This window comes from Bubalus kerabau, chromosome 4 (assembly GCF_029407905.1).
Source record: "Bubalus kerabau isolate K-KA32 ecotype Philippines breed swamp buffalo chromosome 4, PCC_UOA_SB_1v2, whole genome shotgun sequence".
In the NCBI taxonomy this organism is placed as follows: Eukaryota; Metazoa; Chordata; class Mammalia; order Artiodactyla; family Bovidae; genus Bubalus; species Bubalus kerabau.
Window position 1 is genome coordinate 10,383,529 of NC_073627.1, and position 60,948 is coordinate 10,444,476.

At 56.8% G+C, this 60,948-nt stretch overlaps 2 protein-coding genes and 2 long non-coding RNA genes across 6 annotated transcripts in view; 1 reads left to right on the forward strand and 3 right to left on the reverse strand.

The window, feature by feature from the left end:
- The window catches only part of TMEM235 (transmembrane protein 235), a 6,170-nt gene extending 554 nt beyond the window's left edge, over positions 1-5,616 (forward strand). The window contains exons 2-5 of the mRNA XM_055579823.1: positions 1-170; positions 1,561-1,641; positions 2,140-2,277; positions 5,266-5,616. The exon at positions 1-170 is cut by the window's left edge and continues 91 nt beyond it. Of these exons, the coding sequence (XP_055435798.1) occupies positions 1-170; positions 1,561-1,641; positions 2,140-2,277; positions 5,266-5,507 (631 nt within the window). The 3' untranslated portion in view covers positions 5,508-5,616. The remainder of the gene's footprint in view (positions 171-1,560; positions 1,642-2,139; positions 2,278-5,265) is intronic.
- A 3,080-nt stretch (positions 5,617-8,696) lies between these two features.
- On the reverse strand, positions 8,697-14,666 carry LOC129648703 (uncharacterized). The gene is made up of 7 exons (XM_055575267.1): positions 14,369-14,666; positions 12,692-12,775; positions 11,907-11,995; positions 11,276-11,461; positions 10,490-10,627; positions 10,080-10,272; positions 8,697-9,362 (listed from the first exon to the last, which is right to left on the reverse strand). Exons 1-7 carry the CDS (start codon positions 14,568-14,570, stop codon positions 9,076-9,078), a joined length of 1,179 nt encoding a protein of 392 aa, XP_055431242.1. The 5' UTR covers positions 14,571-14,666; the 3' UTR covers positions 8,697-9,075.
- An 8,773-nt stretch (positions 14,667-23,439) lies between these two features.
- Positions 23,440-25,991, reverse strand: LOC129651130 (uncharacterized). 3 transcript variants are annotated; one of them, XR_008714022.1, is made up of 3 exons: positions 25,631-25,991; positions 25,183-25,306; positions 23,440-23,747 (listed from the first exon to the last, which is right to left on the reverse strand). It is a non-coding gene; the product is annotated as an uncharacterized LOC129651130 (long non-coding RNA). The 3 variants fall into 3 exon arrangements; XR_008714021.1 differs by having other exon boundaries at positions 25,551-25,631; XR_008714020.1 differs by having other exon boundaries at positions 25,174-25,306; positions 25,551-25,631.
- Positions 25,992-47,544: 21,553 nt separating this feature from the next.
- On the reverse strand, positions 47,545-52,553 carry LOC129651131 (uncharacterized). Its single transcript, XR_008714023.1, has 3 exons — positions 52,475-52,553; positions 48,014-48,214; positions 47,545-47,654 (listed from the first exon to the last, which is right to left on the reverse strand). It is a non-coding gene; the product is annotated as an uncharacterized LOC129651131 (long non-coding RNA).
- Positions 52,554-60,948: the final 8,395 nt, after the last annotated feature.

Consider the following 60,948-nt stretch of genomic DNA (forward strand, 5'->3'; position numbering starts at 1 on the left):
GCTGGGCGCACTGCTCCCGGCTGCTGCCCTGGGCGCGCTGCTCAGCTTTGTGCTGCTGGCGGCTGCCGTGGCCAGCGACTACTGGTACCTCCTGGAGGTGGCGGACGCCAGCAACCACAGCGGCCACGGGCAGCTCTCCTCCCACTCGGGGCTCTGGCGCATCTGCGAAGGTACCGGCTGTCCCTCCCCCATACGACCCTTCCCCTCAGACTCAGCGGGCCGCACCCCTCCCCAGAGCAGCGCCGAGAAGACACCCCCTCCCCCGCCTGTCTGCCCTCAAGGGTACATACCCCTTCCCCCCAACTCTCTCCCTGACAGTCTGGCTGGAGGAGGGCTCAACTCCCACCGTCCAAGGGTGGGAAGTGAAAAGGAGGGGCCCAGGGTGGCCCCAGAAGGGCCCCAAGAACTTTCCAGAGCAGGCTTCCTCCACAGTCCCGTGCCCTCACCCTTTGGGGGCCGGTCTTGTGTTCCAAGCGATGGCACGTCACTTGGCAGGTGGCAGGACATCGAGGGGTGACCCGGCACCTTGTCCCTCAGCCTTGTTGGTCAGGGGAGAAAATGAGGCCTCTGGAGATGCAGGAGTCGGGGTGGGAAGAGTGGGGCTGGGGGAGGCACGGGCAAGCCTGGCACCCAGGGGCACTCAGCGCTGTGCTTGTCACTCATCTGCAGGGTCCCTGGGCTGAGGTAGGAGCCCGTGTGTCAGGGGGAGGCCCGGGTGTGGGGAGCTGGGGCCCTGGCAAGACCAGGGTTCCTCATCCCAGTGACCCAGAGTTGTTTCTTCATTTCTGTCCAGGGCTCAGTCTGGTCCCTGCTCCCTGTCAGGCTCAGCCAGGGCTGTGGCGCGGGGCCCCAGTTCTCCACACCCCTCGGCCTGGCACAGGGAAGAAAACAGGAACGCCACATGGCTTCAGACCTGAATGCAGAGAGGCAAGGGCTCTGTCCCGTTTAGGGAGGGGTGGGCTTCCACACACTCCTCAGCTGGGGACCTCACCAAGCTGGGACCAGCCTGGGGGCTTCCCCTGCGCAGGACATGCCCAGGGTGGCAGGGATGTGTGGGAGCATGTGTAAACGTGTGTGTGTGAGAGAGAGAGAGACAGAGCCTTCCTCAGAGCTACCGGGGAGGAAGGAGAGCACAGTTGATTCAACCGCCCCACAGACAGCCTAAGGCTCCAGGCGTTCACGACTTGTGCATGTGTGTGCGCCCTAGTGTGTGGCCGGAGAGCCCATATTGCATGCCCCTTTCTCATGCAGGCATAGCCTGGCCTCCATGTGTGAGCAGGCCCAAGGAGGGCCTGAGGGCATTCTCTTTGCAGTGTTTGATATTTTTCGACAGGCCTCCATGTAGCTATTATTTGCACATCATATAAGCAAAATGAAAGGTCTTGAGCCCTCCAAACCCATTTGAGCCCCAACTCTGAGTTCCAGGGAAGAAACTGAGGGCCCTTGGCCCGGTGGAGGGTGGTGAGAGTCAGCAGCCCACCTATCTCTGAGAAGTACGGTGGGTGGGGTATACCCAGCAATATCCAGCCCATCAGGCTGTGCGTTCTTTCCACTTTTTAGGGCACAACAGCTGCATCCCCCTGATCGACCCTTTTGCCAGTGAGAGCCTGGACACCTCTACTTCGATGCAGCACCTCATCTGTGAGTGCTGGGGTGGGAGTCACGCCCTCCTTCCTTGACCTCCAGGCAAGGCTCAGAATCCCTCCTCCTAGACCCACAGAACTGATTCCAGCTAGACCCTGTGTTGCCCAGAGGACATTTCCATAGTTGCTTGAGAACTTCTCCTGACTGGCCTTGGCCCCCCCAGGCTCTGCTGTTAGCTTATAACCACAGATGCTGTCTCGCCCTCCCTGTGCATCTTCTGGATTCTCTTTTATGTTCCTAAATGGGTCTACTCAGTGGGCATCTCCCACCTGGTGAGTTGAGGGGCATGTGTCTGCTGCCCCTGTGCCAGGGAGGGTCGGGTGGTTACCATGGAGACATCACAGGGAATTAGATGGCCAGCTCCTCCTCCGGCCAGGGCCAGAACAGTCCCATGTGTCCTACGAAGGAGGACGTTCAGGCACACAGGGCTCTGAAGTGCTCTGCTGAACCTCCCTTGGGGGCCCGGTCTGTTCCCTGAGCCCCCTCTCCTGGCAGTGCTGCACCGAGCCGTCTTGGTGGTCCTGCCTGTGAGCCTCGTCCTCATTGTGTGTGGCTGGATCTGTGGCCTCCTCAGCTCCCTGGTCCAGAGCATCCCTCTGCTGCTCTTCACTGGCTGCTACTTCTTGCTGGGGGGTGAGTCCAGGGGCTATGGGGCTGCAGGTCCTGGGAGTGGGGTTCTGCCTGTCTCACTGCCCCAACCCCTGGCTGCTCTGAGCCTAGACCCACCCTGGGGATTGAACTGCAGCAGGTGAGGCGTCCTGGGTGGCACTGGGGCCTTTGGAGGGGCAGGAATGCTGGGGCCAGAGCCAGGGACGGGGGTCAGGAGCCCCGAGTTGAGCTGCCAGGAGCAGGAGGCACGAGCATCTCCGAGGTGAGCCCAGGATGTGCCCTGCTGGACCTGCATGAGGTGGGTGGGATCAGCCCCCATCCATTCCCCTTTCCTTCCAAGACCATCCCAGGGAGGGGGCAACATGGGTAGGGGTTTGGCATCAGCCAGGCAGGCCTGAGCATTAAGACAGGGTGACACAGGGCCTTGGATTCCTTGGCAGTGACCCCAGCGGAGCCAGGTCCAGACTTTGACTAGTAACAGCGTGATCACTGACATTCACGTAGCCCGCAGGCACTGGGCCCAGCCCTCCCTCAGGGATGCAGTGACAGATGCAGGCCCTCGGGTCACAGCTTCCTGCTGAGATGTCTGAGGATTCCCTGAGCTCAGCAGGAAGCTGGTCCTGAAATCCCCATCGCTGTCTTTCGGGGCCATCTGTCCCAGCCAGCCACCTGGTGTCCCCAGCTGCCCAAGGCTGGCCATCATTGACTGTGGGCTGGAGGCTCCTCGGGTCAGTCCTCAGTGGCCCCTCCTGTCCAGGGCCGAGGCCTGAGCTGAGTCTGGCATCCTGGGCTGGCTCTCCTGCCAGGGCTGCAGCAGGAGGACCAGACCACACTGGCCGGGGCTCCCTCCTGGGCAGGCCTGCTTCCTCCCCAGGGGCTGCTGGGCCCTTTGGGAGGCTTGGTCAGGAGGGAGTGGGTGCCAACTGCCAGGGGGCTGAGCCGCCTAGGTGTATGGTTCAGAGAATGAGAACAGGAAGAATCAAAACATCGGCCCTAGCCTGACCCCAGAGACTGTGTGTGTCCAAAATCCAATTAAGAGGACCTTGGGAAGCCACTGAGAGGAGTAATTGGGTGGGATTGTAACCAGGAAACCTGGCGGTGACAGGAATCCTCAGCATTGCCCTTGGACCCAAGGCACCAGGCCAGCGGGCGGAGGGAGAGCCTGGAGGCAGAGCCAGGGCCACTCCCCTGCTCCACGGAGGGCAGACAGTGGGCCGGGTTCCAGGAGCACCCCGTCTGCTCCCCTGCGCCGGGGTTGGACTGGCCGCTTTCCTTGCATGGCAGGCTCCTGGTTGAAACAGATCCCCTGACGTCACTGTCAGGAGCCTGCCCGGGGGGCTGCAGTGGGGCCAGGGCCCCAGCTTTGGGGGCTCGGAGTCAGGACTGTCACACCAAGGGGACCTTCGTGAGGCCAGATCACCCCAATCCCCCCCATTGTCACTGCAGAAGGGGGAGGGACACGGAGGGTTCTAGGTCGCTGCTGGCTGGGCCCTGAGCTAAGGGCCTGGGGGCACATGGAGCCTGGGGTGATGAGTCCCATGGCCATCACCCGGCTCGAGGCTCCAGAGCCAGCCAGGGGAGAGGGCTGAGTCATCTCAGGAAGTCTGAGGTTCAGAGCAGTCTGGCAGGAGGCGGACCTGGGCACCTCAGTCCCCAGGAAGAGTTAGGTGTTCCAGGTTGGGGTCCAGCTTGGGAGCTTACTCTAGCAGAGCAGCGGGTCCTGCCCAGAGCCAGGCTGGACGGAAGTAGCTGGCAGCTTGAAGAGGCGTGCTCAGCTGGTGGGGCAGCCTGGGTTGGGGAGGGGGTGGGACAGGGGGACTTGGCTGGGAGCTCTGACTGCTGTAGGCTGAGACAGAACTTCTGTTTCTGGGGCCTCAGCTGCACACAGTTCCCTGAAGAAGCCTGAGGGATGTGTTCAGCACCCCCACCCCAGCTGGGCACTGACCCCAGTCCCAGAGCCCTGCAGTTGATTTGGCTTCACAGCTTCCCAAAATTAAATCCATAACTTCTGTGGTGGCTCCAGCCAGCCCTAGGCTGGTGGAGGCCAGTCCGTCCTTCCCGTCTTTGGTCAAGTGAGGAATCCCAGAGGACCTGAGTAAGGGGCAGGCAGTGTGGGGAGCCCAGGGTCTGCCCCTTCTCTGGGTCCCAGTGAGTTGCAGACCTAGCCCCGAAGGTTTGCCTCGGGCCTTAACTGGGCAGTGTCCACCATGCACCCAGGATGTGCCTTTGGAGGTCCCAGGACCCCACCTACATTCCCGGCAGCTGGCACCAAGGGCAGGCCTTGACATCAGCCTGCAGCGGTGGGACAGAGGGCGGCTCTCTGGGCTGGCCCCCCGAACCTGGGTGGACAGGCAAATGTCCTGGTGCCCAGCTCTTTGCTTGCCCCGACCCCGCAGGGTCACCATGCCCTAGGTGCAAAGCCAGTCTTCTTCCTGCAGAGATGCAGGGTGGGAGGGAGGAGGGTGTCCTCGCTTGGGGACAGACTGGGGTCATGGGATCTGTAGGAAGGGCCTGAAACTCAGACCTGGGGAGGGGACAGGGCCTCTGAAAGAGGGACTGAGCAATGGTCAGGAGGGGAGGCTGTGGGCCAGTGAAGTGGGGAGGGGAACTGCAAGGAGGAGGGGGCCAGAGGTGCAGGTCAGGGGCCTGGCTCAGGATGTCTGGCCAGAGCTCCAGAGCTTTCCACGCTTCCCGGCTGCCAGTAGAGGCCACTGGCTCTGTGTGTGTGTGTGTGTGTGTGTGTGTATAACTCCAGGGGCGATGGGAGGGGGCTGTGTATTCGGGGGCATTTATGTGAGTAGGGACTACCTATTGGGGGTGTAGGTAGTACTGTTTGCAAGGGGTTTTGTAGGGTGAGGTCCTGAAGTTTCAGGACTGAATTGGAACCTCCATCCTCCCAAAGGCCAGTGGGCACAGGCCATGTCTACTGGACCACCGTGCCAGGGTCCCAGGTAGGGCAGGTGCCCTCAGCAGGCAGATGCACTGAGTGGTCACTCTGCACCTCCTCCCCAGGCGCCCTGACCCTGGCGGGGGTCATCATCTACATCAGCTACTCACAGCTGGCCTTCACAGAGACGGCCCGCCAGTACGGCCCCCAGCACATGCAGGACGTCCGCATCAGCTTCGGCTGGTCCCTGGCCCTGGCCTGGGGCTCCTGTGCTGCGGAGTCACTCAGCGGCGCCCTCCTGCTCACAGCGGCCCGAGCCCTCAGCCTGGGCGGGCAGCCGGGCGCCCCCCACTCTGTGGTCATTTGAGTCCCAGGCAGGCAGGTTGGGGGAAAGGGGCTCCATTTCCCTTTGCACCTCCTGGGGTTTGGGGCAGCCGAGCCTGAGAGGCCGTGGGAAGGAGGCTAGGAGCCCTGTTCTGACTGTTCTGCCGGGCTGGAGTCCTGGCTGGGAGTGGGCCCTAGGGTGCGTGCGGGGTGGGGGGTGCGGGGTAGAGCTGAGAATCCAGGCTCCTGTTGCTTGATGTTTGGGGGGCTCCCCTGCCCATTGTGCCTTCAGGGACTAACTGGTTTGGCCTCTTCTTAGAGGTGAGAAAGGCGAGACCCAGAAAGTGGGATCAAAGGGACCAGGGACGGCTGTGGTGGTAGTGGGGGCGGGGCGCTGCAGGCTCTTGGCTGGTCACCGGGTCCCCTTGCTTCTCGAGGCTGTGTCCTGTGCCCGCCCCTCCGCACCCGTCCTGGTGGGCCACAGCTGGCCCCAGTCCTAGGGACCTGCGTCAGGCGGAAAAGCTGCCCCAGGCCTCAGAGGGGGCAGTTCAAGGGAGAAGCAGATATCCGTCAAACACTCTATGCCAGGCCCTCACCAGGCCTTCCATGCCATGTTCTGTCCTCCCCCCGCCCCTCCCCAGGGCAGCTGTTGGTGGGGAGGAGACTGAGGACTGGGGGGCCTCTTGGATTTCCAGGTGCAGGGGGGGCAGAGGGGGTTGGGCATATCTCCACCCCCTTGTTTTCAGGTCTCTTCCTTGTCCTGGGGCCGGTGCTCCGGGAGCCCACCCTCGTCTGTAGTTCCCAGAGGGATGTCTGTGATCCCATGTGGGCCCCTGGGCAAGCAGGTGTGGAAGTCCTGTGGGGTGGGGCAGCCATGCCAGGGTGGAGAGTGAGGGGCTTCTCTACCAGGCGGGGCGGCTGCCAGGGGCAACAGAGGCCAGAGCCTGGAGTTTTGGCCGCAGGCTTGTTGAATGGAGGCAGACCCAGACCCAGTGTGCCTCTAAGGGCCAGACAGACAGGAAGGTGGGTGGCCTGCCCGTGACACGTGGGTGTCATCATGGTCTGTGAAGGCTGAGGCTCCTTCCACTCTGGGCAGGACCTGAAGACCTACTCAGCGTTTGTTTGAGGCTCAGGGCCCTCTTGAGTCTGAGGTATGTGTGGGGGTCCATGGCAGCGTCTCTTACCTTGGTCTTTCCCCTTCCCCAGTCTCCCTTCATGGCTGGAGGCAGGGTGGTTACATGAAGCTCGGGACCATCAGGGGCTGGTACCATCTGGGGAGTCCCCCTGAGGGACAAAGAGCGGGGGCGGGGGGGAGGGGCTGTTAAATGCGGGCTGCCGTTCCTACCTGTGTTTTAGGGTCTAACATTGTGCCAGTGTGTCCATAAATAAATCAGCTTGTTCTGTGTGCAGTTGAACCTTTATTCACTTAAGATAATACATGCCCATGGCTTACAAACAGTGCAGGGGAAGCCTGTCACCAGGTCTGTGTGTGTGTGTGTCCATCCATCCAGAGACATCCTGTGCATGCTGTGTGTGTCCGTCCGTCTGGAGTCGTCTTTGGCAGACTCGGTCAGCTCTTTCTCATTTCTGGCCGGCACAGGCAGGGAGGACCCCCGGGGCCTCACGTTGGTTCCAGGGGCTGGCTCTGTGGGCAGGCCCTCTCAGCTTGGGAGGCTCTCCTCTGACCTCTCCCTCCTCTCCCACCGCAGCTGGGGCTCAGCAGTGTGAGGGTTTAATCCTGGGTGGACCAGACACACATGGGTGAGCCTCAGATCCCAGAACTCCCTAGGGTTGCAGCGGGGGAGGGGGGGGCACTTGCCCCTTCCCTCTCTAGAACAGACCTGGCCGTGATTCAGAGATGCCAGCCCAGGAGAGCCTCAGTCTCGGGCTGGTGAAAGTCCACAGTGGGTGCCTCCCACTGGCCCTGGCCCCTAGTCCGGTCTCCACTGCAGCCTCCTGAGAAGCTCCCGGAACTCCTCTCCCTAATGCCTGGACCACAGAAACCAAATGATAATAAAAGGATTATCGCTGTGGGGGAGTAATTTGTTACCAAGCGTTGGATTACCATTCAGTTCAGTTGATTACTATTACAGTGCACGGCTTCCCCGGTGGCTCACACGGTAAAGCGTCTGTCTACAGTGCGGGAGACCCGGGTTCGAGCCTTGGGTTGGGAAGATCCCCTGGAGAGGGAAATGGCAATCCACTCCAGGACTATTGCCTGGAGAATCCCATGGACAGAGGAGCCTGGTAGGCTACAGTCCATGAGGCTGCAAAGAGTCGGACACGACTGAGCGACTTCACTCACGCACAGTGCACATTTGCAGGGGACACTGCAGAGGTTTAGAGGTGCTGATTTTCTTCGGATTCTCTGTTATGGTCACCTTCTCACACAGGAGAATGATTCTGGGGCCTTGGGGAGTCCCGGATGCTGCATTTCCCAGAGTATAGCCACATCTAGATTCTTCTAAGGAGGGAGGCAGGGACCTCCCTGATGGTCCAGTGATTAAGACTCCAAGCTTCTACTGCAGGGGGCCTGGGTTCATTCCCTGGTCGAGGAACTAAGATCCCACATGCCACGCAGTATGGCCAATAAATAAATAAATAAAAATAAGGGAGGGAGGCAAAGAAGGCCGGTCCTCAGCTTCAGGCTTCCTTGGCCCACCACGGATGCCTTTTCTCCTGTGGCTCACGCTCACCTCCGTGCCTCCCGTCCAGGTCCTCTCCTAAGCGCCACGCCTACACTTCTGCTTCTGGCAGTTTCTAACTACTCGTGCATGGGGCTGAAACAATGTTCTTAAACTGACGTATCCCCTACCCTCACAAAGCTATTCCTCCTCCTACGATACCTGTTAAGGGTTTTCTAAAGCACTGACGTGATGGCCTATCTCCCCTATTTTAAAAAACCCAGATGCAGCTTCATATAAATGTATATATACATACATACATATCCAGAATGAAATATGCAAAAAAATAGGAATAGTGGTTATTCTTAGGTGGTTTTTGAAAGTATATTTTGTCCGGGTCTTCTGGTTAACCTCGGCAGGAGCGTTGTATAGATATATTCTTTTTATTTTATATTGGCATGTAGCCCATGTGGTAGTTTCAGGTGGACAGCAGAGGGACTCAGAGGAAGGTGGTCTTAACCACCGAGTCCCTAGAAAGGAGATCCAGTCCAAAATTATGTGCTGTAATGACATTATTTTGTAAGCAAAAAGACAGTTATTGTTTTAAAAGGTAAATTTATTGTTTAACAAGTCAGACGATTGCAAGGTAAAGCCCCAGCCCCCCACCAGGCCACCCGACGCCGGCGTCCCTTTCCGTGTCCTCTTGTCCTTCCTCCTGCTGGTCCCCAAAATGCTCTCATGCCCCCTGGGCTGTGGTGGGTGTCCCACCTGTCCCAGCATGCTTGGGCCCCCATCCCAGACACAGCAGCACGCGGGGTCTGCTGAATGAACAGGTGGAAGGCATCACCCCACGTGTCACAGGAGTGAGGGGGTCCCAGAAGGCCAGCAGATAACAGGGGTGTCATTTTACCGCCTCTCCTTCCGCCTCCTCGCTGGAGATACCTGCCCTCGTCACCTCCGTCCATCCTAGCCAAGGCACAGGGTCCGTCACCCCGTCCGCAGGGTCCTAAGCACGAACGCCCACTTTCCCAGCGCCAGCTCCGTGTCCTGCGCGGAGACGTCCCGGTGCCACACGGCGCGCACTGACCGCTCAGTCCAGGGGAAGAGCAGCACGCGCACCGCGTGGCCGGTCTGGGCCACCTCGTCAGCGCTCACGGCCTGCAGGCGCTGGCACAGCTCCTCAGGAGGCAGCCCGTCCACCCTCACCATCACCATGTTGGTCTCCACGGCGGTGGGATCCACAGAGCAGACGGGGGACGCCAGTTCCTGGAGCCCTGGGCCCAAGTCCTGTGGTGAATTGAGCCCAACCCCAGAACTCTACAGCTACCCCTACCACCCTGGCCTTGTCACCCAGGAAAGGCAGAGGGCAGCCCAACTGTAGAGGGAAGAAAGGAGGGAGCCTTAGTCCTGACCTGGGCAGACTTGGCCCTGCTACGTTTTAGCTGTGACCTTAGACACATTAGTGGTGACTCAGATGGTAAAGAATCTGCCTGCAATGTGGAAGACTTGGGTTCAGTCTCTGAGTTGGGAAGGTCCCCTGGAGAAGGGAATGGCAACCCACTCCAGTATTCTTGCCTGGAGAATTCCATGGACAGAGGAGCCTGGTGGGCTACAGTCCATGGGCCGCAGAGAGTCGGACACAACAGAGTGACTAACATTTTCTTTAGACAAATCAATTAACCTCTCGGTTTCCTCATCTGTAAAGTGGAGACATTGTGGGGTTGTGAGGATTCAACCTAGGTTCAAGGCTACATTCTGCTGGATCCTGCAGAGAGTTACTGACCCCTACTGGGTGCCGACTAGTCCAGGCCCTGCACTGGGTGTGGTCTGGTAAAGCCCTCGTTCCCTGGATCCCACCCCTTCTGGTTTGGTGACTGACCTTCACCTACTTGAGTTGGAGGGATGCACACCTGCTGGGGACTTGGGCCCTGCTACAGGGGACCCCCAAGGACCACCCTGGGGCCAAAGGGAAGTGACGGGGTATCAGGCACCTCTGGCGAATCTCTGGGCATTCTGGTGGTCCCTCTGCAGCATCTCCTCGGCGTCAGCCAGTCCCACCAGGGCAGCTGCGGCCAGCACCCCTGCCTGGCGCATCCCTCCACCCAGGGCTTTCCGGAGGCGCCAGGCTTCTTCAATGAAGTCCTTGGGTCCCCCAACCAGGGCCCCCACTGGTGCACCGAGGCCCTGAAGGAAGAGAGGAGTCCTGCCCGCCTGCCCATAGGTGTGCATCTCTGTTCTCGGGGCTCTGGAGGGGACAAGAGGGATGTGGAGGGGCAGACACTGTGGCCTCATTAGGGGAGGGGGTTAGAGGACCCAGGGTGAGCACCTGCCTGCCCAGGAGCCCCAGGACACAGCTCAGCCTCTTGCAGTGGGCACCTCCACCCTCCTGTAGCTTCCCTACCTTGGAAAAACAAAAAGACACAGAGTCGCAGTGCTCCACGATGCGGGCAGGGGGCACGCCCAGAGCCACCGCGGCGTTCATCAACCGCGCCCCGTCCAGGTGGATGCGGACCCCATAGCGTCGGGCCAGCAAGTGCACCTGCAGGCAAGACGCAGGTGGGGTCAGAGGGGCTGAGCTGGGGGGAGAATGGGTCTCCAAAAGGTCACTAGAAAGTCACCGGGCTTGTCTCCTGGAGGAAGGATGAAGGGTCTGCGTGGTTGGTGACCAGCTTGGCAGTCACTCTGGGTCTGGGCCTGGGCCGTCCTCTGTGAAAGGGGGTCAACGATAAGGGCTTTATCTCCTGTTTATGGCGGGCTCACTGCAGGCCAGGCCACGGATGCCTCGTCCTGTCTAAGCAGCACCACAGCCCCATTGGAGGGGAGCCCTCAGCCCTGTTTCCCAGGTGAGGGTGAGCTGGCCCTCAGGCTCTCGCGGGGAGAGTGCCAGCGCTCAGTCCTTGCACGCTGGCCGTAAGACCTGGCCAAGCTGGTGCTGCTCGGGGACTCACCCCCAAGGGTGGGTCTCTGCTCTTTGGAGGAAGGTTGGAGCCCTGGGGGGTGTCTACACTGGGCCATCATCCCCTTTGCAGCTGCACCTAGAATCACACCCGTGTCTCCCAGAGCAGTTCTGGCCACTGATGGGCACACAGACATATTTCAGAGGAGACTAAACCCCAGCAGGGGACCCAGGGGACAGAAAGCCAGTAGCTGGCTAGTGCTGGGGGCACAGCGGTGGGGCTGGGCCTACCTGGCGTAGGTATTCCATGGGGAGGACCCGGCCCCCCGAGCTGCTGTGGGTGTTCTCCAGGCAAATGAGCTCACAGACCGGGTGGTAGGGGCTCCCAAGGCCCCGTGTGACCAGCCTCTCCAGCTCAGCCAGGTCCAGGGTGCCGTGGGGCAGGTCTGGGAGGGGGTGGGAGTGCACTCCTGCGATCTGCAGGTGTGGGGGAGACAGAGGATAAGGTTCAGGGATCCAAAAGTACCTCCTACCCCTGTCTTGTCTGCTCCTCCCCAGCTCTGGGCCATGGAGGCTTCCACTTGAGCTGTAGCCATGGGCACAGACATCCCAGCCAGGGAGGATGGAAGACACCATGTTTGCCTGAGAGGTTGGTGTCCCTCCGGCCTGAGCGCCCAGTGCACTGAGTGCCCACTAGGGGGCAGCAGGCATACAGCCAGCATACAGGCTGCAGGACTGAGCCTAGCCTGCCCCAGCGTGGTCAATCTGGGAATGGCTCTCCTTCCTGCCCCCCCCCAGAGAGGCCACCGGCCCAGCCATTTCTTCCTCTGCAGGTCCCAGCCTGGTGCCTGGGAAGCAGGTTCCCACCACAAGTGTTGAGCATCCTGTGCTAGCCCCAGGGTGAGAGGTGCTGGGTGCTTACCTGAGCCACCCCGCCCTGCTCATAGACATGGAGGTGGCATTCATGCCCCAGGAGGAGCTGGGAGCCCCGGCGCCGGCAGTGACACATCACTAAGGTAGATGGGGTGGGGGCAGTGTTGGCATCAAGTGTTGGCAGACTGCATCTGCCAGCTGAAGCCTGTGGTCTCGGTGGCCGCACATGCGGGTCCAGGGGGCCCTCAGTCAACCCTCTGCACCCCACCTCCTCCTGGGCCATATCCTCCCCGCATCTGTCCCCACCCAGCTCAGCCAGTCTGACCCTCAGGGCCACAGGCAGCTCCCAAGTGCCTTATGCCAATTAGGAGAGAGCGCCCCTTTAAGACACCTTCCTGCCATGTGCTGGAAAGCATCCTACTAAGTCCACAAGTCTAGGCCTGTGGATCGTTGGGCCCTGCACATTCTGTTCCTCCTCCCGATTCTCTGCAGCCCCCCTGCAGAGTACCTCCTGCAAGGGGAGGCCAGCCACAGTGCTCCCCTTTGAGGGCTCAGCAGCCCAGGGCACAGCATCAGTCAGGTGCCAGAGGAAACAGAGGGCACCAACTGGGAAACCAGACCGCTTGATAAAGAGGCAATTTACAAAGGTGTGGCAGCCTGCAGGGAAGTCACGAGGTTCGGGGGCGAGACCCCCAGCAGGAAGGGGTGAGAGAAGGGTGTGGTATGGGCTCCAGATGGCTCAGAGCGCCACTGATGTTCTCACAGCCCCCTCTACAAAAGCGAGAAGTGTGGAAGGAGGGCCTTGGGGGCAAGTGAAGGTCGCCCCGCGCTCACCAGAGATGAGGTTGGCCATGGTGTTTGTGGGCACGAACAGGGTCCGCTCCACCCCAAGCAGCTCTGCAGCCGTGGCCTGCAGCTCTGAAGCAGGAAGGGATGGGGGTAGGGGCCCCATTAACAATGGCACTTTTCAAAGTCCTCTCCTAACTGACCCCATGAGCCCCTTGTCCGCATAAGGACATCTTGCCCAAGGCTGTGGTGAGTGGCCAGTCCGGACGCCAGCCCCAGTCTTCCAACTGCAGTCTGCGGTCTGGGTGGCTGCACATCTGGGTTCAGGGGCCCCTCAGTCAACCCTCTGACCGCCTTCCCCCGCACCCCCGCCTCCTCTTGGGCCGTGTTCTCCACCCCTCCCCCCCCAACATTGAAACTCTGTGGTTTGAACCCTCCTGTCCCACCCAGACCTCACACCTGTCTGACTTCCTTTCCCATCAGTCCCTTGCAGGTGGGGCCCTGTGGTTTCTCTGCTGACTTCCTCTCCCAGAACACAAGGACAGGAGCCCTCAGAAGGAGACTCTGGGGGGCTGGAAGGGGGCGGGACTTCCGGCTCCTGCTTTAAAGCTCCCCTCCCTTTGCCATGACATTCAAGACCAATGGGATCTGGCCTCTGCCTCCCCTCCAGGAACAAGGGTGCTGTCCTACACCCCAGCTCCAGCCACATTCCCCATCCATATCCTGAACACCTTTCTCACCACTATGCTGCTGCCCTGGTGAGCCAGCACTCTCTTCCATGCCCGGGACTAGGGGTAGAGCATCTCATTCATCTTTGAAGAGGTTCCTCCACAAAGTCCCCCTTTCCTGTGAGTCCCATGTTTCTCCTCACCCACCCCTAGTCTCCAAGGCACTCTCTGTGGATGCTTTAACCCCAGCACCTCCCTCACCCAGGGCGATGACTGTCTATGCGTCAGACTGCCTGATGAGCAGTGGGTCAACATCTTTGAAGTTCCAGGACAACAGTGGGTGTCTGCTGGATGCTTGATCAGCCCCATCATTACCTGACCCCACATCCAGGCCCTCAGGGCTAAAGCCACGACCCCGCGACTTGCCCCTGGCACAGCTGACAGTTTGTACACACCCCAGCAATAGTAATGGTCACTATGGCACCAACCCTCAAACCAGGGTGGGTGGCAGCAACTTTCAACCATCTTGAAAACACTTTCGAGGTTTCTAGAACTCACACCTCTGGAGGAGCAGCCTGTGGAGAAACCCTTTCTAGATGGGTTTTCTGTTGTTTTCATGTGGGAAGGTGGTGGGTGCAGGACAATAGCCAAGGGTTCCAGAGTGAGAAGACCTGAGTTCGAGTCCTGATTTGCCGTTTACTCGACGTGGGACTTAGAGCACCTGGCCTAGCTTCTCAAAGCCCTCCTCTGCAAGATGAGATAACACCCACTCTCATCGTGTCTTGGGGCCGCACTTCAATGAGCACACAGATCGCCCGGCGATCCTGTTAACTTGCAGATTCTGGCTCCGGAGGTCCGGTGTGGGACCCGAGACTCTGCATTTCTAACAGGCTCTAGAGTGATGGGTCAGACTGAGCTGCAAGGAAACCGAGCGCAATGCACGGCCTGCAGCTGAGCCGCCACCCCGAGCCCCGGGCCTCCGCTCCCGCCAGCACCACGGACAGCGCCCTGGGGTCGCCGCGAGGACCCCCGGCTCCGGCCTGCACGCCGGGCTCACCGCGGACGGTGGGGTCCTCGCCGTAGTCGTCGTCCCCCACTACGGCCTCGGCCATGGCGCGCCTCATGGCCGGCCCGGGCTTGGTCACCGTGTCGCTGCGCAGGTCCACCACGTACGTCAGAACCTCCGCCAGGCTCCCAGACCTCCGCGCCCAGAAGACCCGCTGCCGCGGGGTCGCGGCCCGGGTCAGTCTGCGGAGCATGGCGGGGATAGTGCCGGGCCCTCCAGCCCCGATCTTCCTCGGCCGGATCGGAGTGGCAGGGCTTTCCAGACTTCGGCCGCGATTGACCCCGGCTGGCCGGAGGGCCCCGCGGCATGCTGGGAGTTGTAGTTCAGCTTTCGTCGCGGCCGACGCTGAGCGCACTCCAGAGGCATCCTGGGAGTTGTAGTTCCGCTTTCGCCGCGTTCGGCTCGGAGCGAACTTGGGCTGAGGGAGAGAGAGGAAGGGTTGCGCGCTTACCCATGAAGAAACAAAGCCCAGGCAAGTTTCTATTGAGCAGACGCTCATGTGCGTTTTTACCGTGTGTCCAGGACTGTCCCAGACACTTTACAAGTGTTAAAACAGTTAAGCCTCCCAACAGCTGTCCGTTGACCAGCGTTATTATCACCCCATTTTACAGATGGGGAAACTGAGACGCACAGAGGCAATGAACGTACCTAAGGTCGCTTGGCCGGGAGCGTCCAGCTCTAACTGGACTGTGCTATGTTGCCCCTAAAAAAGTAGCTTCCCATCATCTACTTTTTTCAATACAGATTTATTGTGCACCTTTTGGTGCCAGGCATTGTCTGGGTGCCAGGCAGAGGGATACAAAGATGATCCCGAAGTCTGAGCATCCGACTTCAGGGGCATAATGGAGGTGGAATTAGGGGGGTGACAAAGAGTCCCCTCCTCCTTACCCACTGGCCCTTGGTGGGGGAAAGGGTGCTGCTTCCACCCCGGGCCAGTGTCGGGTTGGGGGGTGGGGAGTGGTGGAGGGCCCTGACTGACTCAAGTCCCCACTTAGCAGGTGGGTGGTTTTGGACAAGTCAATTAACCTCTCTGCACCTCAGTCTCCTTAAATGCAAAATGGGCTGTTTTCAGAATTTGATGACTTAAGGGTTTTTTTGTGCTGAGTCTGGCGCCTGGCTGGTAGTAAATGCCACAGATGAGTGTTTTCTGTCTTACTTCTGCTGTTTTATTGTGGTTACTGGTCACAGCCCAGGGCGCTGGGGTTTGGTGCCGCTGCTGTGGGGTGCAGCCCGACTCCGCCTGGACTGGGTCTCCTACAGGGTTGACCGTCCCTCGGCCGGGGAGGACCGGCCTCTCTCTGGGCGCCCGGCTCCACTAGCAGCTCCGATTCCCCAAGTGTGGGCCACAGATGTCTCTTCCTCATGGGAGGAGACCAGACCCTAAGGACTGAACATGACCAGAAGAGGCACCCACAGCTCTGATCAGGGCAGCCCTCAGCAAAGAGGACTCTGACACTGACCTTCATCGGAGCTCTGACGTGTGTCTGCTCCAGGTCAGGTCTGGGGATAGAGGAGAGCAAAGTAGCTTGCCCTTGGAGTTAAGTTCTTTGGGATGGGGACATGATGCTGCCTGTTGGCTCTGGGAAAAGTTGCAACAGGCCTGGCTGAAGCATCAGGGCAGGCTTCTTGGAGGAAGCAGTGATTGGCTGAGCTTTGAAGGCAGAGCAAGCTGTTAATCAGACAAAGGCAGAGGGAGAGTGTTCCAGGCAGTGGGAACAGCTTCAGCAAAGGCTTGCACTCAGAGGCAGCTGGAACATTTGAGGCCTGAAAGAGAAGGGAGCGGGGGTGGAGATGGAGTCCTCTCCCCTGTGCCTGCAGAGCCATCGTGAGAGGGCAGAAATCGCAAGTCCCTGTAGGATCTGGGCCCCCAAGGACACCCATCTAAAGGAAAGGCCCACTCTGCCCTCCCCAACTCCCCCCTTGGTGCTCTGCGGCCCTGACCCACAATCTCCACTGAATTCCGGGCCCTGAGAAAACAAGCCCCTTATCTCAGTGTCTGGCTCCAGCCCTGCTGCTGGGAAGTGGGGGATGGGGGGCGGGGAGTAGAGGCCTCTGTGGGAAGGAAGGGAGGGGCTGGGGCAGTGATGGTGGCTTTAGGGGGAGCAGGGAGAAGGGGGCAAACAGCTGGATCCCCAGGCACCTCCCAGCCATGGCAGAGCCACAGAATGGCCTTATGTTTGCGGGCATTTCACCTTCCCTGCTAATCCTCACTGCAACCCTGGGGGAGAGGGATTAGGCATGGGCCTCAGAGCTACCCGAAAATGCCACCAAGGTGAAACAGCTGGTCACCAAACTGGGCCTTTCTCCTCCCAGGGCAGAGCTGTTTCCTCAGCGAGCTGGGCACTTCCTGGGGAAAGTTGGCCCCAACAAAAGTTGCTTCTGCCAGGTGGCTGCTTATCACCGCCTATCTTGTCCCAGGGCACCTGGGCCACCCCCTCCTTGCCCAGTGGTGGCTTCTCCAGCGTGAACGGAGCAGGAAGCTTGGGCTATCGTGGGAGAAGGCTGGGGGCCCTCCATGGCCTGTTTCTGAGGCCTCATCATGGGGGCTTGCTGTTGTTCAGTTGTTAAGTTGTGTCCGACTCTTTGCAACCCCATGGACTGCAGCACGCCAGGCTTCCCTGACCTTCACCATCTCCCAGAGTTTGCTCAAACTCGTGTCCATTGAGTCGGTGATGCCATCCAACTATCTCATCCTCTGTCTCCCCCTTCTCTTGCCCTCAATCTTTCCCAGCATCAGGTTCTTTTCCAGTGAGTCGGCTCTTTGCATCAGGTGGCCAGAGTATTGGCGCTTCAGAGACCCTCTGACCAAGACTTGGTCTCAGGGAGTTGTGTAGGCACATGCATGTGTGTGAATGTGTCTACGTATGTATGTATATATGTATATGTGTATGAGTTTGTGTGTGCATGCATGTTGGCATGCCCACCCAGGTATGTGTGCACTGTGCACACGTGTGTATACTCGTGGGTATATGTAACTGTACTAGTATTTGTTATGCGCGTGTATGAGCACACCTCAAGAGATATTGCCGGTTTGCTTCCAGACCACTGCAATTAGGTATCGCAAAGTGTGTTGCATGAATGTTTTGGTTTCCCAATGCACGTAAGTTATGCTTACACAACACTGTAGTCTTTTAAGTGTGCAGTCGCATTATGTCTAAAAACAATGTACATACCTTAAGTAAAAATATTTTATTGCTAAAATTGCTTACCGTCATCTGAGCCGTCAATGAGTTATAATCTTTTTGTTTTCTTTTTTTTGGCTGCACAGCAGGCAGGATCTTAGTTTCCGATCAGGGACTGAACCTGTAGAAGTGTGGAGTCTTAATTAACCACTGGACCACCAGGGAAGTCCCAGTGAGTTGTAATATTTTTGTTGGACAATTTAAAACATTTCGAGAATTACCCAAATGTGACGCTGAGACGCAAAGTGAGAGTGTGCTCTTGGAACAATGGTGCTAATAGACTTGCTTGATGCAGGGTTGCTGCAAACCTTCAATTTGTTAAAAAAAAAAAAAAAGATAAAAGCAATATCTTCGAAGCTCTGTGAAACAAGGCGTGCTTGTCCATATGTGTACATGTTTGTGTGTGGGCATGTGTGTGTGTATGGGCATCCCAGGTGGTGCTAGTGGTGAAGAAACCATCTGCCACTGTCAGAGACACAGATTTGATCCCTGCGTCTGGAAGATCCCCTGGAGGAGGGCATGGCAACCCACTCCAGTATTCTTGCCTGGAGAATCCCATTGACAGAGGAGCCTGGCTGGCTACGGTCCATAGGGTCTCAAAGACCCGGACATGACTGAAGCAACTTAGCACGCACACACGCACGTTTATATATGCCCGTGTGTGTGTACTGGTGTATACGTATGTATGTCTGTGTGCATGTATATATGTGTGTGTCCCTGGAGTGTGTGAGGTCCAGTCACCCCATTGGTAAGCCAAGGACAGTCCACAGCTCCCAGACTAGGATGAGAAGCCAGAAGCCCGTGGTGCAGCCAGCATTGCTCGTCCCTCCCCAGCACCCCAGGTCACTGGGCCGATCCCCTTCTCTCCTCCTCAGCCCCCTCCCCGACTGTGAACCTGGAGGCCTGGGGTCCTCTCCTGCCTCCATGCAGACCCGCCCACTCCATAGCCACTGCCCTAGGTGAGGCCACATTGGGCTCCTGCCCCTGCCTCCACCCCCGGGATGCAGCCCGCACTGCCCACCCCTGGCCCCCCTCACCCCACCCCCTACCCCGTCGCATCCTCACAGCTGTCTCCCTCACAGTGCTGCAGCCCTTTCTGATTCCCCGAATGCACTGGCCTCACTCTCACCCCGAGATCTTTGCACCTGCATGCCTTCTGCCCGGAAACCACCCCCCGCCCCCCAGCCAGTGGCACGTGTCTCTGGTTACCACCGTCTCTGTTTTCTTGTCTCAGCTGAGACGCTCCTTCTGGGAAGCACCCTGACCCCCTTCTAGCAGAGAAGGGAGGTGGCTCTCCTCTGGGGTGTCAGTAGGGTCTCTTCTCACTGCCTGCAGGTTTGGGGAGAGGTTAGGACGCTCTTGGCCTTCGAAGTGTCCTGTGTGCCCAGACCAGCAGCAGCCCCCCAGTACTCCGTGATTTCAGTTGAATGGATGATGAGGGGGCAATGGCCCAACTTCCCTGACCCCGGGGACCCCCATGCAGTATGGACACTGTCGTGGGAGGCAGGGAGCCCTGTGGGGAGCTCTGACCGTGGAGGGCTACAGGGCCCCTGTGCAGGAGGAGGCAAGAGTGGGTGAGGAACACATGCTGGGGAAAGCTGGGGGTCTCCGAGTCAGCCCCTTCCTGGCCTTCTAGAGGTGTCTGTCCCGCGAGCAGGGTGAGGATGGTGGGCAGGTTTTCAGGGGAGTGAGATATGAGTCCTGGGGTGGCTGCCTCTTGAGGTACCCCCAGGCCCCCTGGCTCCTCTCCAGGGACAGGATATCTGGGGTGTGGGCGTACACTTGTGCACACAGACACACACACGCACGTGAGCCAAGTTCAGTGTGCATATTCCTGTAACACTGGGTCGCTGGCAGGAAGTGAGCAGTGGGGAGGCTGCTGCTGGGAACCCGGGGCTGGCCCCGCTGAGATAAAGGGAGGCCGCAGATTGGAGCTGGAGATAGCGGCCGGGCCGTAAACAGGTTGGGGAGATGTCCTTCCCATCGCATCCCCTTGGCCCTGAGCCTGCAGGATCCACACGGCGCTGGCCTGGGTCCAGCCCCACAGCCTGGGAGTCGAGGGAAGGCTCTTTGCACCATCATCTCTGAAGACTGGGGGGTGGCAAGGGACAGAGTGCTGGGCCTGGGGGCCAAGGCCATGTTTGCTCTTGGGAGGGAGGGTGGGGGGTGGGAGGAACCAGTTCAAGCCCTGTGCCTCCCCCACTGGGGAAGGAAACGTGACATGCATTGGAGGGGTCCCCTTCAGAACTGTCTCTGCATTTCTGAACAGGGTGGGGGACCAGGAGAGAATGGGAGCCATGGGAGGCTGCACCCTACCAGTCAGCAGGGGGCTCAGCCGACCACCCACAGTGAGCTTGAGGTTATGGTAGCCGGGAGACCCCGCGCTCTGCTGGCCAAGGGGAAACCATAGAACTTGCATCCTCATTCCATGAACTCCTGGACCATGAGCGCCAGGAACAGGGCTGGGTGCAAGTCTGTGTGAGGAGTCCCAGTGCCCGGCACAGTGGGTGCTCAGATACACTTGTGTTTTTGAAAAAATAATGAGCTGCCCACACAACCTAATACAGAAAAGTGCATGAAGCATATATGCACAGTTTTACAAATACATATAAAATGATCTCTCATATCATTGCCACTCAGATCAAGACATAGAACATAGCCAGGATTCCAGAAGCTTCCTTGCCATGCACAACCCGTTCCCTCTGCCAGAAGCTTTGCTGCAGCCTGACTTTTATGCTCATTACCTGCTTTGCTCTATTGTTTTGCCATCACCCTATTTCCTTAGTTAATAGCTAGCGCTGCTAGCTTTTGGATTTGCTGTGAATTTGGGGTAATGTATGCCTTAAATCCCTGGAGACGGGATAGGCTACCCACTCCCATATTCTTGGGCTTCCCTGGTGGCTCAGATGGTAAAGAATCTGCCTGTAATACGGGAGACCTGGGTTTGATCCCTGCGTTGGGAAGATCCCCTGGAGGAGGGTATTCTTGCCTGGAGAATCCCCATGGACAGAGGAGCCTGGCCGGCTACAGTCCATGGGGTCACACAGAGCCGGACACGACTGAGCGACTGAGCGTGCATGCGTGCCTTTTTCGATGCTCCAACTGTCAGATTCATCCGTGTTGCAGCTGTAGCTCACTCTTGCCACAGCTGTGTGGTTTTTCCACTGTGTGCCAGGGTTGATTTCTCCACTCTGCCATTTGGGGACCTTTGGCTGTTTTCAGACGTGGTTTCCAGACAGCCCTGCTGTGAGCAGGCACATTCACCCTGGTGTTATTTGGGGCACAAGTGCGCACATTTCTGTTGGACACACGCCTGGGGAGGAACTGCTGAGGCTGCGATCCTTATCTCCTCACTAGACCCTCCTGAGCCTTCCCCAAAGTGGCCAACGTGATTTACATGCCATTGTTCTCGTTGCTTGCTGTTCTTGCCATCCTCCGCATCATCAGACTTCAAAACTTTAGTCATTCTGGTGGACATGTGGCGGTTTCTTGTGATTTTAATCTGCTCTTTCTGATAAGTGACGAACTTGAGCACCTTTTCTTAGGTCTTAACCATTCAGATTCCGCTCCTATGAGGAACTTGATAAAGTTCTCTAGTTGCTTCGTCAGAGTTATTTCCATATGCTGGGTACTAACCCTTGTTAGTTATATGTATGGAAAAAAAAAAGTCCCCCTTTTATGGCCTGTCTTTTAACTTTTATGGAATTCTTGCTAGATCACAGGCTCTTTGTTTTCTGTAGTTAAATCTGCCCCCCAGCCTTATGATTGATGTCTTGTTTAAGATTGCTTTCCTTTCCTCAAGGTCGTGATGACACTCTCCTCACTGTCTTCTGAAATATGGGAGTTCTGCTGTCTCATTGAATTTAACCACTTGCTGGTGCCGTGGTGTGGAAACTGCACTTCAGAGAGAATGTGCCTGTGTGACACGGGGGCTCCGTCCTCTCCACCCCGGGGTGGCCTAGGCTGGCAGTAGGGGGCTACCCGGGTCAGGGCGGGAATCAGAGTATCCTGACTGGGGGAGGCTGGGGAAGGTCTTGGTCAGAAGTGAAAGAGAGGATGGGAGGCACGTGCCACCAAGGCTTTGGGAACAGAGGTGGCCTTGGACAGGCCTTTCAGCTCTGTGACCCTCGTGGAGGTGGGAGGCCTCTGCTGCCTCTCGGGCCCCCCCCAGAGTGTGCAAAGTTGGGGGCTCAGCCTTTTGGGATTGGAGGTGCTGGGTCAGCATCTGACCCCTTCCACAGAAGCACCCACACTGTGGGATCCCAGGGTCGGGCCACAGGGAACTCTGGGTCTTAAGGGCTCTTCAGGGGTCTGGGGAGTCTATGTGGTCGGGGGCACAACAGCCCAGGGTGAAGCCTGGCAGGTGGACGGGCGGAATGCTGGAGTCCAGGGAAATCCGCTGGGACAGTACACCCAGGGTGCCCTCCATTCTGCGAGGAAGCAGCCAGCCTTCCAGGAATTGCTTTGGGGTGGGGAGCAGGGAGGATTGTGGGGGGGCCAAGCAAGCCCAGGGCTGGGTCCCCACTTCAAGTGTCTCTCCTGGTGGGGGGTGGGGCTGGGTGTATGCAGGCAGTAGGGGCAGGAGACGTGGGGGCAGCGGGGGACATAGCGTTGGAGACCTTCTGAATTTCAGGCTCCACCAGCTGGGGCCAGGGTACCCTCTGGGCACCCCACCTTCCCAGGCCACCCCAGCTCTGGCTTCAGCGAGAGCAGACCCTTACACTTTCTGCCCCACCTGCCGGCCCCAGGCCCCAGCTGGGCCCCATCAGCCATATCAGGCCAGAGTTGAGGGCCTGGCATTATTTACTGCGGCAGCTTCCTCCTCCTTCCAGTAACTTATCCTCCAGCTCCAGGCAGCTTCTGATCAGGCAGCAGACCTCTAATCTCTCGAATCTGCTCTCTTACCGGCATCAGCCTCTCGCTTCCTGTTACTCAGCCCCGGCCGAGGCATGGGGTCAGCTTTAAGCTGGCCGGGCCCCGGCTGTTCCCAGGGCCTCTGCCCAGGCCCCTCAGTCCACCCGGCAGGGAACACACAGGGGTCAGATGCCAGGCATGGGCTTGGCGAGCCATCTGGGGTGGGACCAGCTCTGCAGATGCTGACCCTGTGCTGGGGGTAGAGGACCCCAGGATGTGGGGCCATGGGCTCCGAGGCCGCGGCTCTGGGTCCCGCACGGTGGGTGGCTGAGTCTCCTCCGCTTGCCCTCTGCTGGGCAGAGTATCCACGAAGGGTGCCCTTCCCCTCTGACCTCCTCTGCCTCCCGGTCCCCTGTGCCTGCACTGGGGCCCGAGCCTGTGTGAGAACGGAGGGCACACGAGGTTCTGGAGAGCAGACCTGGAAGGAACACACAAGGACAGAGGGAATCGGGGCTTCGGCCTTATCTGCAGGGGCAAGAGCTTCCGCTGCAGAAGGGGAAAGGGCTTCCGCTGCAAAATTCCAGGGTTATGCACCTTGGGTGGGCCTCCCTAGCTACCCCAGAGGAATCGCAAGGTCTCAGGGTAAGGTGGGGGCAAGAGAGGCTGCCCTGCCTCCACTGGGCTCTGAACATGGGAACAGACATCAGGCACCCTGGGCATGGACCCTACCTTGTCTAGGAAAGGTATTCCCAGTGATGGTGCAGCTGTCCTCGAGCCCTAGCTTCTGCATCAGTCATGTAGCCAGATTGGAACCAGGTGTCTAGTCCTGAACAGAGCCTCCCTCTGTGCCCAGCTGCAGGAATTTTGTCTTATAAGGAACCCTACCTAATCCTTCTTTAGGCTTCCCAGGTGGTGCTAGTGGTAAAGAACCCGTCTGCCAATGCAGGAGACATAAGAGACGTGTGTTCAATCCCTGGGTTGGGAAGATCCCCTGGAGGAGGGCATGGTCAACCTGCTCCAGTATTCTTGCCTGGGAAATCCCATGGACAGAGGAGCCTGGCGGGCTACAGTCCATAGGGTTACAAAGAGTCAGACACAACTGAAGCCACTTAGCACAACAGTCCTTTATTTTGTCCGCAGTGGGCCTGTTCCCATCCTCTGTGCCACAGACTCATCTCATTTCTCTTCCCCTGGCAGTCCTGCAGAGGATAGGAGATGCCCGTTTTTTTGGGGGGGGGGCTCCCAGGACACCTTGGGCTTGACTTCCCAGCTGCTGACCAGATGGCTGGTGTCAGGGAAAGCAGGTCTTCACAGTGGCAGAGTTCAGAGGACATCTTTGGGAAGGAAGAAGGTCAGAGTCTGAGGCCGGGGAATGGGCCAAAGTAGGGGATCTGCCAGGGACCCCATCCTAGCTGGGGAGGCCAAGGGATCTGACTGGGCCCCAAACACAGAATAATCCCCTAGGGTGGGGAGGAGACTTTTATGCTTAGTATTTACATTTCATCCTTTTAAAATGTCTCTCTTTTGTGAATATTTTATAACACAAGTAATAGATTCATACAGTCACGGAAACTTGAAATCTATAAATAACTATACATATATAGTTATGAGTTCATATGGAGTTATGAGCTCAAGCATTTCTTATGAGAGAGTGCATGACCCAAGCGGTGAGAGGGTTTGAAGGTCACTCTTTCTTAGCGCTTATGATTTTTTTTTTAAATCCTGGGCACCTTCCTACTGAGTTTGAAATCCAGGATGGCAGGATGAAGGAAGGTCCCACATTCAGGCACTTGAAGGTCTGGCATCAGCAAAAAGTCTTGAGCTGGCTTGACCGGGATGATGGCGGGGTCTAAGGACCCGCAGGTGACACGGGCATAGATGGGGCTCCAGGCTGTCTCTGGTGGGCACCTGCTCTCATCGGGAGAGAGGCAAGACTGAGCTCGCCCTGGCGTGGGGTGAGAGAGAGGCAGCCATGCCTGGGCCTCTGGTCAGGAACCCAAGACCCCCTTGCTCAGGGTTGAGGACAGCACCCAGGACTGGCACCTTCTGAGCACACCCACCTGTCTCTCCAGTCCTGGGTCCCTGGGAGGAGCTTTGTTACTGGAGTGCTTAACTCCACAAAGTATTTGTCATGCTCCTGTGGGGCCCCGGGGAGGGACAGGACACAACTTGTGCCGTCACACACCTGGTCAGGTGGGCAGGCAGCGGTACAAGATGCCAGCGATCCAAGGTGGGAGTACATTTCCGGAGTCCTGGGTGAGCAGAGGCTAGTGCTCCCTGTTGGGGTTTGTTGCTCCCGGGAAAGGAAGCTCAGCAAGAAAACGCCAAGTCGTCAGTCCATCTACCTATTAGGTTTAACCAGCCAGTTCTGGGTGCTGGGGTAGGGGCCTTTGTCTCCCGCAGAGGACGGAGGGCCCAGGATGGATCACAAGGAGCTCTGCACGGCGGGACCCTGATCCCCATTTTACAGATAAGGAAACTGAGGTCCGGGAAGTAGACTAACTTGAGGGTAAATAGAAGAGTCAGGATTGGAACCCATACCTCCCAGGTCTGGCTGTGAGAGCCACAGGTGTGTGGACAGCCAGCAGGGGGCAGTGCTGGAAGCGCCTGGAGGCACCGCCCAGCCTTGCTCTCCTTCTGCGGTTGGAGGAATCCTGTGTATCAGGAGTTTAGCTCGCCTCCTCCTCCAGGAAGCTTTCCATGATACCCAGCCCCCAACACTCTGCCAAGATACACCCTTTCCCCCTGTCCCCTGCGCACCTGGCTCACCTCAGAGCAGCCCTTGACACCAGCCACTTGGGCTCCCTCTCACTGGGCTGCGGGCCACTTGAGGGCAAGACCTGTGTCCTTTGTTCTCAGCATCCTAGCATCCTTCCGGCTTAGGACATGGTAGCTGTTAAGGGAATAACCGAATGAATGAGGAAAGCAAGAGTAGAGGGTGCGAGGGCCTTCCTTCCAAAGATGGGATGTGGCCCCAGAGAGAGGAGCAGGATTTGCATGCACTGGGGGGAGAGTCTGCCAGGGGACGACTCCAGCCTAGGCATCAGACAGCACTGCCAGGTGGGAGCCCTGGCAGGTTCTTGAGCAGGGGCTCGGCAGGGCAAGCCTCCCCTTATCCCTGTGCACCCCATGCTGACCCTCCTGCAGTGGGGAGGGGCAGGAGCTGCACTCTCCAGGCCTGCGACCTGACTCCTGGAAGTTCTTCCAGTCTTCTCACCTAAGGCCCTCAAGCTGCACCTGGGAAAGGTGTCTGCCAGCGGCTGGTCGGGAATGGTGGTCTAATTGATGAGCTAGTTCTCTTCCCCTGGCATTCCTGCAGAGGATGGGAGATGGCCCTTTTTTTGGGGGGGGGGTCGCCTGGGCACCCTGGGCTTGACTCCCCAGCAGCTGACAGGATGCTGGCATCAGGGAAAGCAGGTCTCCACGGTGACAGAGCTGAGGGCAACACTCCCCTGGAGCCCGGGATCAGTTCCTTCGTTGGCTCATTCGTGTGTTTATTCAGTAAATGTTTATTGGGCACTCCTGGGTGCCTAGACCCTGCTTGGTCTCGGGGTTGGTGGACTCTGGCCTCTGGGGATGTGTGAGGGCCACTCCCACGGTGGTGCCAGTCCCCCTCACTGCACCGGTGGGCTCCTCTGCCACCCTTTTCCCGCCCACTCTGGGCCAAGCAGGGAGACAGTCCCCCTGGGGTGGGGGAAGAGGCTCTGGGGGTGGCAAGCCCCTGGCAGACCCTCCCCAAGGAGCAAGCAGGGTGGGGTGGGGGCCTCCGGCAGCACTGCCCGGCCCCACACAGAAAGCTGTTCCCGGAATGGGGGTTTTAAACTTTTTTTTTGTTGGCGCATATGCATGTGGTCTTAATTATTTATACGCAGCACTTATCTCCCCCAAATGTTTTATCGGGATTCGGCAGATCCGAGAGATGGAAGCCCCGGGCAGGAGCGGGGGAGGGGGGGGGCGGGGAGGGGACTGTAGGGGAAGCAGTAGGGAGCCGGGGGGTGAAGGGAGCTAGTTTAGGCGTCCCCTAAATCAGCCCGGGGTTGAGGGAAGGAAGGACCCCAGTCGCGGTGGGTCGGTTTAAGTCTTTCAGGCCCTGATGGAAGTTGGGAAACCGCAGCGGGTATCCGGCCTGCCTGCGGGAGTTAACACCTGGGGCGGCTTTGCTTAACCCCTCTGGGCGCTGGCCTGTGTGGGTCCCGCCGACAGGGGGCGCCACGCCGCGGGCCACTTCTCCCCCGAGCGTCCCTGGTGGATGCGAAGGAGGATGAAGAACCACATCTGCCAGCAGCAACCCAGGAAGCCTTGAGAAGGGTCCCTGCTCTTTCCTGGTGGAAGTGGCCAGAGGAGAGATTGGGCCTGACCTTGGGATCCCTCACCTGTTAACGTGCAGGGGCGTTATGTCTTCTTTATGCTCACCACCCCCAGGAGACATTTCCTGCCCATTTTACAGAGCAGGAAACTGAGGTTCAGGAGAGTCACCGGTCTAAGGACCTCCAGCAGAGCAGGGATTGGTGCCCATGTGGACTCAGGCAGGTGGTCTTTCCTGGAGCAAGGGGAGGGTACTGGGCCGGGCCTGCCCCCTCACTTGGCCCCCAGAATTCCAACGTCCCCCAAGCTGCATATGCCCTGTATATGCCCTCTTTTCCTGGACGTTTGGGCAGCGCGGGCGGGAGATTCCTGGAAGCGCCTCCCAGGCACACACCCCTCCTTGCACCCGCCCACCCTGTGCTTGCAGGATTTGCAGGGGGGCTCTGAAATCCTGGGGTAGGGGGCCAGGAACCTGAGCCTGGAGGGCCCAGGAGTCCCCCACTCCTCTTACCGGCAGTGCTCAGCGTGCTCTGGCCTAACCCCTGTCCTGCCCGCACCCAGGAGGCCTTCTGGGGCCCAGAGCTGAATTGGCTCCCGGGGAAGGCGCGCAGAGTGTCCCACCGGGAGGTCTGGCTGGGGATAGGGGGGCCCCGCGATGGGGTGGGACATGGGGCACTGGGTGGGCTGTACCCCAGCTGCTTGGAATTCCACAGGGACAGAGACTTAGAGGTGCACCCAGGAGCCTCCTAGCCCGAGGCCGCCTTCCCCCTTCCCACCGGGGTCTTCCGGGGAGTGGGGGGGGGCTAGCCCCTTGCTGGGAGAGTGTGTATGTTTGTGCTGGGGGTGGGGAGGACTTCCTTGAATTTGCCGCTGCGGGCGGAATCTTCCTGGTTGGGGCTGGGTGGGGGCCGGGTTGGGGCAAGCTCTTGGGCCCCCTGGAATCTAGATTCCCTTGGTTGGGGCAGGGCCAGACAGGGGGGGTGTCTCACCCCAGGTCTTGGAGTCGAGGCTCTCTCTTTGAGTGGGAGATTCCCGAGAGCTCCGGACGGCCCTGGGTAATCGGTTCATCGATTAACAGCTTGGATTGGGGGCGCTTCAACAGGGGGCGGGGCTGCTGAGTCTGGGGCCCAGCCCAGCGAAGTGTTGCCGGTGGGAGGCGGGGAAGGCGGTAATTCCAGGTTGGGGAGGGTCTCCGCGCTTCCGTAAGACTCTGAGGATCCTCCGAGGGGCCCCCCGGGTGCCAAGCGCCAGCCGGGCCCCCTTGGGCCCCTGGAAGAATTGGTTCCCACCAGCCAACCTGTTCCCATAGCCAGAAGTTGCCATGGTGACCCCCTCCCACCTTCAGCTACAGCTTTTCCAGTAAAACCACTGCAGAAATCCATACTTCCCGACAGGCACGCCCCCGGCCCCCCACCCCCCACTCTGCGCGGTAGGGAGCGGCCAGGAGTTAACCCTCTGCCTGCCGGCTGGCCGGCAGTATTGGGGGAAGTCGGGAGTGAGAGCTGGCCGTGGGGGACCTGGGGCTGGAAAGGAGAAAGTGTACAGGGTAGGGCCAGCTGCTGTTTCCCTCGCAGCCCCAGGATGGGACTCCAGGAAGTTAGAGGAGAGAAAGGAAGCTAGCGCCCCACTGTCACCGGCTCTGGAGGATTCTTGCCGGGGTACCAGGACTGCTCCCGGTGGAAGCCGAGTGTCCCCGCTGGGCTCTGGCCAGGCGCCCCAGGGTGCCTTCCGCTGTCGGTGGGGTAGCAGGTCTCCCCAGCCTGGCCTGCAGTTGCTGACGGATCAGCTCTCCCCTCTCCCTCCTGAACCCCTCCTCCAGCGCAAACCTCTTTCTGGAGGCAGAGAGGGCTCAGCTCAAGTCCAGCAGCCCCACTGCCCGCACCCAGCAGTCCCTCAAGGGAGGCCACACGCCCGTCAGCCTGGCTTTGTGTCCATAGGTCCGCTCTGGTGGGCTATTAGACAAAAGAAGTCACTGACCACTTGGGGTCTTGGCTTTCTTCCCTGAGAAGTGAGGGGAATGATCTAGGCTGCTTGCAATTTGAGGAAGAAGAGATATTCCATCCTGCGGAGGGGAGGTGGGGGGGTGGGGGGAGGGGTGCCAGCGATAAAGTCTGCTTTGTCTCTATCAGGGGCCCCTGGGGACCCCTGAGACTGTGGGGACCCAGGGGGCTCAGCTCTGCGGCCCAGCCTGCTTCCACTTTCAGAGCCGTCAGTGGGCTCTAATTGTTCTCTCTGTAGCCCAGGATGAATAATTGAGAGGTCTTTGAAGAGAATTAATTAGCCCGTTTATTGACTGTAAATGCTTTGCTGCAGATGATAAAGGGAAGGCTCGGCCGCGGTGCCTGCCACCGACCCACAGCTTGACGTGGCATTTGTACTCGGGGTTCCCTGGGCACCACCAGGGCTCAGCCTTTGCCTTTTGCCCCAGAGGGGTGCAGACTGCGAGCTCCCCCACCTGTCTGCAGACTGCGAGCTCCCCCACCTGCCTGCCCCTTGCTGCCAGGTTCTGCCCCTCAGCCCCAGCTCTGCTTCGGGTATCTTCCAAGAGGCAAGTAGGGACTCCCTGTCCCCAAGGACTAGGGGCAGGGCATGTCCCACTGTTGGGAGCACTTGGCCAGCATGCTGAACTGAGGAAGAGAAGTAGGTCTCCCTTGAGGTGGCTGAATCCAGGGAGGCTGGTGCTCGGGGCTCAGGAGGGGAGGAGGAGCCCTGAGTGATGATGTCTGCATCCCAGGCAGGGGCAGGGGCCAAGCTGAGAGCCCAAGCCTCCTCCAGTCCCTCCCCTCAGTCCTGCTGGTGGTAGACATCTGCGCTTTGGGCTGCTTGGTGTCCAAACAGCCTTCCCAGGGCCTATGGTTGGGTCAGACAGCATGCGATAAAGGTCCAGTAGTTCTATCCTATGCAGGCCGTTCCGTGCTAACCTGTAAAGCTACTTACTCTGCCTGTCTTAATCAGAGAGCAACTCTCTGTCAGATGCAGTTCGGACTAGTGACTTCCCTTGTGTTTCCTGAGAAACTCCTTGTATCAGTCAGCTACTGCCATAATTAGGCCCCCTAACAAACAGCCGCACAGTCTCCGCGGCGTTCCACAGTAGGCACTGGTTTTTTGCTGTTATGTGAGTAGGCTTGTTGGGATTCAGCAGATCCAGACTGGGCTTGCCTCCATGTTGTGGGTTGGGTCCAGGTTTGTTCCGCATGTTTCTTGTCCTCCTTGGACCAGCAGGCGACCCGAGGTGTGTTCTTTCCTGGTCTGTGTCAGCAGGCAGGAGAGCAGGTTTGTTGTGTGAGGCATTTCAAGTTTCTGCTCGCTGCATATCACTGCCATCCCATTGATCAAAGCAAGTCATACGGCGCTTCTATCTGAAGGCTTGTGTCCCCTGAAAATTCAGATGTTGACATCCTGACCCTCAAAGATGATGGTGTTAGGAGGTAAGGCCTTTGGTGGGTGATGAGGGCTCCAGCCTCATGAATGAGATTAGTGTTTTTATAAAAGAGCCCCCCAGAGCTCCCCCACCCCTTTCCTCATGTGAGCACAGTGAGAAGGTGCCCGCTGGGAAGCAGGAAGAGGGTTCTCACCAGAGCGTGACCGTGTTGGCCCCTTGATTTTGGATTTTCAGCCTTCAAATCTGAGACATTTCTGTTGTTTATAAGCCCTGAGACTATGGTACTTTGTATAGACTGAGACGGGGCAGGGGGAGGGGGGTGGGGGGGTGGTGCCCAATGCCAAGGATACAGAGGCATAACTGCAGAAGGGAGTGAAGCGGCAGGGTTGATAACCCAATCCCCTCTTTTTTAGCTTTAGTTTTATTATGAGAATAGTTTTTTAAAAATCAGAAAGTAGAAGTAGGCAGAGGGGCATAGTGAATCTCTTTGGAACATCACCCAGATTCCATAACTGTTAATATCTTCCTACATTTTCCCTGATCTGCCTTTTTTTTTCTTGGTAAGGTATTCTTAAAGCTTTTTAAAAATTGAAGTTAAAATACACATAACATGAAATTTACCATTTTAACCATTTTTAAGTGTGCAGCTCAGTGGCATTAGATATATTCCCATTCCCACTGCTATGCGGTCATCACCAGCATCCACCTCCAGAACATTTTCGTCATCCTAAACTGAAACTCTGTCCCCATGAGAAACTAACCCTCCATTCTCCCCTCCCCCGGCCCCTGGCAACTACCATTATGTTTCTGTCTCTATAAATCTGACTATTCTAGGTACCTTATCTGGGAAAAATTACACAATATTTGTCCTTCTGTGACTGTCTTATTTTGCACAGCATAGTGTTTTCGAGGTCCACCCCTATTGTAGTGTGTGTCAGAATTTCTTTTTTCTAAGGCCAACTAATATTGCATTGCATGCGCAGACCACGTTGGTTTATTCATTTATCCACTGATGGACATTTGGGTTGCTTCTACCTTTTGACTGTTTTGAATAATACTGCTGTGAACCTGAGTGTACAAGTATCTGCTTGAGACTCTGCTTTCAGTTCTTTGGAGTGTATACCCAGAAGTCGAATTGCTGGGTCATTTCCCTCTTTGAGGAGCTGCCATGCTGTCCTCCACAGTGCCGGCTCCATTTCACATTCCTGTTTGCAAAGCACAAGGCTCCAGTCTCTCCATATCCTCACCAACACTTGTTATTTTGTTTTTTCCTTTCTTTCCTTCTTTCTTCCTCTCTCCTTCCCTCCCTTCCCTTCTCCCTCCTTTCCTTCCTCCTTTCTTCATCATTGCCATCTTAAAGGGTATGAAGTAGTGTCTTATAGTTTTGTTTTCCTTTAATATTCATTTATTTGGCTGTGCCGGGTCTTAGTTGTAGCATGTGGGATCTTCAGTCTTTATTGCAGCTTGCAAGATCTTTAGTTGAGGCATGCGAAGACATCTGGGATCTAGTTCCCTGACCAGGAATCGAACCCAGGCCCCCTTGCATTGGGAACACAGAGTCTTAGCCACTGAACCACTGGGGAAGTCCCCTCATTGTGGTTTTGATTTGTGTTTCTATCTCCTTTTGACTTCAGCTCTCTTTTGAGATGGGTTTCTATTTCTTGTAACTGGGACTAGTTTGGGTGGGTTCAGCAGCAAGTGTCCTGTTGTTTTAGCTAACGTGTGCTGCAAGCCAGGCTCTTCACTCTCAAGCACTGTCCCAATTCAAGACCCCAACAGCCCAGTGAGGTGGGGGCTGCTTATGAAGCCCAGTGTAGAGCTGAGGCTAGGGTGGACAGGTGACTTGCCCAGAGGCACAGAGCTGGGGTTCAAAGGCAAGTCTACACCTGAGCCGTGACCTTGGGCTCCTCAGGGTAGGGTAGGCATTGCCAGGTCACTGCCAGGGGAGGCCTGCCTGTTCCCTTGGCTCAGACTTGGAGAACTGGTGTTGGGGTCGGGGAGACCCCAAGACCTGGAAAGCACCAGGGTGCAGGAGAGACTGGGAAGAGAGAGGGCGCTGAGACTCCTTGCTACTCTCCCAGGATGAGGCATTTGGAGGCTGAGAACATCTGGAGAAGAGGAGCTCATTGCCCGAAAGAGCTGCTGTGGTATCTAAAAATATGGGCTTCCTTCCTTCCAGGAAGGGGGATTGAGAAGGAAGGTGCCCACCCTCTGCTCACCAGTAAGCTGCCTGTGTTCAGATGAATTGCTCGATTGCAGTTAACACCTGGCTCCTTGGCCTCACCCGCAGAGCCTTAGCATGCTCTTGAACTCCTTGTGGAATGGGCTTGCTGTGTGGGTCTGGTGGGCCGAAGTGATGGGGAAGAGAGCCTGCCTTCTGGGGGCTCTGCATGAGGCAGGCCAGGCAGGGCCCTGGGGTCCCACCTGCTCAGTGCTCCTGGCCCCACCCAGGCTTCAGTTGGGGTCTTTACTGCTTGCCATGTGTCCCGTAAGCCTGGGCATCAGTGTCTGGCTTCCTGGAAACTGAGGTGGTGGTAAAAGGAGTGGGCAGAGCCAGCTGGCTTGGATGCCCACTCTGGGCCTCAGGGCCTCAGGAGACCACCTGCAGAGGAGCCAGGAGAGGGGCGGCGGCTGGGGCCCACCGGGCTGGGGCGGCGGGCACAGCTGGGCCTGTGGGAGGGCTGGAGGGGCCTCTGGGGAAGGGACTTACCGGCAGGCAGCTCTGCTGAGACCCCAGGGGCCCTCCTCGATTCCGGTAAAAACAGAACATGGGGTGGGGTGCCAGCTTCTGCCCGCCTGGGGCCACCCCCTCCCCTCCCCTGTCTCCTACCTGCTCCTCCTCCCAGTCCTCCCGCTCCTCTTATGGTTGAGTCCCAGGCTACCCCTGCTTTTAAGGTGATGCTTAGACAGGTATAATAAGACTCTTCTCATGACAACTGGGGAGAAAAGCAGGGGCCAGTGGAGGATGCTGCCTGCAGTCTGCTGAGGAGTGGCCCCGTGACCCCCTTTCCCAACCTTACCACCCGCCCAGATGCCTTCCTGGCCAGGCCTGAACTCAGCACCTACTAGCCCCACTGCCCCACGTGGCCCAGCAGCCCGGGCTCAGCTCCATGAATCTGCTCCCCACCTGCCCTGGGGGTGGGGGGGCCGGTGTTCCTTGAGCGGGAGGTGCCCCTTGGGAGGTCTCCTTCCAAGGGTCTGTTGGGCATAAAAGGGGGAGAGAGTGTTTCCCAGACAGGCGATCTGGGATTTTCACAGGCGCTCCCTGTGACCTCCACTCTGGGGGACCCGGGCCTCTCACCTCCCTGTGGGGACACGGCCGAGGGGGCACGGCCGAGGTTGCAGTGCTGCCCTCTGAGCTGACGCCCTCCCCGTCCCTCCCTGGGATCTGGGGCTCACCCTGAGAGGTAGGTGCTGCTTGCCCCTGCCCACTCAACCCCCCCGCAGCCAGCCACTCAGGTGCAGGGCGTGGTCTCGGGGGAGACATCTGGGCAGGTTCCCAGGGCCTGCAGGGCAGCCCCTCCTTTTCCAGAAAGAGGAAGGAAGGCCCCCGCATCTGGGGACAAAGCCTCCATCCCCACCCTCCCTGGCCTGAAGCTTCAGTTCACCCTGTGACCTGGCCTCTGGGAGACGGGCCAGCTCTGGGGTGGAGTCGGTCCCCTAGGACCCCCCCCTCCCAGGGAGGGCGTTTGTCCTCTGTGCTTCAGGGGCCAATCTCCTCTGGCCCACCTTCCTAGGCCTAGCGTGGGGGTCTGCGCTCTCCCCCTTCTCCAGGGCCCTGCAGTGGCCCTCTGTCCTCGGGCTGGCCTTGCAAGCCTTTCCCAGCCCCAGGGAGCAGGCTGCCCTGAGGACACTCACCTTGGCCACAGCCCCCTCCCACCCCCTGCCACCCCTGCTGGGATGAAGAAAGGGCCCTTCCTCTGACTGCTCCAGGCTCCCACCAGGGTAGTGTTTATGCAAAGCACATGGAGAGCCGCCCACCCCCACCCCACCTTCAGCTGTGGGTTGCTGTCACCAGCAGCAGTGGCAGCAGAGATGCAGGGGCTTCCAGGCCGGAGGGGAAGTGTGGTGGCAGCTTTCAAAGGATTTTTTGTTTTGTTTTGGCTGGTTGCACTGAGCCTTTGTTGCTGCATGCGGGCTTTCTCTAGCTGCAGAAAGGCGGGGTGTGTGGGGGGGACCTACTCTACTTGCAGCGTGGTGGCTTCTCTTACTGTGCAGCACAGGCTCTAGGCACACAGGCTTCAGTGGCTGCCGCTCGTGGGCTCTAGAGAGTGGGCTCGAAGTTGTGGCACACGGGCTTAGTTGCTCCACAGCATGTGGAATCTTCCTGGACCATGGATTTAAGCCATTGGCAGGTGGATTCTTACCCACTGTGCCACCAGGAAGTAGGGATTCCAGTGTATTTGAAGGGAAAAGGAGAGCAGATTAAATGGACGAGGAAGGGGGTTGGGGCAGGGTTATAAAGTTCCAGGGTCATCTGGAATGGCACCTGGCCCAGTGATTGAGCCAGGCCTTGAGGCAGAGAGGGCTGAGCCACATAGGAAACCTGGGGGGCAGCTGGAGCAAGGGCCCTGGGGAACAATGGCCCTGGAGGATGTGCTGGGCGTGTGTTCCCAGAACTGCAGGACACCTGAGGACCTAGCAGGAAGGTGGGAGGCAACGGGGTGGGAGTTGGCCTTGTAGGTCACCTGGGGGCCACGGGGAGGTCCTGATGCGGGTCAGGGGGCCATTGAATAGAGACGGTGGTCACGTCACCTAGGCAGAGATGCAGTGGTATGCAAGGGTGCCAGTGGAGGTGCTGAGAAGCAGTTAGCTTCTGGGTGCATTTGGGGTATATTACATTTCCACATTATTTACATTAAACAAAACCCCAAAGCAGAAACAGAGACCTGTGTGTCCAGTGACATGGGTGCCATAGAAGCACACGAGCCTGTGGATGCAACCTGAAGTGGAAAGTGGGGACGTAGGAGGTCCCGGGAGAGGGAGGGCGTCTTCACTGAGCTCTGCAGACAGCGTCTTTCCTTCAGTGCTGACATCCACACACTGCTGGACACACCACGGCCAAACTAAGCAGAACCCCAAGTCAGGCCCTCACAGGGAAGAGCGGCCCGGGAGCTTGTCCCTGGAGCCCCCTTGTGGGGGAGCCTTTTCTGGGGTCCCTGGGGTTCACCTCTCCTAACTTCCACCTGTTGGAGGGGGAAAAGCTGGCCGCCTCTGAAAGTGGATTTTTTTGCAGCAACCAAAAACCGCTTGCTACTGGGCTTGGCAAATGAGTGACTGATCAACACTGGATCATGCAATTTTTGACCCCAAAGCAGCCCCCGCTCCAAAAAGCCTGCGGCTGGTTTTCCCAAGTGGCTCCGAAGTCTAGTTGCAAAGCGTCTCAGGACTGAGGGTACAACCCCCCAAGTTACCAGGCTCTGCAGCACTCAGTGCGAAGCCTCACCCTGCGGTTGAGGGGAGAGGTCCCCTGTGAGACTGAGCTGCGGTCCTTACGCTCCCCTCTTGTGGAACAGCAGTCAGCACACCCCCACTCCCCATCAGAGTTGGGAGGCCTGAATGAAATCTGTCTCTAAATCCTGATCAAGGTCACACCTCTTCTCTTCATTGTTCAGTCGCTCAGTCACGTCCGACTCTTTGCGACCCAGTGGACTGCAGCACACCAGGCTTCCATATCCTTCACCATCTCCTGGAGTCTGCTCACGTCCATTGAGTCGGTGATGCCATCCAACCTTCTCGTTACCATTTACCTTTGTACCTAAACGATCAGTGTCAAGGCTATGTCGATGCCCCCTGAGCGCCCCTGGCTCCTCCTCCCTCAAAGCTTGGGGACACGGTTAAACCCACTGAGACTAAGAACACCTGCTTGGCCACCTTCGGATACCTGCTCCTGCGAGCGTTTCCTGGCATCACAGCATTTATTCACGTTAAGAATTCACTTATGAGGACTTCCCTGGTGGCCCAGTGATTAAGACTCTGCACTCCCAATGTAGAAATGGCTGGGGTTTGATCCCTGGTTGGGGAACTAAGATTCCACATGCTGAAATTAGAGAAACCCGTGTGCTGCAATGAAGAGCCAGTGCAGCCAAAATAAATAAGTAAAATAATTTTTAAAAAAGAATTCACTTGTGGGGGGTGGAGATTCATCCTTGTTCTTTGGTCTCACCAAAAGTTGCCAAATTTAGTAAAATAAACCAAGAGACCCGAGTGTGTAGTTAAATGTGAATTTCAGATAAACAGCATTTTGTAGGATAAGTGTATGGGATGTGTGGAATATACTTATGCTAATAGTTATTCATTATTCACCTGAAATGCGCAGGCGTTTTCTAGTTGCAACTAGTTTCTCTAGTTTCTCTCGATGTAGTGGCTTCTCTTGTTGCAGAGCATGGGCTCTGGAGCACACAGGCTTCAGGAGTTGTGGTGTACAGGCCTAGTCACCTCACAGCTTGTGGGATCTTAGTTCCCGGACCAGGAATCGAACCAGTGTCCCCTGCATTGGCAGAAGGATTCTTAATCACTGGGCCACCAGGGAAACCCCTGAGCATCTTGTCTTTTATCTTGCAACCCTAATCCCATCCACCCCATAGATTTCTTGCAGGGAAGCTGCATTTTTATCATTCTCCCTTTCCCGGAGCTGAAATGACTTTTGCTTTTTGCCTTTTATAGCTTCACAATGGCAACAGTAAAAAATTCTTGTCAGCAGGATGATTGAAAATTTAACTACAAAGGGAATCATTTGTTATATGCATGTCAGAGGCATAAAATGGATTCCCAGTCACACCACTGCAGTTTTTAAATATTCCCTTGATGTTGGTGCTTTATAGTTACCTACCCAGCACATTTTATACTCTCCAGTATGAGGCTCCTTTGCAGCCAGAGTGGAATTATTTGTTCATGTTTGGGGGCCCAGAAGTAACATTTATTCCCCCCCAAAATTTGATGCAATGGGTTCTTGGTATTTTACAGTTATTATTGCAGTAAAATTTATATTCTTCAGAATTATGACAATATTCAGCTACTAATGAGGTTATTGTTTGTGTTTTAAAGCCCTGGAAATAAAATTTACTCCCCACAATACAGCTGCAATTTTATGTCCCCAAAGCTGGCCGTAAACGTAATAACAGAATGCTTGTAAAATACATAAGACATCCTTCTCGGAAGAAGTGGTCTCTCTGTGTCTGCCTTGATGGGACTGGCAGGGTCAGGACTGGGCCTAGTCGTTAGGATGTTCCCAGTAGTTCCCAGGATGGCTTCAAAGGGATGAAGCAACTTCTTCCCAGGCCGCCTGGAGAGCAAGTTACTTAACATTTCAGAGCCTCAATGGCATGTGAAATGGGAACAAAAACATTGGGTTATTAAATAGAAGGGCTGGTCTTGAGGGCATGCGATGGGCTGTCTTTGGACAATCCCTGTATTGGTTTTCTGGGGCTGTCGGAATGAACTACCGCAAATTGCGCAGCTTTTATCAGTGGAAATTGATTCTCCATGGTTGTGGAGGCCAGAAGTCCGAAATCAAGGTGTCAGCAGGGTTGTGCTCCCTCCGAAGGCTCCAGGCAAGCATCCTGCCTCATCTCTCCCAGCCTCTGGTGTCACGGGGGTTGCTTAACTTGTGGCCAGGTCCCTCATTCTGTGTCCCTTCTGCGGTCTCAGATCTCTCTGCCTCTGAGTCTTCTGTCTCCTCTTCTGTCTCTTAGAAGGATTGTGAGTTTCATTATGGTTTCTCCTTCTTTTTTATTTTTTCCCCCTATTTTCTTGGCATGCAGGATCTTAGTTCCTTGACTAGGGATCGAATCTGGGCCCCCTGCATTGGGAGCACAGGGTCGTAGCCACTGGACCACCAGAGAAGTTTCTTCTTTTCTGTTTCTTTTAAGGATACTTGTCATTGTGCTTTCTTCTTTATGTCTTTGGATGTAGAATATCTTTTTTGGTAGGTTACAGTCTTTTTTCTCAATAGTGGTTCAGCAGTTGTGATTTGGGTGCGCTCGTGAGAGGAGGTGAGCTCAATGTCCTACTCCGCCACCCCATCCCTCTCTCAGGAAATGTGTCACTGGATGTAGGGTGCACCCTAATCCAGATGACCTCATTCAAGATCCTTAACTTAATTGCATCCTCAAAGACCCTTTGTCCAAATAAGGTCACTTTCACAGCTTCTGGGTAGACATATTTTGAGGCGTCAACTCAAGAAATATCATCATCATCGTTTAAACATTTATTTATTTATTTGGCTGTGTTGGGTTTTAGTTGCAGCACACAGGATCTGTTTCTCAGAAGAAGTGGTTTCTCTGTGTCTCCCCTGATGGGACTGGCAGGGTCAGGACGCAGCCTAGCAGTTAGGGTTCCCCAAGGGACTTCAAAGGGATGAAGCAACTATTTCCTAGGCCACCTGGAGAGCAGGTTGCAGCATGAAGGATGTAGTTTCCTGACCAGGGATTGAAACTGGTCCCTGTGCATTGGGAGCTCAGAATCTTAGCCACTGGACCATCATGGGAGTCCCATCATCATCATTATTATTATTGCCAGCCGGGATGTAAGATGGAAACATTGAGAAGCACCAGCCCTATGGATGGGATCAAATAAGAGATGACCCTGGAGGACCATGTCGTCCATCCATACAGTGGGATGCTATTTGGCCTTGAAAAGGATAGAAATTCTGACACGGGCTGCAACATGGATGAACCTTGAGGGCATTGTACCCGGTGAAATCTGCCTCTCACAAAAGGACAAGAGCTATGAGGCATCTAGAACAGTCACATTCATAGAGACAGAAAGTAGACTGGTGGGGGACCGGGGCTGAGAGAGGGGGGCAATGGAGAGTTAGTGTTAAATGGGGATAGAGATTTCGTTTGGGAAGTTGCAAAAGTTCTGGAAATTAATGGTGGTGATGTTTGCACAACAGTGTGAAGGCATGTAATGCTACTGAATTAAGACACTTAAATATGGTTCAAATGGCAACTTTTATGGGATGTGTATTTTACCACAGTTTTCTTAAAAGAAGAGGGGAAAAAATGCTCACAAGAGCCTGTAGGCTTTTATGGTCCCATGTGGCTGTGCAGAAGCCAAGTCTCAGAGAGGCAGGGAGGGCTGTCTGGACAAGTGACTGCTACGTGCTGAAGGCAGGAGCTGCAGGTCCCTGGCCTGGGCCCCAGTCTGTGTCCAGCAGCACCTTTGGAGCAAACCAGAGACAGAGTGCCTCCTCTCCAGAGCGGGACCAGAGACCCAGAGAATGTGGGAGCGGCTGAGGTCACCAGAGCCTGGATTAGTTCCCTCCTGAGTCCCCAGAGTGCCGCCGTACCTTCTGCCCTGGAATCTGGAGGCCTCAGCATCTCAGGCCTAGGGCCTGCCCAGGCAATTCAACAGTGCCTCGGGGAACCAGATGATTTCCAGATTTGATCTCTGAGTTCCCTGGTCTGCTGGTTATCACATGGCCTTCTTTCCTGCTGAGTCTGAGTCAGCAGGTTGGGAGAAGGTGCCTTGGAATCTGTTGTCAGGAAGGGTGGAGGCACTCGTGTGATACAAGGATGGCAAAGCCCACCGGTCACTCGTTTTCATTCACTTGTCCATGTTGTGCCCACTCGGTGTGGCAGCAACTCTGCTCCTCCCAGCCGATATCTTCCTCCCCTACGCCCCCAGCCTCCTTTCCATCCCAGCAAAGCCCAGCTGCAGAGAGTTCCCAACATTCCTGTTTCTGGCCTCCAGGGGATGCCAGCTTTTCCCTCCTTTCTTCTCTCCTGTTGGGCTGTGGGACGCCGTTGCCCCCCCTGCCCCAGCACCATACTCCTCCCTCTGATGTTCCAGATCTGGCGTGATCCTGGGGTGGCCCTCTGCATCTGCTAGCAGCCTGTTCTGCCCCCTCCTCCCCCCCACAACCCCCCATCTTCCCACCCAGCCTGGGACTCCAGGCTTGTCCTTTGCTCTGAGATTTGAGCCTGGGCTTGGGCTGCTGCTGGAAAGTGTAGGTTCCCGCCATGCAGATGGATGAACGCACAGAAGGTAGGCATCCGGCCAGACTGGAGTGGGGACTGGGAGGGAGCTGGGGTCCCTCCCGCTGCAGCGCCAGGGTCAAGCTGGGTTCCTGCTGCCTCTGCTCAGGGTTTGGCGTCAGGCACAAGCGAGCAGCTGTTGTTTCTGGGGCCACTAGAGGGAGACCTTCACGGCCCAGCTTCGGCTCCTCCAAAGCCACTGGGTGCAACTGCCCAGCACAGGAGAAAGTGTGTGTGTGTGTGTGTGTGTGTGTGTGTTGTGTGTGTGTGTCCTACCTGGGTGGTGGGCAGTGGTCTGGCTTCCTGCAGGTGGAGATCTGTTTACTGGATGGCAGCGGGACCTACTTAGAAGCTAGGGGGTGTGGTGGGAGCCAGCACCCAGGGCAGGAAGTTCAGCAGATAAGAACCACAATGGGTCGAATGGAGGACACGTACGGGGACCTTTTGCATGCCCATGCCCTTTTCCATCCCCCGGGAAGGGAAGAGGGGCTGGGAATGGAGTTAATGATCCATCATGGCTGCGTGAGGGAGTCTCCAGAAAAATCCCCGAAGTGCAGGGTCTGGAGAGCGTCTAGGTTGTGACCACCCCAAGGCTGACAGCGCTCAGGACCCTCCCTGACCTCACCCTGTGTGTGTCTGTCCGTTGCTGTCCATCTGTGTCCTCTCAGGTCCTTTACTGTATAATAAAGCTTCCCTGGTGGCTCAGATGGCAACGAATCTGCCTGTGCTGTGCTAAGCATTCTGTGTATTATGAGAAATCACCCTATGGAGAGTAGGAGCTACTCATATAAGATCCGTTTTTCAGATGAAGAAACTGAGGCCCAGAGAGCCCGAGTAACTTGCCATAAGAGCTATGGAAAGGCCAAAGCTGATGTTTGAATCTAGAGCGCGGGAGTCAGGGCTTGGACCCCACAGCTCTGGGGAGGGGAATACAGGCCCGAGACAGCTCTTAGCCCCTTCTGCAAGTCTGCACCTCCAAGCCTGGCTTCCCCTCCTAGAGATGGGACTCAAGATAGCTCTCTGGTGTGGGAGGGGCGTGATTCAGAGGCTGAACTGAGACACAGGATGTGCAGGGAGGCAGACTCCAGGGCTCATTAGGCCCCTTGGCGTGTGGCCTCGGGGCCTTGCTCTGTATCATGTGTGCCCCTGAGTTGCCCGCTGTCTCGTCCTTGCTCCCCCACCATGGACTTTTCTCCTCTTGTTCCCTCTGGCTGTGCCCAGAAGGACCCTGTGCCAGGCTTAATGCTTCGCCGTCACCCTCCTGAACTTCTCCATACTTCCTGACCCCAGGGCCCTGTGCATGTGCAGCCAGGCCAGCTCTCCTGTCTCTGCCCCCGTGTCATCAAGCTCAGCAGGCAAGGAGCCACCTTCGTGAGAAAAGGGCGCACAGAATGGCACAGCGGAGCGGGTCCTCGCCAGGCTTCGGGGCTCCCTGCCTCCTTTCTCAGGCGCGCACGTGGTTCGGCGTCCAGCCAGTTGCTCCCCCAAACCAGAGCTGGGTCCCCCAGTCACAGCGGTGCCATTTCTGAGCTCACACTCGTCCACCCTAAGTCGTTAGCAGGGATCTCCGTCCGCCCAGACCCGCCTAGTTCACCCTGCGGGGACCCCCGAGGCCAGCGTGCAGTGCCACCGCCTGAGTGCTCCCCATTCGGCGTCCGGCTCCCCTCAGTCAGTTCACTCGCCTGCAGGCCCGTGTCCCTGAGCACCCTCGGCATCCCCCTCCGGCAGCCCGAGTGGGCATGCGGGGCCTTCCAGCTGGCACCTTTCAGTCCTCACCCCTGGCTCCTGGGCTGGGCCCCTGCCCTTGAGCCTGACCGCCCAGGGTGAATGGCCTCTGGGGCAGGCGGTGTTCTGGGAACAGGCCGTGTCCTGGCCAGGAGAGGGGCCGGAGCGGGAGGCTCTCTGAGGTCCACCCAGGGTCCCCGAGGCCTCCTCAGGTGCCACGGGTCCTTGCCTGCTACAGGCCTGCCCGGAGGGGTGGGGGTCCGGGCGGAGGGAGCTGAGGTCACGGGCTAAGAGGGAATGGAGCCCATCCCCCACCTGGTCTCCCCACACAGCAGCCTGGCGGGGTGTCTCTCACACCTGCCCCACCCCTCTCTGATTCAAGAGTCCACCTCCCGTCTGCCAAGTTTGCCAGGAAGGAAGTCAGAGGAATGTTGGGCCATGGCTCCCGAGAGCAGCCCCGGTCAGCGCACCTCATCTGCAGGTCGCTTCTGCTCACTCCGCCTGCGCCCCACACCACAGCTCGGTGGTCTGAGCAGTTGCCTTCCGCGGCTGCCACCTTCCTGCTTCATTCTCCACCTTTGGCTTGACTTCCCCTCAGGGAAGAGCAGACTTCAGCCGCTGCTCAGGAGGAATTCTCTCCTTGCCACTGGGAACCCCCACTAATTCTTTTTTTAATATTTATTTATTTGGCTGTCAGGTCTTTAGTGATGCCATGCAGAATCCTTTCATTGCGGCATTTGAACTCTTGGTTGCGGCACATGGGGTCTCGTTCCCTGATGAGGAATCGAACCTGGGCCCCCTGCCTTGGGAGCACAGAGTCTTAGCCACTGGACTACCAGGGAAGTCCCAGGGACTCTCTACTCTTAATCGACCTGCATCAGCCACATGCCCTGGGCTCTGCCCTTTTTTCCCTCTCTTCCCCTCGCTTCTTTGCTTCCTTGCTCCCTCTGTCCTTCCTTTCTTTCATTTATTCATTCAACAACCATTCATTAAACCTCTATTATACGGACACAGGTGGCAATAGTGGTAAAGAACCCACCTGCCAATGCAGGAGATGAGATGCAGGTTCAGTCCCTGTCGGGAAGGTCCCCTGGGGAAGGGAATGGCAGCCCACTCCAGTATTCTTGCCTGGAGATTCCCATGGACAGAGGAGCCTGGCAGGCTACAGTCCATGGGGTCACAGAGAGTCGGCCACGACGGAAGCAACTTAGCCTATGGACACAGAGCTGCTACAGGTGCCCTCTGGTGCTTGTACTCCTAGAATGTGGCCCCCCAGCCCCCTCCTACAGTGGGCATTTCTTGCTTTCCTCCCCACAATCCACTTCCCCCGTGGACCCAGCTCCACCCCCGGGGGTGAGCCTTGATTGGTTTACTAATGCCTCAGCCCGTTGGCCACAGTCATTCACGACAGAGATCCCAACTCTGGCCAGATGGGCCCCATGAGATGTAAATTCTGGACTTTTTCTTTGGCTGGCACTAGATGTGTTCCTTTTCTGTTGGGTTTGGACCTAGCAGCACAAGCCTTTGGGGAGCAGCTTAAAGTTCTCTTTCCGTCACACAGGAGAGCCTGGCAGGATGGAGTGGGTTCCCAGCAAGTGGGTACCTCTCAGGGCCGCCCCTCTGGTGGAGGAGCCTTCCCAGGACTGTGGATCACTGCCTCTCGAGGTTTAAGCTAGGAGGACTTGGTTTTTCGTGTCCCTGCAGTCCAAAGCATCCTAGCAGGCTCCGTATTCCCAGGAGGAGCCAGGCTCTCCTTGAGTGTCCGTCCATGGGGAGCCTGTTGCTGGGGGAGGCAGCCCTCTTGATTTCTGGAACATTCTGACTCAAGAGAGTACTAATATTGACCCCAGATCTGCCATTTTGCTTTTCTGACCTTTCTACCCTTGGTCTTGGGTCAGTTATTTCCCAACTCAATGTGCACCAAGTCCCAACATGCACCAACCCGCACCAAGAATTCTCTGCTGTCTCTATCTGGAAGCGCACACTGGAAGCTCTTGCTTCAGGCCACATCTCTCCAGAGTCCCTCTGCCAGAGGGCCTTTAAGTACACACAGGCTTGTCCTACTTGATCCTAACCTGGACCTTAGGGCAACCTTATAGGGGTGAGACGGACACAGGTAGTGATGTGTCTAAGAGCGCATGAGAGGTTCCTGGGGTGCTCCAAGGGATGGAGGCCTTCAAGTGGTCACTGAGGGACCATCATTGGTCCAGGAGGCAGATGGAGTGTTAACTACAAACAGGACTCCCCTGGGGCTGGGGGTGAACCTGGAGCCATGGCTGTTCATGGACGAGGCACGGCTGGGAACGTGGGAACGGTGGACACTGGACCCCGTCCTGCTGGGTTCCTGGGACACATTGGCACCAAGTGGCCAAGTGTGTGCCAGTTTCGGCCATCAGCCTGGGCCCTGGCTGACGTCCCCTGTGTGTGACCACAGGACGGGACCTCACTCCTTAAATGGGGAGAATATCCCAGAAATCAGGCCAGTCATGGGTACTGGCTGGGTTGCCATGCCAACGCCCAAACATACAATCTTAGGGGTCAGCTGCCTGGATGGTGATGCTGGCCCTGGGCTGAGTTCGTGGGAAACCCCGGGGAGCACTGGAGTGGGGGTGCCTCCCATGCGTTGTACTTGTACCGTTTATAACAGAATGCTGCTCTCCGTGTCTGTCTTCACTTTAACGGTGTTTGAAATGGGGGGATGGGGATGGGAATGCCCTGGCTGTCCAGTGGTTAGGACTTGGCCCTTTTACCACCAGGGGCCAGGTTCGATTCCTGGTCAGGGAACTAAGCTGCCACAAGCAATAAGGTGCAGCCATAAAAAAGGGAAAAAAAAGAAATGGTGAAGGGTGAGTGGTGCAAAGTAATAGAAATATATATATAAGTATTTATTAGTAGTACTATATATTATGTGTTATCATATGTGGTGGTCTTTAACCCCAGTTCTTGGCACAGAGTGCCTAAAACCCTTGTAATTTCCTAAGTGATAAGAGCACTCAGATTATCTTTTGTTCTAATATTTGGTCTTTGACCCCGGTTCCTGACACAGAGCTCCTAAAGCCTTTGGAATTTCCTGGGCGATAGTCACCCAGGCGACTCTGTCTGGGGATCGGTCACCAGAAAGACCAGCCGCTGGGAACCAGGAATGTGCGGCCCATCCTCCACCCTCCGGGAAGGGAAGAGGGGCTGGGAATGGAGTTAATGACCCATCATGGCTGCGTGAGGGAGCCTCCAGAAGAATCCCCGAAGTGCAGGGTCTGGAGAGTTTCTAGGCCGTGACCACACAAGGGTGGTGGAAGCTCCTGTGCTGGCGACCCCCCCAGACCGCACCCCGTGTGTGTCTCTCCATTTGCTGTCCATCTGTGTCCTTTCATGTGCTTTTCTTCCCTGGCAGCTCAGATGGCAAAGAATCTGCCTGCCATGTGGGAGACCTGGGTTCAATCCCCGGATTGGGAAGATCCACTGGAGAAGGAAATGGCAACCCACTCCAGTATTCTTGCCTGGAGAATCCCAGGGACCGAGGAGCCTGGTGGGCTGCAGTCCATGGGGTCGCAAAAAGTCAGACACAGCTGAGCAACTAGCACATCCATCCATCCTTTGTATAATAAACTCGTAAATGTCAGTGTTTCCCTGACTTCTGTTAGCTGTTCTGATGAATAACCGAATCCAAGGGGGAGGAGGTCATGGAAACAGAAGTTGTGGGTGACCCCAGGGGACCTACTGCTTATGATTGGCATCTGAACTGGGGAACAGTCTCACAGGACTGAGCCCTTAACCTGTGAGATCTCCAGGCAGACAGTATCAGAACTGAGTTAAATTGTAAGACAGCCAGCTGAGGTCACGGAGAATTGCTTGATGTGGAAGGGAAAAGCCCTGGGAGTGGGTGTGGGTCTGAGGGGAGGGTGGGACCAGCGGAGTCAGATGCTACTGCAGACCAGGATGGGACGATGGGGTGGCTCTTTGGCGACCTTGACAAGTGCAGTGAGGACACGAGCCAGCCTGAGTGAACCAAAGAGATGCGGGGGGTGGGGGGAACACAGATGCTGATTTGGGGATATTTCGTTGCTGGGTGAGGCGGTGCATAGGGATCGGAGTGCAGACACAGGAAGAAGCAGTGAAGGGTACAGAGAGGGATTAAGAGACAGGAGGTGGCCCAGCGTGTCTGGTCTGGAGGTGGGTGGCAGCGAAGGGTTGTGGGCGAGATAGCGGGAAGACTGCTGGGGAGGTGACCGTGAGAAGGGAGAAGGGACATCCGGGCCTGAGAGAGGACCTGCGCTGGGGAGCGTCCCGCTCATGGCATAAGGTGGCCTGGCTGGAGGCTGGCTGGCCACAGGGATAGATTCAGTTTTAGGTTCATTTGTGAATGAAGAGGGTAGGGAGGTGTGAGGAGACAGAGAAGGTCCCTGCTGGGGTGAAATAGTCACAGGGAGTGAGCTGGCAAGGGAACTGCTCAGGAAAGGGCATACAGAAAGCCCAGGCAGCTTTACCTCAGGTGCTTGCAAGAGAGGAGCTGGGGACGTGCTCAGGCCTGAGCCTGGACCCCTACCTCCTCTTCTGGGTTCATTCCAGATGGACACACACTCGCTGAGGGAGAGACGATAACAATCCCAGAATTTCTATGAAGTTTCTACAAAGAGGGTTAGAGGGCTGCCCTTCAGAGAAAGCTGGGTACCACTGTTCTAACCACACTCCCCTTCTTGCCCCCTCCCACTGTCTTCCAGGCAACTCCACGGTGTCAGTTATTAGGTCCCCGACAGTGCCTTTGTCCTTGACACCCTCACCCCTCCCCCATCTTCCTCTTGCATCCCACGTTCAGTCCGGCAGTGACTCCAGCTCTGCCTTCTGGGTGGACCCATAGGTCAGCCCCTCCTCACGCACCCTGGTCCTGGTCCCTCCGCCTCTCGGTGGCAGAACCAGCATGGCCTCCCAGAGGTCCTCCTTCCTCACTCCCCTTGGGCTTTGCTCCCAAGGACAAGAAGGGAGGTCTTCCTAAAACACAGATCTGATAGTGCAGTTGGTTATTCTGTTATTTGGCTTCAGAGTCAACAGGTTACCCACGGGCGATAACCCAAACTCCTTCCCAGGGCTCCCCTGGCCCTGTGGGATTTGGCCTCTTCTCTCCCCTCCCTCCCTGGGCTCCAGCCTCACTGTTGCCTCCCCACCTCCATCTTTTTTTTTTTTTTAACTAACCATTTTATTTATTTAGTGTGGCATACGGGATCTTCCTCCACCAGGGATAGAACCCATGCCCCTTGCAGTGGAAGTCATCTTAACCACTGGACCACCAGGAAAGTCCCTCAAAACACTCCATTTCTTCTGCTATCATCCTGCTTTTCCAGACCCCTATGGCTCTGCTCCACCATCCAGTCCCTCTGTAAGCACCAGATGTGCTTTCTCAGCCCCAGTGAAATCCTGAGGCTTCCCTTAGCCCTGCTTTGCCCAGGGGGTAGGGGCCCAGCCCATGTCTCTCTCACACCCTGCTCCCCTCCCCTTCTCTGGGCACTTTCTTGAGTCCACCATGGCCACAGCACTCTAACTTCTCTCCTCCAGCCCGAGAAGGTGACTCCCTGGCTCCCTGGTTAGCCAGGTTGGAGGCCTCCATCAGGACTGGGGTGAGATACAAGTTGTTTCTTTCCCCAAATAGGCCTGCGTTTCTAAATGATTTACTTTTTTCCAAAAACAGAAAGTCAACCAGGAAGTTTTTAATATTTGTTTTTCTGCTTCTCTGTATTTTCTGACTTTCTACAAGGATGATCTATTACATACATAATTTAAAATAAAGCATCATTTCAAAGTCCATTCTCTTGGATTCAGTATTTGCACTTCTGGGAAAACGCCTCCAAGAAATAATCCTACATAAAAGAAAAGAGTTGTGCAGAAAGAACCAGATTCAGTGGAGCAGATTCGAGGCTCCCCTTGAAGACCCTCCCTCCCCCACCATCCAGTACACTCTCCTCTGTTGGGGAAACTGAGGCCCCAGAGCAGGGGGTCTGTGCCGCAGCATCTGCCATCTGGGGCACTGAACTGAAAATGGTGAGCGTGGCTAGTCTACACGGACACCAGCTCTATCCTGTTTCCTGTTTGCCAGACACTGCGCTCAGTACTCTTCTTCATGTTTTCATTTCTTCCCGAGACTCTGCAAGGACACCGCTCTTAGTTTCCCCCAATCTCAGGTGAGGAGTGTGAAACTCGCCAAGCACAGGTAACGTACCCTGACAGGGCAAAGCTGGGACTCGAAGCAGGCTGAGTCCCCCATTGCGGCTTGTCCATCCTGGCCTTACGATATTGGGTGCCACCAAGCAGCCATACCACCTTTCTCCTCAGTAATAGAGTCCTGGCCCCAGAGATGAACAGTGATGGGGCTTAGCCAGTCATACCAGCAATCGGTCCAGGGTGACCATGAGACTCGGGCCTGCCAATGAAATGTAAGGGGAGTGTCTCTGTAGGATTCTGAGAAGTCCAAGGAGAATATGTTTTGCTTGCACCCCATTTCTTCTTGCTCAGTACACTGTCATTTCATGAGGGTGTGATGCTTGGTGCTGTGGCAACTATGTTGTGCCCATGAGGAGCAACATCTTCAATACTAGAGTAACTGAGAGTCTGGATTTGCATTCTCAGGATGCAAGACTTTCAGCACTAAAACTGTGTAAGTCTTGGGCAACAGGACGATTGGTTACTTTAAACTGGTGGCATGGAAGGACAGAAGGAACTTAGCCCTTGCCAATATCTTTGAGTTGTTAACCAGCTCTGGAACCCGTAACCTCTGGACTTTTTTGTTATATAAACAATGGTTATTGTAAGAGAGGCTACAAGAATGTATTATACACAAAGGGAATATAGCCAATGTTTTGTAATACCTGTAAATGTAGTGTAACCTTTAAAATTGTAAAAAATAAAAATAATTTTAAAGAAACAAAAACCCAGTGATGGTCTTTATGACTCAAGTCTCTCTTTTGTTACTGGTGGCTGAAATCACAGGCATGAGCGCTGCACACCTTGCATCCCTTAATGCTGTTCATGCACTGTGCCCCCTGACCCCGTGACCCTGTCTGCCATCCATCACTCTGCGTTCACCCTGTCAGGTCTCCTTCTCGTGCCCCCTCCTCCCTGAAGGCTTCCTGAGCTTTTCCGCAGCCAGCTGCAAACTTGCTCGCCTTCGGAGGCATTTTACTTTACTTCTTTTTTCTGATATTGCTTGCTCCCTCCCACATTGCAGCTAACTGGGTGCTCGCTGTTTCTCTTCTTACCTGCCCCCTGTGCCTTCCCTTCCCCCACGCACTACAAGCCCCTGGGAGGGGGCACGGACAGAATGACTTTCTCAATATTCCCTCCACCCCAGTCCCAGCGCGAGAGAGTGGACTGTGGTCTTGGTTGAACAATTCAGGGATCCAAAGTGGAGTGACTTCTCGGGGCTGGGAAGTGAGGCCAGGCCCGACCTGCCCAGTTTCATTCCTGGACCAGGGGCTCACTGCACCCTCAGCCAGTTTCAAGGCCCCAGGGCCACCCTGTAGCTTGAGATCCGGCCAGTCCTCTCCGCCCAGTGGCTGACTCAGCTCCTTATCACCTGTCTGCCCAGCCCTCTTCCTGCGAGAAGCCCCACAGGTGGGTGCTGTTTCTCCCCTCTGGAGACTCCAGCCTTTCTCCTCTGGCTGCCCCCTGCAGCCCCACGGCCCTTGAGAATGTGCCCCTCCCTATCCTTTGTTGTCTGGACTCCCACTTTCCCCGAAGCCGCGCCCGACTTTGCCCTGCCCCACACCAGGAGGTGCACAGGTCCCTTCATGGATACATCTTTCAGGTCGTGATTCAGACTGTACTGCCAGGAAAACACAGTGCTGTTGCTGGGAACGGTCCGGGGCCTTGTCCAGCCCCGGTTTGTAGTGACCCAAGGCTGCTCTCTTCTCCTTTCACCTGCATGCTGTTTAAGGTCCTCGCATTAGACCGGGGGTAGGGCATGTTTAAGTCACTTTCCCTGAATGAGCAGCTTCAAGCTGGGGCTTGAGAAGGGCTGGCGTGGACAGGGGTCAGGCTGGGTACGGGGTCCTGGGGCAAGTGGGGGACGAGCCAGCCCAGCAGAGCTTTCTGGGGTGGCCGCTCCTCTTCTAGGGAATTGGTGCTAGAGGGGGAGGTGGCCTGGACTCTGAGGCCGGCCACGGTGGGACGGGAGCCAGTGGGCTTCCAGGAAGGGAAGCTAAAGATACCCCCTTCCCGGCACGGCTGGAACCCTGAGAGGACAGGGATCCAGTTCCCGTCCTGTTGTCACCGGGGGGCAGGGGGTGGTGACCAGGAGGGCCTGGAGCAGCTGTGCTGGGCTGGGCGTGGCCGGGGGGCTGGAGCCCAGGACCGAGCATCCATTGGCTGAGTCCCTGGGCCGGTGGGCGAGGTCAGGGCAGGGCCAGCATGTTCCTGGAAGCCCAGTAGCTTTGTCTGTCTCTCTGCCAAGCTGCCCACTGCATTCTTTGCCCTCCTATTTCCAGGCAGTCTCTGTATAGGTCTTGGCCCTGGCCTGCCTCAAGCCTGGTGCCATGGCGCCCGTGTGTGGGGTCACTTGAGCTCTTATTTGGGGCAGTGGTTGAGGTGGGCAAGGGGGATGGGAGGGGAGTTGAGGGGGATGGATTCCCTTTCTGTTGTGCAGTTCTGGAAGCTCCAGGGACTTGGGGGAGGGCACCTGTGTGTGTGCACTGCCTTGAAACCAGGGATCGCAGGTCTGTGTCTGCCCGAGGTATCCCAGGGTGTGTAGGTGAGTGTGAAGGGCATGCGCATGCCCCGTCTTCTCTGTCGGGGTGATCTGAGGGGCTCAATGTGCGGGGTCTCCCCAGAGGTCAGCCTTCATGTTAGATTCTCGATCTGCATCCGTGGAGGGGAGGGACGGTTTGGGCCTGACTGCCCAGTGCGCTATCCGATCGGCCCCGAGGGGCCGCTGCCCTTGAGGCTTGTTCCAGAACGTCTTCAGGGCTCCTGGCTTCTGGGATCCTGTGTTCCAGTTTGTTGGCAACCTCGTCCCCCTACCCACCTCCTGCCCTGGGATGTGAGGATGGGGAGAAGCAAAGGTTTGGACCCTGCCACCGGTTTTGTGCAGTCTGGTGGTTGCACCATGGGCACTGAGGTCATTGCCTGGGTTTTTTGGGTTTTATTTAATATTTTTTTTTATTGTGGTAAAATGTACAGAACATAAAAATTTCCATTTAACTGTTTTTACGTGTACAGTGGTATCATTCATGTCGTTGGGCAACCCGTACCCCCATTCATCTCCAGAACCCTTCAACACGCCCCGCTGGAACTCCCCCGACCCACACTAACTGCCCATTCTCCCTCCCCACCAGCCCCTGGCAACCTCCACGCTCCTGTCTGTCCCCGTGGATTTGACTATTCTGAATACCCTCTATGAAGTGCAATCCTGCAATATTTGTCCTTTTGTGACTGGCTTGCTTCACTGATCATAATGTCTTCAAGGTCAGCCTTATCGTCATGTGTGTCAGAACTTCCTTCCTCTTTAAGAGTCCCCCCTGGACTAAGAGTCTCTTGTATGGATAGATCATGTTTTGTTTATCCATTCAACCATCTACGGTCACTTGGGTTGCTCCCACCTTTTTGGCTGAGATGTCTGGTTGTTGATCCTGGCACCAAGGAGCGGTGGGGACCTGGGCACATGACTGGACGCCTCTGGACCTTTCGTCTATGACATGGGATCTGTTGTTGTTGTTGTTCAGTGGCTAAGATGTGTCTGACCCTTTGCAACCCCATGAACTGCAGCACACCAGGCTCCCTGTCCTTGGCCATCTCCCAGTCTCCTGGTTCTCACGTTTGATGAAGTCGTACATGGGAAGCAGTGAGCACAGTCCTCCCGGAGGTCAGCCTTCATGTTAGATTCTGGATCTGCAACTCTGTGGGGAGTGGGGAAGTGGGCGACTCCACCTCTCAATGCTGGTCCATGGGGAGTGGGAATAACCCCACCCATGGGACCGTGGTGAAGATGCTCTGGTGGCACCTGGTAGGGCTCCCTGCAGAAGGGACTCAGCCTGGGCACTGAGCCCAGAGGTCATGGCAGGAGCAACCTCCCAGGCTCTGTAGAGGGATTTCCCAGCCTGTCCTCACTTCTGCGCCCCCTCCTATATCATTCCTCTCAGCCAGCCTTCAGGAATTCTCTCCAGGGGATTCTACCTGACCTATGTGACTGGGAGATTATCCTGTTCTTCCATCTGGGACTTCAGGTCCACAAGCTTTTCCTCTCTGTACAAATCTGGCCTCAGCACTCCTGCTGGACCCCCTCCTTGAAGTCAGCAGACCTTTTCCAGGCCTTGAGTCCAGGGCCTTCTGGTGGGCAGAGGAGATCTGAATATCCAGCCGGCTCTAGGGGTGCCTACCACCCTCCTCCTTCCACCGGTGGCCTCCCTGTGGCAGCCAGGTTGGGCCAGCCCCAAAGGAGACAGCAGTATGGCTCCAGGAAGCCTGTGCAGCCAGAGATGTGAGCCTGAACTCCCCAGATCAATGCGGGGAAGGCTGGCAGCCAGAGGCCTGCAGCGTCAGAACCTGGGTCTCAGATTGCCTTGGGCAGGACTTCCAACCCTCTTCCCAGCCTCTGCCCCAGAACATTTCCTTCCCTGGCCCCCAGCTTGGCCCAGGGAGGGGGGCCCTGGCTGCAGGAGTCTTCTTCCCCAGTCTCCACCCTACTCACCTCGGGACCTCTGAGCCTCGGTTTCCTCCTCTGGATCCTGTGGTTGGAGGACACCCAGCCTGAGAGTCTTTCAGGGCATAAATGGGAGAAGGCTGTAGAGGGCCAAACAGTAGATGTTACCCCACCCACCTCCCCCTCCCCAGTTCCCTCATCTCCATGTTGAGGGAGGGGGCAGATAAGTGGATCTATATGGAGAGCAGTGAGACAGAAGCTCAGAGAAAAGAGTTACCACCCAGGACCATGTGGCAAAGAGGTAGCCTAGATGGGGTGCCCCTCCCCTTGCCCTTTCTGCAGGGCTCCAGTTTCCCGGGAGAGGGGTCCACATCCCTGTCTGAAGAAGCAGGACTGGGAGCTGTGATTCCCTTCACCCAGCTTATCCCCTGGTGTCCCAATTTAGGGCCTCGGGGTATGCTCTAGCTTCTCAAGTGCCCCGGGCTTACTTCCCTAGCCCTCTCCAAGCTCCCACCAGCCCCTGTTCCCACTGCTATATCCCTCATCTGGTGGCCTGTCTCCAAGATGGCCCCAGGGATCCAGGCTCCTGGTATTCACACCCTCAGCAGCCCCTCCCACACCAACTCTGTTTCCAACAGAATACAACAAAGTAGCAGGGTGTAATTTCCAGCGCAGGGTCCTCAAGTGTTGCCTCTTCCATCACCTTCTTTTGGCTCACTTGCTATTGGGGAAGCCAGTCACCATTCCATGAGGATGCTCAAACTACCCCACGAAGAAGCTCACGGGAAGAGGGACTGTGGTGCTCACTCTGAGCTGTGAGATGGTGTCTTACATAACATACAGTAATCGTGGGGGTGAGAGCCCATCCGCTTTGCCATATTCTGTGGGTGGGAAGCTAGTCCAGGGTTCTGCTCATGCTCACAGAGGAGATTATACACAAGTGCGATGCTCTGGGGTCGCCTTAGGGTTTGTCCACAGACGCTATGGCGGGTTTTCTCATGCCAGAGTCTTGCTGGCTCCAGAGAGGGAGACGGTCTCTGCCTCCTGACACTGCGGTTCTGATCTCAGTCCAGCTAAGGCTGGTTCCTCAATAATGAGGCTTTGCTCCCTGGTAAGATAGTGCATCTCGTTTGTATCATACGTAGTCTTTCGATTAAAGCAGCTCTGACCCAACTCCTATAGAATAATAACTCAAATCTAACAACTGAGCTTACTATATGCCTACTTAGGTAACTGAAGTCATTGTCATATAAATATCACAACAACCATATGAGCAGGTATTATTGTCCTTGACTCTATCTTCTGAGGCTCAGAATATATGCAAAATGCCCAAGGTCATTTAACTAACGCCTATTGGGACTGCGTGAAGTCAACTTGCACTGGCTTAAGCAGTCAGAAAGGGGTTGTTACTGGCTCACTTGACAAAAATGCACAGGATGAGAGCTGGGCTTCAGGCACCACTGGACTGAAGCACTGAATTCAGATTCCCACTGGTGTCACCTAGACCCTGTCTCTCTCCCTCTCTCAGCCACCAGAGAGCCAGGCAGGCTCTCCCTAGAGGTGGCTAAAAATGGCTGCAGCAGACCTGGGCAAAGACCAGGCTGTCTAGCCACAGAGCTGCTTGGGTCTTGTCCCCAAGCTGGGACCAGCAAATGTGGGCATGTTCTGATGGCGCCATGCTGGGTCATGCTCCCCTATAGGGGGTAAGGGAGGTCAGCCCCATCAATGAGCCACAAAGACCAAGAATGGTGGAGAAGCGCATATTGGAGGTCTGTTCCGGGAAGAAGGGGAAGGGTGCTGGGCAGACAAAGGCAGTGGATGGCCCGTCTTCCAGATCGTTGATTTGTGTAAGGCCTCCTCCTCCCACAAACACTGCAGACCAGGTTCTGGCCAAGCCTGGGATGACAGATGCCCTTGAGGGGAGGTCAAGGCACCAAACAGCCTGCAAGTGCTACGGGAGGGGAGGGTAAGAGTAACTGCCTCCTACTTGCTGCTCAAATTTCACATCTGGCCAGGGTGCCAGAGGATGCTGGTGTGAGGTGGGTATGATTATACAGGGTCATGCATGGGGTCCTTGCATTGGTGACTCTGGTCCGCATCTCAACTAGTGACAGACACAGATGATAGGATTATCTCAACCAGACCTACACCCAAATGAATGCAAATACATCTGGGGAAATCAGAAGAAGGTGGACAGACGGCATGAAGGCCGTTGTGCTGGGTATGCTATTGCAAGTAACTTTGAAAAGTGACACCACTGGGAGAACTGAGCAGAGAGACCTTTCTGGTATTTCTTACAACTGCCTGTGAATCTACAGTAATACAAATTTCCATGAAAGGAATTTATTTTTGGTGCCAAAGCTGGGCTTCAGGGCTACTCCCCTGTGCTCATGGCTGCCCAGGCTTGCAAGGGGAGCCCCCCTTCCATCTTCACATCTTCAGATTCAGATGTGTCTGACCCACCAGGGGTGCTCATCAAAGGTGGGATGAGAGACTAAATGAATGCATGAATGGATGGGAGAATGAAGAGATGCATGAATGAATGCGTGAATGCATGAGTGAATCTGAATGAATGCATGAGTCGATGCAGTCCGGGCAGGATGAAGAAGACACAAAGGCTTAGGGCAGGATGGTAACCCTGCTTGGACCTTGGAGCAGGACAGCACCTTGAAAAGCCCACACACATGCCTGGCCTGAGACCTGGGTCCCCTTCAAAGGAACTCTGCCTGCAACTAAAATCAAGGGACTCGGGTTCTCAGTCTGCCATTTCCAGACACCCGGAGGTGAATTCCAAGTCCACAGCAGCACTTCTTACTGTTTCATCCCAACCCCACTCCCCAAACCTCCCTGGGGTCTCCCCTCCACACTGCCATCCCTGTGAAGTAGGGCTTTGAACCTGGTGGTGTCTGGGGGTGGGGGCTCAGATCCAAATTTCCTCCCAGATCTAGACCTCTTTCCCCAACCAGGTGAGCAGAGAGCCAGTGACCTGGGCAGGGGAGGGGGGAGGAGGAAGGCAGGGAACCCTGTGCAGGGCTGAATAGCCTTAGAGTTCCTACTCTGACCGCGCTACCTGGCCCCATTAGAAACCCCCTTTTCATCTTCTGGGAAAGCAGTGGAAACCAGGGGCTCACACAGGTGGTCTAGTAAGAGCAGGAGCCTGCCCCCCTTCATGCTTTAGGTCCCAAAGTCAGGCCCAGGGAGGGGAAAGGCCCTGCAGGCCCCCTCCCTCTGTCCCCCTGTCAGACCTCCCCATCAGGGTGGGGGCCATGCCTGCACCTCCCCAAAGGTCTTCCACCCCATCCTTCTCCTCTCCCTCCTTCCCTCTCTCTCCTCACCAGCCTCCCAAATCAGGGCGGGGGAGACCCGGTAAGCTGAGCTGAAGCCCCTCTCAGGCACTTCCCTGAGCTCATCCGAGGGCACCCGGGCCACCTCTCCCTGCACCCCCTGGGCGGGCGAGCTGGCCCCAGGCTGCAGCCCCACACTAAACAGCTATCCTCCACACTAGGAAGACAAATCTGAGGCCCCCCACTCCTTGACTAGAGCAAGACCCTGCTTGCCTTCTTTTAGGAGTTTTTTCCAAGGGAATATTTGCTGATCACTGCTGCTGCTGCTGCTAAGTCGCTTCAGTCATGTCCGACTCTGTGCGACCCCATAGATGGCAGCCCACCAGGCTCCCCCGTCCCTGGAACCCCTTAAAAAAAAAAAAAAAAGCCAGGAGGAGGTAGTTCTTGTTAAGAATAGTTCTAGTTAAGGGGGAAGAGCTGGCTGGTTCAACTGCAGGTCAGTGGGCCCGGCCCGTAAGGCCTCCACTAGGATCCGCTGTGTAGCAGTAAAAGCAGTGACTTCTGAGGGGTCCGTATTCAGGGTCCTGGGTCCCTGCACCGCTGGTGCTCACAGGGCGGGCTCTGGGGTGGGGCTGACCGGCCCTCTGGTTTTACACACAGGCCAGGAGGCGAAGCGACGTGCCCACCAGGAAGGAGTAAGGCAACCACCCCCGAAACGAGCCAGGGCACTCGCACGACGACGAGGGCGGCCTCGGCCTCGAGGGGATTAGAGGCGGGCGTGCATTGATCGCTGGTGTAGACTCAGCCTCTCTGCGCGCCCGGCCGGCTGTCGGGAACTCGGGCCGGCTCCTCGAGCGCTTCCTGGAAACGTGCTCCCGGGCGAGGAGCCCCTCGGTGGCTGCAGCCCCGGGCCGCCTCGCCCGAGGGCCGGGCTGGGCACCGCGGCGCCCGCGGGCTGCCGCCCCCGCAGGGCCGCCCTGGGCGCTGGTCGGCCTCGGGGGATCCGGCGCGCCGCGGGGCGGGTGGGAGGCGGGAGGGAGCTGGCGCGCTGCCGCGGGCGGGGACCCGCCGGGGAAGCCGTGGGGCGAGATGTCAGCAGCTGAGCTGCGAGCCCGCCTCCCTTCCCGGTAACCTCGCGGCCACCCCAGGGAGGTGGTGCCGCGCCGGGAGGGGGCGGGGCCGGCTGCCGTCACGCCCCCCGAAGTTGCTGGTCAGCCTGGGCCCCTGGAGGGCTTGGGGTGCGTATCCCCTGCAGGAAGAGAGCCCCCCTCCCAGCTGCTTTCCAACCAGAACCCCTGGGCACCCTTTCAAGCACAGAGTTATTTATTGGGCACCTACTAAGGGGGAGTCCCTGGGTGCAGCCCACTGGGATGGCAGGCTGTTTCTTCTCTAGGAAATGTTCCAGAGTTTGTAGATTGATTTACTTGTAAACCATAGGCACCGTATTGCTAGGTTTATACATTATGTACCCACAAAGGTTGCAATTTTCAAAGGATGAGATAAAGAGTAGAAATAGAAAGGCTGTGTTTCTTTCCATATGTCAATGGCTTGTCTTGCACCTACCCCCCCCTTCAGAGACCTAAGTTCAGTGGCTGCATCCGGGCTGGACCTGAAGTTGGAGAAAACACCCCGACGTCACCCTTACCTTCCCACTGGGATCCGTATCATCTTGCCCCTCCAGGTCCAAGGGTGAGCTGTCTTTGGGGGCCCTGGATCCCACTTCAGCAGAGGGTAGCAAATGGCATGCTAGTATACTGGAGGTGCCCTGAAGTCTGGGTTCAAATTCATATCTGCTGCTTTCTGGCTCAGTGACCTCTGGCCTCTCTGAGCCGCAGGGTCCTCTTCTGTAAACTTGAGGGAACAGTATCTCCCGCTGCCTAGCAGAATACCTGGGTGCAGGCTGCCCCCTGATTTGGCTCTGCTGTGATTGGGTAACTATTCCCTTCTCCAGGAGATCTTCCTGACCCAGGGATCAAACCCTAGTCTCCTGCATTACAGGCAGATTCTTTGCAGTCTGAGCCACCAAGAAAGGCCATGGGTATCCCTGAGCCACCCTGAATGGTACAGCAGTTAGAAACACATCCCAAGGGACCAGGCAGGTCATATAGATCCAGACAGAATGAATTTATTGTGTGTCTTGCTTCCTGGTGGCTCAGATGGTAAAGAATCTGCCTGCAATGCTTGAGACCTGGGTTAGATCCCTGGATTGAGATGATCTCCCGGAGAAGGGAATGTCTACCCACTCCAGTATTCTTGCCTGGAGAATTCCATGGACAGAAGAGCTTGGCAGGCTACAGCCCATGGGGTCACAAAGAGTCGGACATGACTGAGCAACTAACACTTTTAGCTTAGGGTATGGTGAAGGGTGGGCTTCCCTGGTAGCTCAGATGGTAAAGAATCAGTCTGCAAAGCAGGAGACCTGGGTTCGATTCCTGGGTTGGAAAGATACCCTGAAGAAGGAACGGCTACCCACTCCAGTTATGGAGAATTCCGTGGACTGTGTAGAGTCCCAAAGAGTCAGACACAACTTTCACTTTCACGGTGAAAGGTGACATTATTATTAATTACAGTAAAATCTGTGTCACCAAACTGAGGGGCTTCAAGCGAGAGGAAGAGTTCAAGGAGGAGTCTATGAAAGAGAAGAGGGAGGGATCAGAGTCAGTTAGTCAGTCAACAAACACAGAGTCTCGGCTCTGTGCCCAGCACTGTTCTGGGCAGTGGACTATCAGGGTGCTCATTCAGCAGCCTGGGATCCCTGGGAGCCCAGGGTGTCCCCATTGGGGAGCATCAGAGTGGCCTTCAGGCCAGGCCTGAGGGGCCCCCAGGAGCTGGGGTGGCGGGGTGCAGCCAGGCCCAGAGCTGAGGTGTGGTCCCCTTGGGCGGAGAGTGACTCAGGGCCCTCCCAACCTCCCCACCGCCTGGGTTTGGTTTGTTTAAGAACAAATTAGTCACGGAGCAGGCAGCTTTCCCGAAAATAAAATGAGAATCCCCAGGAAACAGGGAAAATTGAAGGCAGGCGGGTGAGTCAGCACGTGCTGGCCCCAGGGTTCCACTTTCCAAAAGGCTGGCCCTCTTCCCCCTGACCCCCTCCGGCCCCGCCCTGAGCCCGCTCTGGGGACCCTGACTTTCACCTCCCCACGTTCTCTGCCCCCACGAGGCTCCCTTTGTCTTTCTCCTTTCCCCTTATTTTCCTCCCCCAACTCTCCTCTCCTGCTCCACGGCCCGGCCTCTCTCCGCCGAGGCTGCGGCCTCACGCATGCGCACTCACTCGTTGAGCGCCGGCCCTCCCTCCCGGGCCCGGGGTTTGCACCGTTCTGCGTCTATTCGTTCCATCCGTATGCACGGCTCACCTGCCGGTCCGGGTGCTGCGGGCGGGAGGGAAGACAAGCCGAGAAAGAGAAAGCCTCCCCGGTCCCTGAGCTTTGTGGGGAAAGGAGACTCCTGCTAGAAGACCTTCGAGGATGTTCCCAGTCTCCCCATCCTTCCACCTCCCCCGGCACCTGCCTTCACTCCCTCCGCTGGGACACCCAGAGCTGGGCCCCCAGCAGATTGCCTGAGGACTTGATTCTGAGCTCTCTGTCCCTGCCTCCCTCCCAATCAGGGCCCAGGGACATCAGAGCCCAGGGCCTACGGCCAAGGGAGTGCCTGGGGAGGGACGACCAAGCCGGCAGAAGAGCCAGGGGAAGCAGTCTTTACCCACTGTCCCTCCAGGTGCTGCCCAGGTCAGGGGTGATGGGAAGCTGGGCTGTGTTTAGAATCTGAGGGAGGGGCTGACGGCCACCTGTTCCGTGTCTCCCCATCCTCAGGCTCCTATGGGAGGAGGAGGCCAGGCCTCAGCTCTGGGCAGGACTCTGGCAGGCCCCCTCCAACCTCAGCCCCTGGGGACAGCAGGGAAGGTTCCAGGCTGCAGGCCTCTCAGGACAGTGCCAACCTCCTGCGGCCTGGGGTCCGTCTGGCCGGAGCAGGTGAGCTCCCTCCATTAAGACAAGCCCCTGAAGGGGGTCTGTGGCTCCCCACATGGCCAGGGCCCTTTAATTCAGTCTCCTCCCTCCCAGATGGAATCTGTGCGGGACCCCTGGGGCCAAGTCTTCCCAGACCCCTCTAACTGGCCCCTCAGGAGCAGAGAGGCAGCCCCAGGCCCGGGTCATCGGGCTGGGCTGGGGTCTCCTGGCTCTCTGGTCACCATCCAGTCTCTGTTTGCCGCTCTCTATGAATAATTTAGTTGTTCAAATTACAGTAAAGAGCTATTCAGTCTCCCTTCCCAAATCTGATACAAGACGCCTTGGTTCCTTCCAAGGAAAGTCCCTTTCCCAATGAAACTGAGCCTTGTGGGCAGGGATCTCTCCCTCCCCACAATCATTCACCAATATTGAACAGTGACAGAAGATAGATTTTTTTTTTCCAATCTCAGCTGTAAAAACAATGAATCGTAGCCTAAGACGCCAGTTCCTGGGAGCAGGAGAGTGTGACTGTCCTGAGGGGCGAGGCAGGTGCACTCTGGGAGGAGCCTTGGGGGGGCAAATGTTGACCCCAAGTCATAAGTGCAGGCCCCTGGAGGGGATCCGACATGCAAGGAGCACTGCAGGAGCCTGGGAGGAAGGAGCATGGATGAGACCAACAGGATGGTGTAAGACTGCGCGTGTGCACGTGTGTGCCTGTGCAGCCATATACATGAAAGTGTGCAGCATATATGCGTGCCTGTTGTCCTCGTGGCTGTGCATTGCATGTTCACAGGTGGGCACGTGTGCATTCCTGTGCACACGTGTGCATTACGTACACAATGTGTGTGCACCTGTGTGGGTGTGGGTGTGTTCTTGGAGTGTGTGGCTGGGACTGGATGGGGGCTAGGAGTGCTCGGATGACTCTCGAGCTGTCAAGTGACTCTCAGTCTCTGGCGGGGGCAGGCATTTCCAGAGCCCAGAGAATTGGGTGAGGAATCCAGCAGCCCAGTCAGGTGACTTGCAGGCAGGCAGGGGAGGGGCTCTAGGAAGTTCAGAGAGAGGGAGGGAAGAGTGGGAAAGGCCATGGGTGGGGACCTTGGCTGGGAGATGCTGTGAAGAGTGAGGCAACATCCAGGGGCTTGAGGGTTCCTGGTTCCCCGGCCAAGAATGGCAGGAGGTGGGGCTCCCCTGCATGATGGAACCCACTGGGTGTGGGCCCAGGGGAGAGGGCTGGAGCCACCGCCCTGGGGATGGAGGCCTCTCGGATCCTGGGGTGGAGGGGGTGGCTGCAGCCCAG

Coding starts and splice junctions, on each gene's coding strand:
- LOC129648703 (XM_055575267.1), bottom strand. CDS start 14,570: ATGCTCCGCAGACTGACCCGGGCCGCGACCCCGCGGCAGCGGGTCTTC. Junction 11,996..12,691: donor CATGGCCAACCTCATCTCTG/GTGAGCGCGGGG, acceptor CATCTACCTTAG/TGATGTGTCACTGCCGGCGC. Junction 10,628..11,275: donor CCATGGAATACCTACGCCAG/GTAGGCCCAGCC, acceptor TCTTGCCTGCAG/GTGCACTTGCTGGCCCGACG.